General features: G+C 44.1%; 1 protein-coding gene across 1 annotated transcript; it reads left to right on the top strand.

The window, feature by feature from the left end:
- The first annotated feature begins 43,900 nt into the window (after positions 1 to 43,900).
- On the top strand, positions 43,901 to 71,378 carry LOC149470739 (uncharacterized). Its single transcript, XM_089660744.1, has 8 exons — positions 43,901 to 44,086; positions 68,045 to 68,234; positions 68,350 to 68,472; positions 70,567 to 70,593; positions 70,691 to 70,747; positions 70,854 to 70,997; positions 71,091 to 71,147; positions 71,242 to 71,378. Exons 1-8 carry the CDS (start codon positions 43,901 to 43,903, stop codon positions 71,376 to 71,378), a joined length of 921 nt encoding a protein of 306 aa, XP_089516870.1.
- Positions 71,379 to 72,089: the final 711 nt, after the last annotated feature.

Here is a 72,089-nt window from a genome sequence, read left to right as displayed (position 1 = left end):
ACCCACCTGTGCCCAGCAGTGCACCCACCTGTGCCACTCTGCAGTGTCACACACCTGTGCCCAGAAGTGCCACCTACCTGTGCCCAGCAGTGCCACCCACCTGTGCCCACCCACCTGTGCCCACCAGTGCCACCCACCTGTGCCCACCCACCAGTGCTGCCCACCAGTGCCACCCACCAGTGCAGCCCAAATATAGCGCAAAAGGTAAAGCGCCCAGTGGCGATTAAATACCACCAAAAGAAAGCTCTATTTGTGAGAAAAAAATGATCAAAATTTCATATGGGTACAATGTTGCATGACCGCGCAATTGTCAATCAAAGTGCGCAGCGCTGAAAGCTGAAAATTGGCCTGGTAAATAAGGGGGTATAGGTGCCTGGTAGGCAAGTGGTTAAGGGCAGGACAGCTGTCAGCAACACATCCAATATCATCACACTGATTGGAGTCAAGGTTGGCTCACTCCTGGCTCCAATTAGCTCTGGGAGAAGTCATTAAGCTAGGGCCTCACATACTTTTTCCTCCCTGCACTGTGAATGTTTACATGTTATGTGCAATTAAACCATGGCAACATCTAATGTTTGTGTAGTATTATGTTCAGCAGACTGTGTTCTTCTATTGTTGTGACTTAGATGACATTCAGAGCACATTTTATGCCCAATTCATGCAAAACTCCACGTAATCCCAAGGGGTTCACATACTTTTTCTTGCAACCGTATTAAGATAATATTCCCATAAACTATTTTTCCTAGTTTGACCATTGTAGGGGCATATTTTTAAAGCACCAAATAACTGTCATATAATGTTTACAGGTGGGGAATCAATCACAGAAAGCATCGCCTGCAGTGAATTTTTGATGAATGTCAGATTTACAAATATGATATCTAGTTTTACTGTAGATAAAAATTGCAATTTTATTATGCAATTTTTTCACACTTATAACAACATAGTAATGGTATTTCAGGTACAGCAAAGTTATTTACAAGTGAAATAAAGGCTTATTTTAACATTTTGTGTGTGATTTTTATGCAACACTACCAAAATGAACTAATGAGAAAAATCCTGACCTCAACCCGATAGAACACCTTTCTGATGAATTAGAGCGGAGACTGCGAGCCAGGCCTTCTCGTCCGACATCAATGCCTGACTTCACAAATGCGATCAGAATGGTTAAACATTCTGGAAGAATGGTCAAACATTCCCACAGACACACTCCTAAACCTTGTGGACAGCCTAGAAGAGTTGAAGTTGTTATAGCTGCAAAGGGTGGGCCAACTCAATATTGAACCCTACAGACTAAGACTGGGATGCCATTAAAGTTCATGTGCATGTAAAGGCAGGCGTCTCAATACTTTAGGCAATATAGTATGCTACTAGTATAGCGTAGTATAGGTAAATATATTGTGTAGGATTCATGGTAACGGTGTGAGCCTGTGATTAAGGTCGGGTTACTGCACATCAAGCTGGATGGCTTAACAGGTTGGAACTGTATTGCTTCAACCTGGCTCTGGAGGCACATAGAACCTTTCAGAAGCCAGTGGGCAGAAGAGATGGAGACCTAATCTTCATGTTTATGGGAGTCTGACCAATCCCAGGTTTGGAGGCCCTGGTAGAGTGGTGAGGCCAACCCATAAATACAGGATAGTCAGGCCAGCAAGGGGAGTCGGGTGGAATATGGAGTGCTTAGGAGACTGTTGGTGGCCTTGGAGGGGTCCCTAGGTCTAGGGGGGCTTGCCTCCAGGCTGTGCTCGGGTTAGCTCAGGAGTGTCCATTCAACAGTATGGCATGAACAGGATCAAGGCCTGGGAGCAGTAGGAGCAAACAGGACAGAGTGAGAACGTCAGCACACCCTGGGATTCACAAAGGGAGAGAATGCCACGTGTAGCAAGCTTTCAAAAGACAGCACTGTGCTTAATACTTTCTCCATGTCCTGGGAGATCTTCAGAGCAGCCAGGAGGGATGGTAGTGTCCGCAGGCTGTGGAGATGGCAGCAGTTCTACATGGGAGAGGAGACATCTCTGCATGTAGTTTACAAGTTAAGCTGATTTTCAGGGGGGGGACTGTGAGTCCCTCGCCTGTAAGGGACTGTTGCCACTGAGCCGCAAAGACTGACAGCTTTCAAGAAAAAGAACAGTCCAGGATCTGTTTCTGTAAATAGGAATGAAGTTGTCTCCATGCTTTGATTCAGTCAAGTTGGGCATTCCATAATCCCTATTACCCTATCCAAGTTATTTTCCCCTAATAAAATAAAAAAAAAACAAGCTCATGGACTGTTCACTAACTGTGGATGCTGTGACAATCACGGCGTCAGACCCCAGCCCTTCTCACCAAACTCGTGACCAAAGGACTAGTCAATCTAAAGCCGCGATGTCACGCGCGTAACAATGCGACGCCCAGCTGCACCCTGCACAACGATTTTCCAGCTCACTGGACCTCAAATCGATGTACCGGCAGCCTGAGCGCGATTGTTACTGGGTCAGGTTAATTACGCAATTAACCCTTCACACCACCTCCTTTTTGTACAGAGAAAGAGGAAACTCGGCAATATCAGCAATAACACTATGATGGTTAGATAATCGTCTGCATACCACTGTCACCGCAGACAGGTTATACAGAGGGTTAAACACACACAGTAGCGTTTTTCAGCGGCATGAATTCGTAAGTTGCATTAAGGAGCTTTAGAAACAGTTCAACACTTTCAGAAAGAAAGATTTATTACTAAAAGATCAAAAGGGTGAAATAAAAATATTTACAGAAAAAAGATGTAACCAAGATATATATAAATACACAGAGAGCAATAAAACAGCAAAGAGGTAAGAGAAAGAAGTTTAGAGAGGTAGAGTACTTGCCAAAAGTCCTGGGTTAAGCAGATCAAGTTTCAGAGCAAAAGGGCACCGTCTCCCAAGTGGTTCTGATGTTAAAAGGGAGAATTCTTCAACTTCCACTCACGTCTAACAGCCTATTTTGTCATCCCCCAGCAGGGGGTGTCTCTGAAGCCAAGGACCAATGCCTCATTTGGGGAGGGGGTGTCTAGGCGGAGACCCAAGCTAGAACCAAAATCTCTCGTAGCTTATATTTTGGCTCATAACTTTTCCTAGGCACAAGTCACATTCCACCCGCGGGTAGATTAATATGCAGACGCATCTGCAGAACGGTTAGATATGAAATATGAAATACATACTTGAATGGTTCAAGAGATGTAATTTTCTGCTTTCCTATATATTCCAGCCAAGGAGTGTGACATATCAAACGTTTTGTCTTCTTGTGACCAATCTGAAGATATGCCTGGTTTTTATGTAAGTCTCTCATATTCCAAGATATGAGACATAGGGAAAAAATAGATTTTAAAAGTGGTATCTGTTTATTACTCCTCTGGAATGTCTTTGAACTCAGGGGAAGGCTTGGGTTATACTTTTACGAGGTGCCAGATTGCACAGTTTCTTAGACAGCCCGACACCCAGCTCAGAGAGGTTTTATAGCTTGGAGCTCCCAGGCTGTGCTCTGGCCTGCCTGTGACACTTCCAACACACACCGACCACATGTCACTGTGGATCTCAGAGAGGGAGGGGATGAGGAAAGATATATTTGTATAAGATGGATGATCCTTTGTCAAGATGGAGGTTGGAGCAAAATGGTGGAACCGCGTCCACCTCTGTGGGTACGATTGCTACACCTCCCCCCTCAGGTGGTTGCATGGGAGGGGACTGCAATTTCCCTCCTGACGCAACCGACCTCTGCCGCCGGTTTGCCTGACCAGGGAACAGAGCCACTGTGCCCAGAGGTTCACCGTGGGGTGATATGGTGCCATTGCACTGCGGGAGAACCAGGTTCCTTCTGAGAAGGGTGCTGTTCTCCCCAGCCTCACTGTTGTGCCAATCAAGTGAGTTGTCAGGGGTGAGTCCCAGTTGGCTGTGACTATCCGGATATTGTGGCAACTGCTGGGGTGCCCACCTGTTCACAAAACTGTTCTGTTCAGGGGTGTCATATGCTAACATATTGAGATGTAGCCTCTTCTCGAGGTAGAGAAGGAGATTTTCCTCACCCATCTTCTTCCTCAGACCTAGGACGACATCTGACCCGAAGATAGTGGCGCCTGTGTGTACCGGAGCTGGACAGACGAATTCTGGAACTCGCCTCCCAGATGTGCCCACAGGTACCTTCATCCAAGATGAACAGTCCTCTTTACCTGCTAGCATCCAGGACACCAGTTCCACCAGTTTCCTGTCTGCCAGGTCAGTCACAGGTCCAGATGAGCCATAATAGTTGCACCCAGGCGTCTTACCGTAGCCAGCTGCACCCAAGACTGATGTAACCTGCTTTTTGGCCTGGGGAGTAGGCCAGGCCATAACTGCCTCAGTCTCCCCATTCCCAGACCTTGGGGGGTCTCTTCCTATTGGTGGTTCCCAAAGCTGAACCACTGACATGCCCCTCTGACAGTTACAATTCTCGACTGTCAGACTAGGCACGGGCAGTTTGTTCCTGACTAGTGACAGGGGCCCGAGTTGCTCTTCCCAGACAGGGCTGAACACCGCAAGGCCCCTAAAGTGGGCAACTGCACCCAGTTCCACTCCACATTGTAGGTCATTCCTGACCCCATGGGAGGTGGTTGGTGCGTTCTGAATCCCAACTAGCTTTCCCGTGAATTCAGGCAAGCCATATGGGGTGGTGAAGGCTGACTCATCCTGAGCCTCCTGGGTTAGTGATGGTGGCCCATACCCTCTGCTGAGGTCCATGATAGTTAGACAGCGGTCACCTTCCGGATGCTTCAATACTTCATGGCTCCTGGGCATGGGGTGGGCTACACCCACAGGGCTGGCGCTCAATTTTCCAAGGTCCTCAAAAAGCCTGGTCATCTGATCCTGTTTGGGATCGAGACTACCGGGGATGCCCAGACTCTAGCTTACCCCTGGATTCCTGACTGCGCTATTCCCTCTGTCTCTTTGGCCCATTCAGTCTGCACCTCCTGTGAGATGAGGTTGGCTGAAGGCATGAGGGAGGGATACACTCTGCCGTCCAACTCCTGAACAGCACGGTGATCTCTCCCCGAGTCTCCCTGAACTCTGACACCATTTCTCATAGGCCTTGCCAGCAGCTTCTGTATCTGAATGGAAAGTAGAGGTGATTGGAGCTGAAGGCTGCAGCCCCCTCTCTGAGATCCGATGATCAACTCCAATGAGGCCCCTCACACTTCCAATCCAGGTGTGCTGTCACTGCCTAGGACACGTTTTCCTGCCTGGTGACACACCAGGACAGGTCAGAACGGATGACATGCTTTCAGTCTCCAAGCCCCCTGCTGGTAGACCATTCATTCCATCCTCCCTGTCAGGCCTTTGTTTACCCTTTTCAGAAGGGAAGCTCACAGCTAGCTGGTGGCTGAAGTCCATGTGGTGATTGCTTTTCAGTGCTGCCCTGCACGTGGAACTACAAGTACCAGCCAGCTGTTGTTTACCTTTCTCCGCAGGGAAGCTCACAGCTATCTGGCTGCTGAAGTCCATGTGTGGATTACTTTTCAGTGCTGCCTTACACGTGGAACTACAAGTCCCAGCCGGCTGTCCAGTACCATGCAAGGACAACGGCTGTGCACTTATCAAGGTAGAATCCTCTGGGCCTGGGCAAAGAACAGGCCTGTCCAGACCATCCCTTTGCTCAGCCCCCAGAGATTGTACCTCTGCCCCCTTCACAGCACTGTGGTTGACCCCCAACAATGAAAATGCATAATTTTTATCATCATAAATAACACAAAAAACAGCGCAAAAATCAAATAAATAAAAATAATCACAAATAAATAAATGTCTGTGCAAAAAAAAAAAAAAAATATATATATATATATATATATATATAATATTTCAAATATAAGTCCTTATTTTCCCAAAAGGATTTTCAAGACAATGTTCCAAAATGTGCTTCCACCTAATCACCACGTGAAAAATAATATTGACCGCACTCACCAGATGGAGGTGAGTAATAAGCCTCATAGGATATAAGGGATCCTATAGCCCCTCAGGAGGAACTCAAATCACCTTCTTCACCCTGCTTAGATACAGCAATCGACTCCACTCTACTTCTCCATGGAATCCTCAATAATGTGCAAGGAAAGATAGGCTACATAGTGTAATACTGCCACTCAATTCCATATAAATCGATAGAATAAGGACACTCACATGTTTCAATAAAATAACAGGCCTTGTTTATCAGCCTCAAACCATTATAATTACCATACAAAGTACCCACCCTCTGACCTTACCTCATCCTCTATATACTCAGCGTGAGAACCCTTCACAACTTAAATACAAGACAATGATCCGCAATTAAAACAATTAAACAAAATTCCTCATAAATATAAATACAAATCACCATATATTCCAATTATCTTTAATACTCTCTGGAAAATAATAAAAAAATAAAAATGTATTATGAATAAAAAATAAAATAAAAAATATATAAAATAAAATATAATATTAAATAAAAATAAAAATAAAAAATATATACTAAAAATAAACAAAACATGAAAATAAAAATGAAAATAAATGAAATAAAAAAAAAAATATAAGAAATAATAAAAATAATAAAAATAAATCTAAATAAAATGATAATAAAAATAAATAAAAAGAAAAGTAAAAAAATGAAAAAAATATAGAAATAAATTTATTTTTTTTTATATATATAAAAAATAATAAATAACAATAATACTAAAAATAAAATAAAAATGAAAAAAAAAATAAAACTAAATATGAAAGAAAAGAAAAAAGGGAAAGAAAAACAAAAACAAAAGAAAAAGGAAAAGAGAAAAAACAAAAACAAAACAACAACAGAAAAACAAAACAAAAACAAACAAAACAAATGTACATATGTAAATCAAAATTCCTTAAAAATCTCTGAAATATTTTAAAGCTATAGCACCACAAAACTCTCTTGGATACAACCATTAACTTTCCACTAAGTAGAGTGTCTGAAACCACCCACAACTACACTATTAATGGTCTCAGTCAATCCACTCACCAATTGGATAAGAAACAATTAATGTCAGTCTCTGCATTTAAACCTTTGGGGGCCAATGTCCCCATATTATAAATCCACTTAGTTTCATTTTGTGAGATGCCTATCAACATATCTCCTCCTCTCCATGGCGTTTCCAGTCTATCTATCCAGTCCACAGAATTTTAGACAAGTTGGGTCTCTATTGTGACAAACCTTAAAGTGATGTGATAAACTGTGATACTTAAATCCTTTTTTGATGTTTCTGATATGCTCACCTAATCTCACAGATAATTTTCTAGTAGGTCTTCCTATATATTGAAGGTTACAAGAACATTCAAGCACATAGGTAACATGGTTAGTGTCACATGAAATAAACTTCTTAATTTTATAGGATGAACCCTTAGAGCTAGATTTGAAGCTATCAAAATATTTTTTATTATTATCCCCTTTTAAAATTCTACATGCTGAACACCTTCCGCATTTAAAAAAACCCACTCTATCCAAAAAAGTGGTTCATTTCCTCGGTTTATCAGGAACATTCTTTACCAATTTATCCCTTAATACAGGCAGTTTTCTGTAAATGAAACTAGGCCTCTCCGGAAGTAATTTACTCAAAATCTCATCTCTTTTTAGAATCGGCCAGTGCTTCCTTATAATCCTTTCTACTAATTTAAATTGGCGAGAATAACTCGTTATAAAAGCCATTTCTCCTGTGCATCTATCTTTAGATTGTTTGACCAGCAGATCTTCCCTATTCATTCCCTTAACCTGTTCTAGAGCACATTGCAAGGACTGTTCTTTATAACCTTTTTCCCTAAATCTATTCAATAACGTATCAGACTGATTTTGAAATACTTTATTATCATCACAGTTGCGTTTTAACCTAATAAGTTGACCTTTCGGAATGGCCTTAAGCCAGTTTCTGTGATGGCAGCTATGGTTCGGAATATACCCATTCCTGTCAACATCTTTAAAATGGGTCTTTGTAAGAAACCTGTTACCTTGCCTATACACCGTCAGGTCCAAAAAATCAATAGCTGTCTCACTCAGGTTATAAGTGAATGATAAGTTAACATCATTATTCCCCATCTTATCAATAAAGTCAACCAGTCCTTCTTTATCTCCTTTCCATATAATGATGATGTCATCTATGAACCTCCTATAAAGTAGCAGTTCTTTCTTCCTATTTTCAAAGATTGCCTTACTTTCCCACCCACTCATGAATAAATTAGCTACTGACGGTGCATACTTAGCACCCATTGCTACACCCATAATCTGTTTATAAAATCTTTTAGAATGCCAGAAATAATTATGTGTCATAGCCAGATCCAGACATTTCATGATAAATTGTATTTGGTCAGAATCAACTCCTGACTTAGTTACCATTGCTCCTTTAACCGCTGCTAGGGCGTCATGATGTTTTATATTAGTGTATAGCGAATTTACATCTACACTGGCCATGACACAATACTCACCTTCACTAATAGCTTTGAGTGAGCTAATCAAATCCCCACTATCTCTTAAGTAAGTGGGAAAGGAAGATACCAAGGGTTGCAAAAACTTATCAACATATTCTCCCAGTCTGGAGAACAATGAATCAATCCCATTTATGATCGGTCTTCCTGGAGGTTTTGTCAGATTTTTATGAATTTTAGGTAATTGGTAAATCACTGGTATTTTAGGAGCTAGATATCTTGTTTCCTTACTATTCAATATTCCCAATTTTTCTCCTTCTTTGACTAGTTTAATTAATTTTGATCTAAATTTTCTTGTGGGGTTATTTTTCAATAATTCATATGTGGTAAAATCATCCACCAGTCTATTCAACTCTGAATAAAATAAATAAATCAGATTATTATATAGAGGGTGGGTACTTTGTATGGTAATTATAATGGTTTAATGATCAGGTGTGGTAGTGGGAGGGAGTTTCTATTATTTTGCATAGGAGATGGATGAGAACTCTCCCTAAGGGGTATAAAAGACGGCTGGAGACTGAAGGTGGTGTCTTGAGAACGCCCTGTGGGTGGGGCGAAACGCGTTGACGAACTTCCGGTCTGCCGTCATCTTGGCCTACGCCACTTCCGGTATTTGGAACGCACGCCGACTTTTGTGGTTCAAGCGGCCATTTTAGAGGTGGAAAGCTGGTCATCTTCTACAGTGATTCTTAAAGCGTGAGAGCCCTACATTTACAATTTGGAAACTTGTTCCTTTGAAGCCTTTGAGGCTATTAAACAAGGCCTGTTATTTTATTGAAACATGTGAGTGTCTTTATTCTATCGATTTATATGGAATTGAGTGGCAGTATTACACTATGTAGCCTTTCTTTCCTTGCACATTATTGAGGATTCCATGGAGAAGTAGAGTGGAGTCGATTGCTGTATCTAAGCAGGGTGAAGAAGGTGATTTGAGTTCCTCCTGAGGGGCTATAGGATCCCTTATATCCTATGAGGCTTATTACTCACCTCCATCTGGTGAGTGCGGTCAATATTATTTTTCACGTGGTGATTAGGTGGAAGCACATTTTGGAACATTGTCTTGAAAATCCTTTTGGGAAAATAAGGACTTATGTTTGAAATATTATATATATATATATATATATATATATTTTTTTTTTTTTTTTTTTTTTTTTGCACGGACATTTATTTATTTGTGATTATTTTTATTTATTTGATTTTTGCGCTGTTTTATGTGTTATTCATTATTGGTGGTTTTCACTGGTGCACAGCTGCATAATTGTATACTTTCTTTGATTGGTGCTGGGATTTTTTAGTTTGATTTTTATCATCATGACCATCATCATCATCATTATCATCAACGTTACTGACATTATCAATACCAGCATCATCGTCATCATTATCATCATCATTATCAACAGTTACGTTCATAATATCAATGACGCATGAGTTTGTTACCTCCCCGGCAAGGGGATTTCTTCTTATTCTCCAGCTAATGGAGAATCCTGTAGCCCCACTCCATTCCCATCCCTCTCCCTCTGTCCATCCACAGGTTGCCCAGACATTACCTTAACATCTGCACACAGTACCTTGGCATGTCCAGAGAGTTCCAGGGGGACCTTCCAGGTATTCTCGGCAGGGGCGTAATAGGACACAAGAGTACCCAAATCAGCACCCAACAAAACAGGTGTGGGAATTTTATCCGAGACCCCCACCTCCCTCATCCCCCTTCCCGCACCCCAATCTATGAATACCTTTGCACAGGGTATGCGTGAATGGGTCCCCCCAACTCCCGTGAGGATGAGGAACTTTCCTGGGATGAGGTTCCTTTTCTCAATCACCTCTGGCCGGATCAAGGTGACTTCTGCCCTGGTGTCCCGGAAACCAGTTACAGACTGGTTGCCCACAAAGACTGGCTGCAAGTTGGCGGGGGTTACCTGCATCTTCCTGCGGACAAACAGCATGGAAGAAGAGTTGTTGGCCGGCTGGCCAGGTGATGTCATCTGCTTCTTCTCAGGACACTGCGTCCTGAGATGTCCGGTTTTTCCACAGGTGAAACATCTGTGGTTGTTAGTCAGGTATGGCTTGGTTCCAAGTGCTGCAGGTGCAGGGTGAGGGGGAGCTTGACTCACCGGCGTAGGAGGGGTTGCTAGGGGTGATTTCCCTCCTTTCCAGCTGTTCAGAAGAGCCTTGCGAGGGTCAGCCACCCGCGTGTGGATGTAAGTATCTGCCAAATCGGCTGCAGCTTAGTATATGCTGGCTCTCTCTCCAAGACAAACTATCTGATGTCTGCCAGGCAGACATGCAGGAGTTGATCTCGTATCAAGAGATCCTCTAAAGACTTGTAGGAGTCTGCTTTCAGTCCTTTAGTCCACTGCCGGAATGTGGTGTGTAAGTGACTCGTCACATCCGTGTAAGAGTCCCCAGGTCCCTTTTGCAAGGACTTGAACCGCTTGCGGTACACTTCCGGGGTAATCTGGTACTTTTGGACAATGGCATCTTTTAGAGCTTCATAATCGTCATCCTGCCCCTCTGGCAATTTGACAAACGCATCCAGGGCCTTGCCTCGTAGCCCTGGTGTCAGGTACCGAGCCCATTGTGCTTGGGGCAGATGGTACTGACGGCACATTTTTTCGAATAACAGTAAATACGTGTTAATGTCACTATCTTTTTCCATCACTGGAAACTTGGCTGCTGTGCCCACGGCCAGAGAGGCGTCCCTGTGCTCTAAGGATCCGAGGTTCTGAACCAGTCGCTGCTGGAGCCTAACCATCTCCCGCTCCTGCCGACGATCAGCTTCCCTCTGCACCGCCTCTCTGTCAGCCTGGCGTTCCACAGCTTCCCTGTCAGCCTGGCGTTCAAGGAACTGCAGGTATGCCCCAAGATCTGTCTCCATGATGCATTTCAGGGCTTCCTGCATCTGAGGAGGGTCTCTGCTGGTTACAGGCACTCCGATGTTGGACCGCTCAGACGGTGGTGTAACGATGCCATTCGGTGATCCTCCAATGTCAGTCTCTGTATGCCCATCCTGCGAGGCCGTCTCTGAGCCACTGGGATCGGAGATAGCGGGAACCCCTGCATGGTTAAGTTCCCCTGAGTTCTTATCTGCTTGGACATCATGCTCCAGTAGGTCCCGAATCAAATCTTCACGAGTTTTGCAACCGACGTCCATTCCTCGTGAGGTACATTTCGCACTCAAATCACTTTTGCTCATTTTCTTGTATTCTGCTTCACCAGGCATAATTGCAAGCAAAGGAAGAATAGAAAGTAGAAAAAGGAAGGAGCTGTTACTATATGTCTCTCTCTCTCTTTCTCTCTATATATATAAAAAATATGCACCCCTTGTTTCTAAGGACTGTTCCACAAAGGTTACAATCCTTCAGTGCAGAGCTAATTCCTAACAATCACTGAAGCTCTAACGCAACTATCACACCGCTGCCTCCAATATGTGGCGATCACGGCGTCAGACCCCAGCCCTTCTCACCAAACTCGTGACCGAAGGACTAGTCAATATAAAGCCGCGATGTCACGTGCGTAACAATGCAATGCCCAGCTGCACCCTGCACAACAATTTTCCAGCTCACTGGACCTCAAATCAATGTACCGGCAGCCTGAGCGTGATTGTCATTGGGTCAGGTTAATTACGCAATTACCCTTCACACTGCCACCACCTCCTTTTTGTACAGAGAAAGAGGAAACTCGGCAATATCAGCAATAACACTATGATGGTTAGATAATCGTTTGTATACCACTGTCACCGCAGACAGGTTATACAGAGGGTTAAACACACACAGTAGCGTTTTTCAGCGGCATGAATTCGTAAGTTGCATTAAGGAGCTTTAGAAACAGTTCAACACTTTCAGAAAGAAAGATTTATTACTAAAAGGTCAAGAGGGTGCAATAAAAATATTTACAGAAAAAAGATGTAACCAAGATATATATAAATACACAGAGCAATAAAACAGCAAATTGTTAACAGAAAGAAGTTTAGAGAGGTAGAGTACTTACCAAAAGTCCTGGGTTAAGCAGATCAAGTTTCAGAGCAAAAGGCACTGTCTCCCAAGTGGTTCTGATGTTAAAAGGGAGAATTCTTCAACTTCCACTCTTAAGCCTGAGCCTATTTTGTCGTCCCCCAGCAGGGGGTGTCTCTGAAGCCAAGGACCAATGCCTCATTTGGGGAGGGGGTGTCTAGGCGGAGACCCAAGCTAGAACCAAAATCTCTCATAGCTTATATTTTGGCTCATAACTTTTCCTAGGCACAAGTCACATTCCACCCGCGGGTAGATTAATATGCAGACACATCTGCGGAACGGTTAGATATGAAATATGAAATACATACTTGAATGGTTCAAGAGATGTCATTTTCTGCTTTCCTATATATTCCAGCCGAGGAGTGTGACATATCAAACGGTTTGTCTTCTCGTGACCAATCTGAAGATATGCCTGGTTTTTATGTAAGTCTCTCATATTCCAAGATATGAGACATAGGGAAAAAATAGATTTTAAAAGTGGTATCTGTTTATTACTCCTCTGGAATGTCTTTGAACTCAGGGGAAGGCTTGGGTTATACTTTTACATTGTGCCAGATTGCACAGTTTCTTAGCTCGGCACCCAGCTCAGAGAGGTTTTATAGCTCGGAGCTGCCTGCTGTGCTCTGGCCTGCCTGTGTCACTTCCAACACACACCGACCACATGTCACTGTGGATCTCAGAGAGGGAGGGGATGAGGAAAGATATATTTGTATAAGATGGATGATCCTTTGCCAAGATGGAGGTTGGAGCAAAATGGTGGAACTGCGTCCATCTCTGTGGGTATGATTGCTACAGATGCAAGTGTGGAAAATGTGTTATCTGGCTGTGCAGAACGTAGGGGGACCTAGAAACACAGCAGCCCTCACGAGGGTAGCTCTACATATAACTGGTAGAAAATTGGCAATAGAAAACTAAGGGGAGAAAGGGCTAAATAGGATTTTCTAAGGTATAATAAAGGGCTAAATATGAACAACTGTTGTGTTTGCTAAAAGTAAATACATGTGCATATTAGATAGGCCTTTGATCTGCTCACATACATAAAAAAGGTTACAGTAAATAGGTCAGGTCTGAGCATGCAGGCCCTTTACTAGACAATTTTGAGTTGGTTACTGGGGACATAGAGAAGGCAAATTTATTAAATACCTTCTTCAGTTCTGTGTATATAAATGAAAATGGGGAAGCTCATTGAGGATAGTGTTGACATCGGCCCAAATAATCCGCAATGGCTCAAAACTGATATGGTCCAGAAACATTTAGACAAATAAAGGTGAATAAAGCACCTGGACCAGATGGCTTACACTCAAGGGTCCTCAAAGAGCTGAGCTCTGGTATATCTAAGCCAGTGTAACTGATTTTTAGAGACTCTTTAATGACTGGCATGATACCACTGGATTGGCAAAAGGCCAATGTGGTGTCTGTTTTTAAAAAGGGATCAAAGTCTTTACCAAATAACTACAGAGCGGTGAGTTTACCTTCTATAGTCGGGAAGATACTGGAGAGTTTATTAAGAGAACACAGTAAAAAAGGTTTTGATAGAAAATAATATTTTAAGCAATAGGCAGCATGGATTCATGAAAGACCAAAGTTTTCACACAGATCAGATTTCTTTTTATAAGGATGTAAGCAAAAATTTAGACAAAGGAGTGGCTATGGACTTAGTATACTTGGATTTTGCCAAAGCATTTGACACAGTTGTATTCTACGTACATGAATAGATTTTCAATAAGGGGTGTAGTAAATGAATAGGAAGATACATTTGTTAAATATGTATGGTACCTACAAACAGCAGCAATGAAAAAGATGGGGCTGACAGTGCACCAGTAAAAATAAATATGCAAAAGATTTGGAATAAAAAAATACACTACACAGATTTGTAAAAAAAACTTAATTTAGCCACAGTATTTGTACATAATATCAAACATGTATTAAGTGATAGAGGAAAGGATATTTCACCCACCAATGTTTCAGTGTGAATCCCCTTGTTAATTTATAAAGACTACAATTATGAAAATCAAGACTCAAAACATAAGGTACTGCACGATGCTACATTGTACACAGTGGCCACATGCATGCACCCATATGGGGTTTCCAAGAAAAATGCCAGCATGTATAAGATAGTTAAATATTTTTAGAATATTTTCAAATGGGAGGACTTTTAAGGCCAACATTTTTTTGATAGTTTTGGGTAGAGAAGAAAATGGTTTAGATTCCTGTTGCTGTTTTTTTTTTCTTCCTTTTTCTTTTTTTTTATGTGGTCTCTTGTTTTGCTTTAGTGTCTAGTAAAGCTTACTTTGCATTATAAGCAAGGAAACTTAGACCCTCTGCAGTGTATTAATATGCTTTTACTAAATGAAAATGCTGTACATAGAAACAATTGCAATTATAAGAATACAATACAAGACTGACAGTTATACCTATAACAAGCAAAATGCTACCTACTACCTAGCAAAACTATGTTCTGTATACAATAGTAATACATTGAAAAGGTACTTAGCTCCAATTATAGAGGCTTCACAATCTCCGTAGGCAACGCGGACCCCAGGCTTTCTCTAAAATGGTGGCAGGAGATTGGACTAAAAGGCCCTGATTTACTAATGTGCCTAAACACATTTCCGACGGATAAAGTCTACTTTTCAATAGAGTCCATCTACTTTTAGATGGCAAAGGCATTTACTAAAGAAAGAGTCTAACAAGTAGACTTGAAAGCGAATTTACTAACTAGGTACAATCCAGGAATCAGTCTAAAACAGCAGACGTCCTAGAAGCACGTCTAACAGAACAAAAAATCACTGTAGAAACATGTTCACATTGAAATTTGCTTCCCCAAATATCTGAACTTCACTTTAAACAATATATTACATTTCAAAATTTTTTTTCAATGGGTAAAAAATTGTTTTTTAACGGAATTCATGACAGTCAAGAACTAGACGCTTTTCCAACGTCTATACAGGGATAGAAATGAGCATGTACAGGACACAATTTAGCCGCATGCTGTGAGCGCTTTCTTTTTTTACTCTGTGTAATAGTAAATCTCTGTGTGGAGTCCTCTGCAAGTTGGTACTTGATCGCGTTTACTGTGTTTCACAAACAGCACTATTTGTAGCTAGGCATATCTTTATGTATTTTAATTTGATTTCCTTAGTTCTATTGATTCTGTTTTTGTTTCTTATCCTTTATAATTATTTCTGTAATGGTTTTACATATTTCGAAGGTCTAGATAATATATAATATTTTGACAGCTGAATTTAAAAATAAAGGTCGGCAATTAAAAAAAAAAAAAAAAATGGCGTGGGGTCCCCCCCAATTCCATACCAGACCCTTATCCGAGCATGCAGCCCGGCAGGTCAGGAAAGGGGGGGGGACGAGAGAGCTCCCCCCTCCTGAACCATACCAGGCCACATGCCCTCAACATGGGGGGGTGCTTTGGGGCAGGGGGGGCTCCCCCCCAAAGCACCTTGTCCCCATGTCTTCCAGATTCCGATAAGCCCCCCACCCGCAGACCCCCACAACCACCGGCCAGGGTTGTAGGGAAGAGGCCCTTGTCCCCATCAACATGGGGACAAGGTGCTTTGGGGGGGAGCCCCCCTGCCCCAAAGCACCCCCCATGTTGAGGACATGTGGCCTGGTATGGTTCAGGAGGGGGGGGCGCTTGCTCGTCCCCCCCCCTTTCCTGACCTGCCGGGCTGCATGCTCAGATAAGGGTCTGGTATATATTTGGGGGGTAACCCACGCTATTTGTTTTTTATTTCGAGTTGAGCTTCCCCTCAAGATCCATTCCAGACCCAAAGGGCTTGGTATGGTTGGGAGGGGGGACCCCAGGCCTTTTTTTATTTCTTATAGTGCTGGATTTTAAATGTAATTCTGGCTTTTTTTTCTTCACTATAGCTCAGAAATTCAGCTGTCACTTCCTCCAGCTAAAAGAGAAAGTTTTCTTTGAGTTTATTTCCCTAAAGGAAACAATGTTTACTTTTAATTTATTAAAAGATACAAAGTTTCCTGTAACTCTGGGGAAAGTGATAGCTAAGCTTGTGAGCTATAGTGAAGAAAAAAAAAAGGTTTGCATTTGCATTTAAAAATCAGCACCGACATACACTTCGTATTGTGAAAACAATTAAGAAAACAATTTTAAAACGAGGCATTATTTTCAATGGATTTCCATTCGTAAACCAAAAATTCCGTTAACCGAGATACGCCTGTATTAGTATTGCAATCCTTTCTATTGGGATACATAGAACCAACAGACATCTGAATTGGCAACATAGCACAACATTTGTGTCACATTTGAGATATCTGGCTAGTTACACTGACCTTGCCCAGGGACTTAGGGTTGATTCACACCACAGAAATACAGGCTGGATTAGTGTCACAGCTCAGTGGATAAGTGGTTAGCACTGCTGCCTCACAGCACTAAGGTAGTCAGATTAAATCCCACCCACGGCAATGCATGTTCTCCCTGGGCAGCTGCCCTAAAATAGATATGCTGGCAGCATCTTTTCTTTCTGTCTAAATGATCCCTAGAATGTGAATTAGAATGAGGCCTTGTTTGTTCAAACACCTTCAAAGCTGCACCTTATGTGAATGTCAAAGGATCGAATGAGATAAGGACCTGGACTAATGATTGATTTCATAATGCTGGTTTCCACTCCGCCCCCTTTTGGGAAGGGTTTGTCAAGTCAAGAGCTGAGAGAGAAGAGCGAGAGAGAGAGAAAAGGATTAAAAAAATAAAATAATGGCATGGAGTCCCCCCCAAATTCATAACAGACCCTTATCCGAGCATGCAGATACTGCATGCCTTCAAATATTTATTTCCTTTGTTGAATTGCCTGCTTGGTTCACACTAGATGCACTTTTTGTTGGTAATTTCACCGTGTTTTCTGTAGATTTACCAAAAAGTTATTGCGTTTTCAATTGTGTTTTGCATTGCGATTTCTATTGTAGTCTATATGTGAAATCGCTACAAAATGCACAAAAAGTTAGACAAGAAATTATTTTGAAATTGTGCTGCAGCAAATCGTGTATGTTAAGACACTCACATTCATTAGATCCGATATCAGGTACAATTTCAATTCCAAAATCGCACCTGAAATCGCGCACCCTGGATGTGACTTGGCATGCGATTTGCATGCCCTGTGACTTGCAAATCGCATGCCAAATTACACCCGATGTGACCAGGGGCTAACACCACAGTCACCACAGTCACATCTAATCCGATTTGGAAACCGGGCAACTTACAGTGAAGTTGCACAATTTCAAAACCAGATTGGATGTGAACGTAGCCTATAGTGGACAATAGGGTGCAACATGGCCTACGATTTGCAAGTCACCTGTCATGCAAATCGTATGCCAAATCACACCCGATGTGACTGGGGGCCAACCCGGTCACATCAAAGCAGATTTTGAAGTGGTGCAACTTACACTATGGTCACATCATGTGACTTACACTGAAGTCACATGATTTCAAAGTCGGGGGACATGCTGATTTAAAGTGCGATTTGCAAGACATCTGACACAGATCTCTTTGCAAATCGCATGAAAAGTAGTGTATTCATTACTTTATAAATCATTGCGGCTCCGACCAAGTTTGAACCACACCGATATGAACACTCTAATAGCAAGTTCGTGCTTGTGGTGGTTTGGGGAGGAAGAGATATTGTGCTGAATTGCCCCAGACCCCACTCAGGCTGTGTTTTAATGTGGGCTGTAAATGTTTTGAATTTTTTTCCTTCAAAAGTGTGTTTGTGTATTATTGTACAATGATTGTGTGTTTATTATCTTTGCATTGTAATCTTAACACGTCAATTGTGTCAGGCAGGAGCTGAGGAACGGACAGGCAGGCCTAATAACAATATAACGCACTGCCTGACGACAACCACCACCCACAGACCGAAGTCCCTCAGGGTGCGGAGTCTAAGTCCCAGGCTGCCCTTCACCAGGGCCCCTGATGGTGGGGATGGACTTGACGCAGCCAGGAACCAGGTCGCGGCCCCCGAGACACCTCAGTTGCGGTAATGGCCGCCGCCAATGGCGTGTAGCTGGTGGAAAAGACAATAGAGTAGTCAGGCAGGCCGGGTCGACAACAAAGGGACAAAACGGTACAGGACAGCAGACGAGAATCACAGGTCACGAGCCGGGTTCAACAACAGAGGGTCAGATCAAAGAAGAACACAAAGAATAGTCGAGTCACAAGCCGAGTCAGATTCCAGGAGAGTCACGAGAGTCAGAACAGAGTAATAGCAACACAAAGACACAAGACACAAGTGCAAAGAGCATGTGCGGACCACAGGCTTATATGTCATCAGCCACACCCCTCTGGGTCCTGAAGGCATAAAGGATTCCCACCATGCTCAGCAGAAATCCAAGATGGATGCCAGCACATGGCGTAACATAACGTCTGGGAAAAGGTAGGACCTTGACAGTACCTCCTCCTCAAGGTCCCCTCCCGCTCCGCGGCTCAACAAAAGGTTTCTGAGGAAAGCGGGTATGAAAAGCGCGGAGGAGGGCAGGAGCATGGACATCCGCGGAAGGAACCCAGGAACGCTCCTCGGGACCATAACCGCGCCAATGAACCAGGAACTGTAATCGACTGCGCACCAATCGAGAGTCCAGGATCCGGCTCACCTCATACTCATGACCGTCAATCCGGATGGGACGGGGCCGAGGCAGAGAGGTAGTGAAGCGATTGCAGATCAGAGGTTTCACCAGGGATACATGAAAGATATTGGAGATCCGCATCCCAGGCGGAAGGGCAAAGGCATAGGCCACCGGATTCACCTTGTGGAGAATGCGAAAAGGACCGACAAAACGGGGAGCTAGTTTGGGTGTGGGCACCCGAAGATTGAGGTTGTGAGTAGACAACCACACCCAATCGCTGACCTGGTATGAAGGAGCGGGCAACCATCTGCGATCAGCCTGGAACTTCTGGCGCTGTGCTGAGTCCCTCAAGGCCCTCTGGATCTGCCCCCATGAAGAACGCAGGGCAGCAAGATGGTTCTCCACAGCCAGGATGTCCTGTGGTGAGAACCTCTCAGGTAATACTGCGGGTTGGAACCCATAGTTGGCCATGAAGGGAGACATCCCGGAGGAGGAGTTGACCGCCGAGTTCCTGGCAAACTCTGCCCAAGGCAGGAGATCGGCCCAATCGTCCTGATGGTCCGAGATATAACACCGAAGGAATTGTTCTAAGGCCTGATTGGAACGCTCCGCAGCCCCATTGGACTGTGGGTGGTAGGCTGAAGAAAAGGAGAGACTAATACCCTACTGGGAGCAGAAGGCGCGCCAGAATCTGGACACGAACTGACTCCCGCGGTCCGAGATAATCACCTTGGGCAACCCATGCAGGCGAAAAATCTCCCTGGAAAAGACCGTGGCCAGTTCTTGTGCTGTAGGTAATTTCCTGAGTGGAATACAATGGCACATCTTGGAAAAGCGATCGACGACCATGAGAATGACCGTATGACCCCGAGACACCGGGAGGTCTACAATAAAGTCCATACCCAGATGTGACCAAGGACACTCCCCATTGGGAATGGGTTGCAGGAGACCCAATGGGAGATGCCGTGGAGACTTATTCTGGGCACAGATCGAACATGCCGCTACATAAGAGGCGATGTCGGCACGGAGAGTTGGCCACCAGAATAAACGAGAGACGACCCAGCACAACTGGTTCCTCCCCAGATGCCCGGCAGTCTTGGAGTTATGGTAGGTATGCAGCAGGCGGGTGCGCAATCCCTCCGGTACGAAACATCTACCTCTCGGAAGGAGCGTCAGTTTGAGCCGCCAAAATCTGCTCCCCAAGAGCAGTCAGACTGGTGCGAATGGCAGCCAGGATCTGATCTGGAGGTATAACCGAGGTTGGCTCAGAGTCCTCCCTGGACAACTCAGAGTATTGCCGTGATAACGCATCAGCCCTCACATTCTTGGAACCAGGCAAATAGGAAACCACATAGTTGAAGCGTGACAAGAACAGAGCCCATCTGGCCTGGCGAGGTGTCAATCTCTGGGCCTCCGAAAGATAAGTCAGGTTCTTGTGATCGGTAAGAATGAGGACCGGAACCGCGGAACCCTCGAGCAGGTGCCTCCATTCCTTGAGAACCAGAATGATGGCCAACAACTCCCTATCTCCAATCTGGTAGTTGCACTCTGCAGAGGAAAGCTTCTTGGAGTAGAACCCGCAGGGAAGTAGGGGTCCATCGGGCGACCGACGCTGAGACAGGAGAGCCCCTACTCCTGTCTCGGAAGCATCAACCTCGAGGACGAAGGGCAACCCAGGATTGGGATGAGAAAGAATGGGAGCTGAAGCGAATGCGGATTTCAGAGCCTCGAAAGCTACGATGGCCTCGGATGGCCACTTGTGAGGGTTGCTCCCCTTCTTGGTTAGATCAGAGAGAGGCTTTGCCAACGTGGAGAAGTTCCTCATGAACTTCCGATAGTAGTTGGCAAAACCCAGAAAGCGCTGAATGGGCCGAAGACCATTGGGACGAGGCCACTGCAGAACCGCCGCAACCTTCTGAGGGTCCATGGAGAATGCCTCCGCGGAAATGATGTAGCCCAAAAAGGCAACTTGGGATCGATGGAACTCGCACTTCTCAAGCTTACAAAAGAGTTCGTTCTCACGTAATCGTTGCAGCACCCTCTTGACATCCTGGATATGGGACTCCATGGAGGTAGAGTAAACCAAGATGTCATCCAGGTAAACCACCACGCACTGCTGTAACAAGTCACGAAGGACATCGTTTATGAATTCCTGAAAAACCGCGGGCGAGTTACACAACTCAAAGGGCATCACCAGGTATTCATAGTGCCCGGTTCTGGTGTTAAACGTGGTCTTCCACGTTTGATCCGTACGAGGTTGTACGCCGCCCTAAGGTCGAGTTTGGTAAAGACTGTTGCTCCCTTAAGGCGGTCGAACAACTCAGAAATGAAAGGAATTGGGTAGGCATTCTTGATGGTGATCCGATTGAGACCCCGATAATCGATGCAAGGCCTCAATTCCCCACCTTTCTTCTTTACAAAAAAAAAATCTGCTCCTGCTGGAGAAGTAGACTTACGAATGTGCCCCCGAGAAAGCGCATCCGTAACGTATTCCTCCATGGCCTTATTCTCCGCAACCGAGAGAGGGTACACCCTGCCACGCGGAGGAGTGGCACCAGGTTGCAAGGATATGGCGCAGTTGTAAGGACGATGCGGAGGTAAGGCACCAGCGCGTACCTTATCAAATACGTCCAGGTACTCCCCATAGTCGGTGGGCAACGCAGAGTCCGAGGAGGCACACAATACCTTAACCGGCCCACGGATGCACCCGGCCCCACACTGTGGAGACCATGAGAGAATCTCGGCTGTTCGCCAATTGAAGGTTGGATTGTGCCTCTGGAGCCAGGGATACCCCAAAACCACCGAATAGTGTGGGGAGGAAATCACCTGAAAACAGGCCAACTCCCTGTGAACAGCTCCAATAGCTACCTCAACTGGCAGAGTCTCATGAGTAACCTGGGGCGGTTGCAGGGGCCTGTCATCTATTGCTTCGAAAACCAATGGGGTAGCAAGAGCCTGCAGGGGAATGGAGTGCTGTGCAGCAAACAAGCTGTCCAAGAACAACCCACCAGCCCCAGAATCTACCAACGCCTGGGCCGTCACCGAGCCCTCCTTCCAAGAGAGGACAACGGTGATCAGTGGCTTATCATTGCGGAACGCCGGGGACGAGGAAACTCCACCCAAGATCTGTCCCCAACAGGATCTCAGGTGCGAGCGTTTCCCGGACGGACCGGACAAGACTGCCGAAAGTGCCCACCGAGACCACAGTACAGGCAGCGACCCTCCCGACGCCGAGCGGCTCGCTCTCCCTCGGAAAGGCGAGCAAACCCCAGCTGCATGGCCTCACCACCAGACAAGCTATCCCTAGGAGGAGTGGGAGGAGAGGGAGGAACGGGTGGGACAGAAAATGCAGGTGCCAGTCGATTGGAAGGCCTCCCCAGGCATTCCTTGAGTGAGGGCCTCTCCTTGAGCCTGGTGTCAATCAGGATCAGGAAAGAGATGAGCTCCTCCAACTCCCTAGGCAGTTCCTTAGCTGCAATCTCGTCCTTCAATGTGTCAGAAAGACCATGGGAAAACGCAGCCACCAGAGCCTCATTGTTCCAACCCACCTCTGCCGCCAGGGTACGGATGTCTATGGCGTACTCGGCCACGGTCCGTGAACCCTGATGCATGGTCATGAGCAGCTTGGCCGCTGAGGTGGAGCGAGCCAGTACGTCGAATACCCTACGGAAGGCATCGACAAAACCGGAGAAATCGTGAATCACCAGGTCATTCTTCTCCCATAAGGGATTTGCCCAGGCCAAGGCCTTGTCTGAGAGTAGTGATATTAGGAACCCCACCTTTGACCTCTCAGATGGAAAAGCGTGGTGTATTAGTTCAAAATAAATACCCACCTGGTTGAGGAACCCACGACACTGACTCGGCTCACCCCCAAAGCGCTGTGGAAGAGGGGCAGAACCAGTCATACCTCTGGGCGCCGCCGATGCAGCAGCCGAGGTGGTGGGCGCAACAAGCGGAGTGGGAGCGGGAGCAGCCACCGGAGTGACTACCGGCCTAATAGCACCAGGAGCAAAGTGCACAGTGCGTGCAAGCAGAATTTGCAACGCCTGCGTGAACTGATCCAACAGGTGATCCTGTTGATCGAGTCTAGTGACTAACGTTGGGAGCGAAGGAGTACCTGCACCGTCAGGGTTCATGGCACTTGTGTAATGTCAGGCAGGAGCTGAGGAACGGACAGGCAGGCCTAATAACAATGTAACACACTGGCTGACGACAACCACCACCCACAGACCGAAGTCCCTCAGGGCGTGGAGTCTAAGTCCCAGGCTGCCCTTCACCAGGGCCCCTGATGGTGGGGATGGACTTGGCGCAGCCAGGAACCAGGTCGCGGCCCCCGAGACACCTCAGTTGCGGTAATGGCCACCGCCAATGGCGTGTAGCTGGTGGAAAAGACAATAGAGTAGTCAGGCAGGCCGGGTCGACAACAATGGGACAAAACGGTACAGGACAGCAGACGAGAATCACAGGTCACGAGCCGGGTTCAGCAACAGAGGGTCAGATCAAAGGAGAACACAAAGAATAGTCGAGTCACAAGCCGAGTCAGATTCCAGGAGAGTCACGAGAGTCAGAACAGAGTAATAGCAACACAAAGACACAAGACACAAGTGCAAAGAGCATGTGCGGACCACAGGCTTATATGTCATCAGCCACACCCCTCTGGGGGATGGACCTCAGAGACCTGAAGGCATAAAGGATTCCCACCATGCTCAGCAGAAATCCAAGATGGATGCCAGCACATGGCGTAACATAACGTCTGGGAAAAGGTAGGACCTTGACAAATTGCCCTGCTTTTCCAAATCTGCACTTGGCTATAGTTTGCTTTAAACTGAAATGCAGTTTTAGGACAAACCTGATGAGAAATGTATATGTGGGGGATTTGGGGAGGTGGGAGGCGTTTGGTGTTTTGGTACTTTATTTATTTTTATTTTGATATTTTGATCTGCAGCCTGTTTTGTGGATAGATAATCCTACTAAGTGATGGTGTGTGTTAACCTTATGGCCCTGAAAATGTTGCTTGCTTCATATTAACCGTTTGTTTCCTGCTGTAACCTGTGAAAGAACAGTTCATTAGCAGTATAATCTTTAGATTGTAAGCTCTAATGAACAGGATCGTTCTATTTTAGCAACATCAATCTTGCTTTTCTTTTTTTTTCCACCAAGAAGTTGACTGTACCTACTTGTTGCTGCTGTTCAAATAAATGTGGAATATATATTTGATCAATAAATGTTTGGACTATTTTTTTGGGAGGGGGGTTATTTCAAGTTCAATATACTAGCAACCCTAACACTTATATTTTGCGAGCTATATAATATGCCCAAATCTAGTTTGTTAGAGTGCTCATATGCAAGTATGTCCAAACTAACAAACCAAAAGCCCCCTATTGCACCACAAGACCATGTTCTGTACCAATGAATAGGTCGTGTTCAATATGCAGCTAGCTATTTTTCTAAAATCCTCTTAACAGTAATAAATTAGGCCCCCAATTTATGTTGACTTTGGGCCTTTACCGGCAAACATATATTCGCCAATGCCAAATACACAATAGAACTGCAAACATATATTCACCAATGCCAAACACACAATAGAACTGCAAACATATATTAGCCAATGCCAAATACACAATCGAGCTGGAAACATATATTTGCGAATGTCATATACACAATGGAGCCGCGTGGTGCACAAATAAACGCCAAGACGGCTGTTGGAGGAGGCACTAGAGCAGCTGTCATACCGGAAATACGTCATCACGTTTGCGGAAGGACGTTCGCGCGCACCCGGAAGTGTTAGTGGATGGGAGTGTAGTTAGGAGAGTTTAGTGGTAATTTGCAAATATATTTTTTGGCTTTGTGAATTGCTCTTTTGTGGAATTCTAGACCACATCTGGACATGGCGAGATTGCTGTTTTCGACCAAGGAGCTGATCCTTATTTGCAGGGGAAACATTACTAATTGTTTTATTTTCAGTTGAAAAAATGTCCGATTCCTAGATACATTGAGGTACGTAGCAGAGGTTCAAAGTATTCCATAGAAGTGTTATTGTTCTTCCTAACTATACAGGTGGCACAGACACAATCATACACCCAGGGCCATTGTTAAATAACATGGGGCCCCATACAGTCTACCTGTAGACAGCCTCCAACCTCCAGAGAAAATATCCAAATTATATATGGTAAAAATACGCTAAAAACATTATTAATGGACACAATCCCAACCAAATTCCTATTAAATCTAAATGATAAAACTGTACTGAGTTCATAAATAAAGCTGTGTGTGTAAGTGAGGTCTTGGGGCTCATTTATATGGGTGCTGTGGCCTGTAGAGTGTAAGTCAGTGGTTGTTTTTTGTGGCTGTCACCGTTTGCAGGCAACCTGCAGTATGTTACATTATGGAAATGCTGTAGGTCATAATTTGACAAGCATATGGGTGCAGGTGTACAGCCCTGAACACAGACAGTGACCTTTCAGGGCCACTTCCTCATGCCTGCACACCTGTCAGAGCAAAACCTGTGTTCATACAGCTGCTGTGTAACAGGTGGCTCCAGCCACATGAACAAACCACTCATTCATGCTGTACAGGCCAGAGGACCTGTGTGAATGTGGCATTTTGTACTTTTTTTTCCTCAGCTCATTAATTTCAATGGGCTGCCTAACATGTGGGAACATGCAAAAATACTGCAGGCATATTATTTTCCAAGTGTGTTGCACCTAACCGCACAGTAGTGTGGTGCCATGCGTTTTGGTGGCTCTGAATGCATCTGTGTGTACTAGACACGTGGAGGTGCAATTAAGTTTTCATCCTGGTACCTGCGCACATCTGCAAAGGGCATTGCATTTCTTTGCTGTGCAGGAAAATGCATGCTCTTGCATGCGTTTCTGCACCACAAATGGTGTGAACAAGTCCTAAGGGCCAGTTCACATTATAGAAACACAGTCTAGATGTGTTCCAGATGCTTTTTTGCATGCACTTTTTTGATGCATGTTTAGCATGTTCCAGTACATTTTGGATGCGTTTTTGATGTGTTCCAGTGCATTTTTTTATGCATTTCAGTTAATTTTTCCCCTCTATTTTTCTTCAATTTAATTAGGGATATGTGCGTTTTAGTGTGTTCCAGGGTGTTTTACTGCATTGTGCACATGTAGTGTGAACTGGCCCTAAAGGTTATTATAGGTAAGGGAACGGGACTGACCAGGAATTGTGAATTCAATCAGACTAGTGGTGAGATACAATCAGGAATCTTATAATAATGCTAGATCTGAGCTGTACGTGATAGGAAATGAGACACATTAACTTGATCAGTAAATAAATAGTTAAATAAAAAGAGTAGGGCGGTGATACATAGATTTGCAGATGGAACAGGGAGAGAGGTTTAAGCAGCTTACAATCTAAGGCCAGAAACGCAGACATATACTAGGCCCAATTAACCTAAGAGCATGTCATTGGAGTGTTGGCAGAAACACCCCAGTACAGAGAAAGCATGCAAACTCCAGACAGGTGCAGCCATGAGTGGGATTAGAACCCATGACCCAAGTGCTGTAAGCTAACCACTAAGCCACTGTAGGAGACAGAGCTTGAGCTGGAATGTAGAATAGTTACATGATTGAAGAGAATGAAGATATATAATTATATTGGGAAATTAGAACTAGACATTCAAATTATTTGAGATATAAATGTAAAAATGTTTGACATTTGAAAATAGAATGTATGACATTCATTAGGAAATGCATTAGTTGGCCGATCATTTTTGGAGAAACAGCAACAAAAAAAATTATAATATAGGTGTGCTTTTTATTTTAAATTGTAAGTATTCTCATATGCAAACAGATAGACGCCAACGGGACAAAGCCCGCGCTTGTGAGCGACCTATTCGTATTTACGAACAAGAAAGAGTCTAGAAAGTAGACTCTTTTTAATCAGCTTGCTGGGCGCCTTTCTGAAGACTGACAGGTCTTAATTGATTGAATTGAGTCTGCCTGAATGTTCAGCGTCTGCTGCTAGACCCAATTCTTAGTAAATCAGGGCCTTGGAGTCAGTGTTAACTTCCAATATTGAGGTGATGTCATTTTCAGACCATGCACCTGTCACAATAAAATTAAGGATGGGAAGGGAATGGAATAGAATTAATATTTGAAGATTAAACGAGATGCTTATACAGGATGGAGAGATGGAGAAGAGAATAAAGAAGGAATTATTATTAAACTATATTTCACACTTAATGAGACTGAAGGGGTATCCATTGCAACTGTCTGGGAAGCTCATAAGGCATACATTAAGGGAATCCTGATTTCGATAGGGCTGAAAAAAAGAAAGAACAGGGAAAGAAAATAAGGTTACTAACAGAGAAATGATTTGATTTACATAACAATTACATACGAAAAAAATAGAAATAGAGGTTCAACAGAAGATAACCCAAAAAAAGAGGAGTTAAAAGTTTTAATGGAACAGGAAACGAGTCTTTAATATGGTGGCAAAAGAAAGATATCAGTGGGGGAATAGACCAGGGAAATATTTAATGAGAAGGTTAAGGGAAAGGAAATCAAGAAATTATATAAAGAAAATGAAAGATGAGAATGGAGAAATGTTTTTTTCAACCACTGAAATCGCTAAAACGTTTCAAAAATACTATAGTAAATTATATGAAATAACATCTAAGAACTCCAAAGAACTAGAGGAAGAAAGAAAGAAAAAGGTCAGGCATATTTAGAGGAAGCCGGACTTTCTTTCCTTCTTTCTTTCCCTCTTTCCTTCCCTCTTCTTTCTTTCTTTCTTTCTTTCTTTCTTTCTTTCTTTTTCTTTCTCTCTCTCTCTGTCTCTTGTTTTCTCTCCCTTCTTTCTCTCTCTCTGTCTCTTTCTTTCTTTCCCTCTTTCCCTCCTTCCTTCTTTCCCTTCTTTCCCTCTGTCCCTCCTTCCTTCTTTCCCTCTTTCCCTCCTTCCTTCTTTCCCTCTTTCATTTTTCTTTCCTTTTCTTCCTTCTTTCTGTTTTCATTCTCTTATTTTCTATCTTTCTTTCTTTCTTTCTTTCCTCTCCTTCCTTCCTTCCTTCTCTCCTACAAAAAAATGTAAAAAAAAAATGATAAAAAATTAAATTGTAAAAAATTAAATAAAAATGAGAACCTACTGACACTAGTGGAGGAACTACCAGGGTCACAAAGGTCGCTCTTGCAACAAGGCCCTGGTGTTTTACCACCGGACTCCGAGAAAAGGGTCCCCGGGCTTTGGGCTGCTCAGTCCAAAGTGCCCGGGCCTATTTTTTTGTCCCAGTTCAGGCTTTTCTTTCTTTCTCTTTCTTTCTTTCTTTCTTTCTTTCTTTCTTTCTTTCTTTCTTTCTTTCTTTCTTTCTTTCTTTCTTTCTTTCTTTCCCTCCTTCCTTCTTTCCCTTTCTTCCTTCCTTCCTTAATTTTTCGTTCTCTTTATCTTCCTTTCTTTCTTTCCCTCCTTCCTTCTTTCCCTCTTTCTCTCCTTCTTCTTTCTTGGCAGTACATTCCCTCTTTCCCTCCTTTCTTCTTTCCTTGTTTCCCTTCTTCCTTCTTTCTTTCTATACATCTCTATTTCTTTCTCTCTCTCTGTCTCCTTTTTCTCTCCTACCTTTCTTTCTTTCCCTTCTTCTATATAACTCTTGTTCTCTCTCTCTCCTTTCTCCCTCCTTCCTTTTTTCCCTCGTTCCTTCTTTCCCTCTTTCCCTCTTTCCTTCTTTTCCCTCCTTCCTTCTTTCCTTATTTTCCTCTTTCCCTCCTTCCTTCTTTTCCTCTTTCCCTTCTTGCTTCTTTCCCTCTTTCCCTCCCTCCTTCCTTCTTTCCCTCCTTCCTTCTTTCTTCCTATACGTCTCTTTCTTTCTCTCTCTCTCTCTCTCTCTGTCTCCCTCCTTCCTTCCTTTCTTTCTTTCCCTCCTTCTATATGTCTCTTTTTCTCTTTCTCTCTATCTGTCTTCTCTATTTCTCCCTCCTTCCTTCCCCTCCTTCTTTCCCTCCTTCCTTATTTCCCTTGGTCCTTCTTTCCCTCCTTCCCTTTTTCCCTCCTTCCCTCCTTCTGTCAGGACTTTGTCCTCTGCAGAGGTGTTAGGAGACCTGGCACCCCTGCCAGTACCTTGCATGGTCGCAGAAGTTCACATCGGCTGAAATGTGGCTCCAAACGGCCTTTATAAGGAAGTCCTGCCCTACTCTCAGGTGCTGATTGATCTCTGGCTTCCCAGTATCTTGTTTCTGTTTCCTGTGCTATTGTGATCTATGATTTCCTGATACTGGCTATGATTTGCTGATGCTCCTCTGTGTATGACCTTGGCTATCCCTTCTGACTATGTCTGCTTTGATTCCCACCTGGTACCTGACCTTGGCTTTGAACCGGCTATCCAGTAATCCTCTGTTCCCCGGAAGGGCTTGCATACCTTGCACAGGTGCCACCTGTCTGCAGACCTCATCTCAATGCATCAGCTGTGCTCCTGGGTGGACCACCAACAAGCACTCCTACAGGCGATCTGTGCCACTTTGGGCCTGACTCCTGCTGTTCCACTCTCAGGGGAGTCTGGAACTTAGCCGCAAGGGAAGCCCTCTCTCCATTGGCCTCTCACACCAGGTACCTTCCTTCTTTCCCTCCTTCCTTCTTTCCCTTTTTCCCTCCTTCCTTATTTCCCTATTTCCCTCCTTCCTTCTTTCCCGCTTTCCCTCCTTTTCCTCTTTCCCTCCTTCCTTCTTTCTTTCTATACGTCTCTCTTTCTTTCCCTCTCTCTCTGTCTCCCTCCTTCCTTTTTTTCTTTATCTCCTTCTATGTGTCTCTTTTTCTTTCTCTCTCTCTCTGTCTCCTTTTTCCCTCCTTGTTTCTTTCCCTGCTTCCTTTTTTCCCTCTTTCCTTCTTTTCCTCCGTCCTTCTTTCCCTCCTTTTTTCTCTCTGTCTCTCTGTCTCCTGTTTCCCTCTTTCCTTCTTTCTTTCCCTCCTTCTTTATTTCTTTCCCTCCTTCTATACATCTCTTTTTCTTTCTCTCTCTCTCTCTCTCTCTCTCTCTCTGTCTCCTGTTTCCCTCTTTCCTTCTTTCTTTCCCTCCTCCTTTCTCTCCTTCCTTCTTTCTTTCCCTCCTCCTTTCCTTCCTTACTTCTTTGCCTTTTTCCTTCTTTCTTTCTATACATCTCTCTTTCTTTCTCTCTCACTCTCTGTCTCCTGTGTCTCTCCTTCCTTCCCTTTCTTTTTCTTTCTTTCTTTTTCTTTCTTTCTTTCTTTCTTTCTTTCTTTCTTTCTTTCTTTCTTTCCTTCTTTCCTTCTTTCCTTCTTTCCTTCCTTCCTTTCAATCCTTCCTTCCTTTCCATCCTTCCTTTCTCTCCAGTCTTTCTTTCTTTCATTCCTTTCTTTATTTCTCTCCTTCCTTCCATCTCTCCTACAAAAAAAAAAAATTATAATTAAAATTTAAATTGTAAAAAATTAAATAAAAATAAAAACCTACTGACACTAGTGGTGGAACTACCAGGGTCGCAAAGGTTGCTCTTGCAACCAGACCCTGGTGTTACACCACCGGGCTCCAAGAAAAGGGTCCCCGGGCTTTGGGCTGCTCAGTCCAAAGTGCACGGGCCTATTTTTTGTCCCAGTCTGGGCCTGTTTATCAATATATTAAAAAGTAAGGGTCCCAACACTGAACCTTGGGGTACACCACTGACATCCCTAGACCAATCAGAGTATGAATCATTAACCACTGCTCTCTGAATACTATCTTTTAGACAGTTTTCTATCCATTTACATACACATTAGCCATGTGTGGGGATCTGTGTCAAACGCTTTTGCAAAATCCAAGTATACTACGTCCACAGACACCCATCTGTCCAAGGTTTTGCTCACCACCTCATAAAAAGAAATCAGATTTGTTTGACAATTTCTGTCTTTCATGAATCCATGCTGTCTGTTACTTAAAATAATATTTTCCAGCAAGAATTCATCTATGTGATCTTTTATTAAACTCTCCAGTATCTTCCCAACTATAGAAGTTAAACTAACAGGTCTATAATTGCTTAAAAGAAAAGATACACATGGTGGATAATTAGCTGCAAATGGTCCAGAATACCTGGGCGTAAGATAGACCCCCAAATATAATATCTGGTCCGTGGACCAGCAGAATGGGAAAGAGCTACGGAGGGACCCCCTCAAGGGTTCAGTGACATTAATAGTCATGACAAATGGTTTATTAAAATTTACTGTGAGACCCGATATAGATGCAAAATCATTCAGCAACGTACATAAATTAGACAATGATACTAATGGGTTAGTAAGAAAAAGCATGTAAACAAATAGGGCCAGAGGACACTGTCAAAGTTTTTATTAATGTCTAGGCTTATTAACAACACTTCTTTAGAATGCAAATTGGCATCCTGAATAACATTTAATGTGAGACACATAGACCCTGATTTATTAATGTGCCTAGCGCATTTCCGTGGGCTAACATCTACTTTTTAATAACGACTGTCTACTTTTAGATGGCAAAGATATTTACTAAAGACAGCATCAACAAGTAGACGCGAAATCGTATTTACTAACCAGGCACAATCCAGGAATCAGTCTCAAAAAGCAGACTTGCTAAGAAGCACATCTAACACCACGAAAAATCACTGCAGAGACATGTTCACATTGAAATTTGCTTTCCAAAATATCGGGACTTCACTTTAAACAATATCTTACATTTCAAAAATTTTTTAAAATGTGCAAAAAATAGTTTTTTAAAGGAAGTCATGACAGTGAAGAACTACACGCTTTTCTAGCGTCTATGGACAGATATAAATGTGCATGTGCAGAACACATTTTAGTTGCCTGCTGTGGGCGCTTTCTTTGATGCTTACATAATTAAGAGCTGTCACCCAAGCTCACAGCACAAGGCTGAGCAGCCAGCGTTGGGAGCGGAGCCTTTTTTTTTCGGGTCGCCGGCACCTTACACCGTGATTGATGTTGGATCTACTTCGGGGGACATTCTTTTATTAAAGGACTTGTCAAAGACTATGTCCTGTGTTTTTTTACACTACACTTTGGGTTTTTTTGTGAATTAGTAGCGGTACCATATACCCCATACTCATTCACGTAGGGGGGCAGGATCTGGGGCCCCCCTTGTTAAAGGGGGCTTCCAGATTCTGATAAGCCTCCCACCCGCAGACCCCCACAACCACCAGCCAGGGTTGTGGGGAAGAGGCCCTTGTCCCCATCGACATGAGGACAAGGTGCTTTGGGGGGGAGCCCTCCTGCCCCAAAGCACCCCCCCATGTTGAGGGCATGTGGCCTGGTATGGTTCAGGGGGGGTGCTCGCTCATCCCCCCTCTTTCCTGACCTGCTGGGCTGCATGCTCAGATAAGGGTCTGGTATGGATTTTGGGGGGGACCCCACACCATTTTTTATTAAACTTTTGGCGTGGAGTTACCCCTTAAGATCCATACCAGACCCAAAGGGCTTGGTGTGGATGGGAAGGAGGGACCCCATGCCGTTTTTTATTTATTATGGTGCTGGTTTTTAAATGTAATTCTGGATTTTTTTTCTTCACTATAGCTCAGAAATTCAGCTGTCACTTCCTCCAGCTAAAAGAGAAAGTTTTCTTTCAGTTTATATCCCTAAAGGAAACAATGTTTACTTTTAATTTATTAAAAGATACAAAGTTTTCTGTAACTTTGGGGAAAGTGATAGATAAGCTTGTGAACTATAGTGAAAAAAAAAAAAAGACTGGCATTTGCATTTAAAAATCAGCGCCGACCTACACTTTGTATTGCGAAAAAAATTATTAAAAATTGTGTAAACTTAGGCATTATTTTCAATGGATTTTCATTTGTAAACCGAAAATTATGTTAACCGAGGCGTTGGTAAACCGAGGTACGCCTGTATTAGTATTGCAATCCTTTGTATTGGGATACATAGAACCAACATACATCTGAATTGGCAATTAATTTGCATGATCTCCCTGGGTGGCTACCCTAACATAATGTGCTGGTGGCAGCATCTTTGCTTTCTGGTTAAATGATCCCTAGAATGTGAATTAGAATGAGGCCTTGTCTGTTCAAACACCTTCAAAGCTGCACCTTATGTGAATGTCAAAAGATTGGATGAGATAAGGGACTAGACTAATGATTGATTTGATAATGCTGGTTTGCACTCCGCAATCTTTTGGGAAGGATTTGTCAAGAGCTGAGAAAGAGAGAGAGAGAGAGAGAGAGAGAGAAGGATTTAAAAAAAAAAATAATAAAATAATGGCATGGAGTCCACCTCCAAATCCATAACAGACCCTTATCTGAGCATGCAGATACCGCATGCCTTCAAAGATTTATTTCCTTTGTTGAATTGCCTGCTTGGTTCACACTAGATGCGATTAAAAAAAATTGTGCTTTTTGTTGGCAATTTCACCGTGTTTTCTGTAGATTTACCAATGAGTTATTGCGTTTTCAATTGTGTTTTGCATTGCAATTTCTATTGTAGTCTATATGTGAAATCGCTACAAAATGCAGAAAAAGTTAGACAAGAACTACTTTTGAAATTGTGCTGCAGCAAATCGCTTACGTTAAGACACTCACATCCGTATTCATTAGATCCAATATCAGGTACAATTTAAATTCCAAAATCGCACCTGAAATCGTGCACCCTGGATGTGACTTGGCATGCGATTTGCATGCCCTGCAACTTGCAAATCGCATGCCATATTGCACCAGATGTGACCGGGGGCTAAGACCACAGTCACATCTAATCCAATTTGGAAATTGGGCAACTTACAGTGAAGTCGCACGATTTCAAGATCAGATTGGATGTGAATGGAGCCTATAGTGGACAATAGGGTGCGACATGGCCTACGATTTGCATGTTGCCTAGCATGCAAATCGCATGCCAAATTGCACCTGATGTAACTGGGGGCCACCCCGGCCACATCAAAGCAAATTTTGAAGTGGTGCGACTTACACTATGGTCACATTATGTGACTTACAGTGAAGTCGCATGATTTCAAAGTCGGGGGACATGCTGATTTAAAGTGTGATTTGCAAGACATCTGCCACAGATCTCTCTGCAAATCGCATGAAAAGTAGTGTATTCATTACTTTAGAAATTGTTGTGGCTCCAACCAAGTTTTAACCACACCAATATGAACGCTCTAATAGCGGTCACATTGAGTGCGACTTGGCATGTGATTTGCATGACATTTGATTTGCAAATCGTATGCCAAATCGCACCGTATTGTCTGCTATTAGGGCAGTCACATGGGTGCGTTTCCGACACTGATTTCTAAAGTGGTTCATGTACTACTTTTGTGGCGATTTGCATAGATATCTGTGTCAGATGTCTTGCAAATCGGCATATTCACTGTAACTTGCACGAATTCTAAATCGGCTTTGATGTAACCGGGGTGTAAGGCCTTTTTATGTTTGATTTCCTGAGTGTTTTTCTGATTTATGGGAAATCCCCCATACTAGCAAAAGTGAATTGACATTTTCAGTATTGCATGCAAGATGTGGTCATGTGACTGCCTTAACTTATGCGATAATCTGGAGTGAATTGTGCCCATAGTGCCAAGAAATATTGCCATGGGGTTCCCTTTTACATCCCTGTTCAATGTTCTGTTGTATGCTGCACAGGTACACTTTACTGTGGCTTTCTTTCTGACTCTGATTTGTGGGGCCTGTACACCAAGGGTTAACGCAGGTGGGAAGAAAATTAATCAGGTGCAAACACAAATGAATGACAGTGGTGGGTGTGGCCTATGTTATATAAAAAGTTGCAGTAGTGGGTGATTTTTTTGCCTTGGAAGAGGCTAGGTTATTTTCTGCAAGTCTGGTTTGGAGAGGAAACGATATTGTGGTGAATTGCTCCAGACCTCACTCATGCTGTGTTTTGATGTGGGCTGTAAATGTTTTTCAATTTTTTTCCATCTAAGGTGTGTTTGTGTGTTATTGTACAATGATTGTGTGTTTATTATCTTTGCATTGTAATCCTAACACATGTCAATTACTCTGTTCTTACAAATCTGCACTTGGCTATAGTTTGCTTGCTCTTTTAGACTGAAATGCAGTTTTCAGACAAACCTGATGAGAAATGTATGTGTGGGGTATTTAGGGAGGTGGGAGGTGTTTTATTTTGGCACGTATGTATTTTTATATTGATATTTTGATCTGCAGCCTGTTTTGTGGATAGATAAGCCTACTACGTGATCCATATTAACTGTTTGTTTCCTGCTGTAACCTGTGAAAGCACAGTTCATTAGAAGTATAATCATTTAGATTGTAAGCTCTTATGAGCAGAACCGTTCTATTTTAGCAACATCAATCCTGCTTTTTTTTCCCACCAAGAAATTGACTACCTACTTATTGCTGCTGTCCAAATAAATGTGGAATATGTATTTGATCAATAAACGTTTGGACTATGTTTATTTTTGGGGGGTTATTACATGTTCAAGTTCAATATACTAGCACCCCTAACACTTATATTTTGTAAGCTATATAATATGCCTAGCTTGTTAGAGTGCTCATATGCAAGTATGTCCAAACTAACAAACCAAAAGTCCCCTATTGCACCACAAGACCATGTTATGTACCAATGAATAGGTCGTGTTCAATGTGCAGTTAGCTATTATTTTTCTACAATCCTCTTAACAGTAATAAATTAGGCCCCCAATTTATGTTGACTTTGGGCCTTTATCGGCAAACATATATTCACCAATGTCATATACACAATAGAGCTGCAAACATACATTCACCAATGTCATATACACAGTAGAGCTGCAAACATATATTTGTGAATGTCATATACACAATGGAGCCGCATGAAAATTGCTATAGTGCACAAATAAACACCAAGACGGCTGTTGGAGGAGGCGCTAGAGCAGCTGTCATATCGTAAATACGTCAAGATGTTTGCACACACCCGGCAGTGGTAGTGGGGAGTGTTAGTGGATGGGAGTGTAGTTAGGAGAGTTTAGTGGTAATTTGCAAGTCTTTTGTGGAATTCCAGACCACATCTGGACATGGCGAGATCGCTGTTCTCCACCAAGGAGCTGATCCTCATTTGCCGGGGAAACATTACTAATAATTGTTGTATTTTAAGTTGAAAACATGTCCGATTCCTAGATACATTGAGGTACATAGCAGAGGTTCAAGGTATTCCATAGAAGAAGTTATTGTTCTTCCTAACTATACAGGTGGCACAGACACAAGCATACACCCAGGGCCACTGTTAGATATCACGGGGCCCCGTACAGCATACCTGACAGCCTCCCATGACCAGAGAAAATATCCAAATTATATTTATGGTACAAATACACTAAAAACATTATTAATGGACACAATCCCAACCAAATTCCTGTGAAATCTAAATAATAAAACTGTACTGAGTTCATAAATAAAGCTGTGTGTGTAATTGAGGTCTTGGGGCTCATGGGTGCTGTGGCCTGTAGAGTGTGAATCAATGGTTTGTTTTTGTGGCTGTCGCCGTTTGCAGGCAACCTATGTTACACTATGGAAATGCTGCAGGTTATAATTTGACAAGCTAATGGGTGCAGGTGTACAGCCCTGAACACAGACAGTGAGCATTCAGGGCCACTTCCCCACGCCTTCACACCTGTCAGATTAAAACCTGTGTTCATACAGCTGCTGTGTCCCCATAGTGTAACAGGTGGCTCCAGCCACATGAACAACCCCCTCATTCATGCTGTACAGGCCAGAAAACCTGTGTGAATGGAGCATTTTTTACTTTTTTTCCTCAGCTCATTAATTTCAATGGGCTGCCTAACGTGTGGGAACATGCAAAAATACTGCAGGCATATTATTTTAAAAGTGTGTTGCACCTAACCGCACAGTAGTGTGGTGCCATGCGTTTTGGTGGCTGTGAATGCGTCTGTGTTTACTAGACGTGTGAAGGTGCAACTAAGCTTTCATCATGGTACCTGCGCACATCTGCAGAGGGCATTGCATTTCTTTGTTGTGCTGGAAAAAAAACGTGCTCTTGCATGCGTTTCTGCACCACAAATGGTGTGAACAAGTCCTAAGGGCCAGTTCACACTATAGAAACAGTCTAGATGTGTTCCAGATGCGTTTTTGCATGCACTTTTTTGATGCATGTTTAGCGTGTTCCAGAACATTTTGGATGCGTTTTTGACGTGTTCCACTGCATTTTTGATGCGTTTTGTGTGTATTCCAGTGCATTTTGGATGCGTTTTTGACGTGTTCCAGTGCATTTATTTATGCATTCCAGTTAATTTTTTCCCCTCTCTTTTTATTAAATTTAATTAGGGACATATGCGTTTTAGTGCGTTCCAGGGCGTTTTACCGCGTTCTAGTACAGTTCTATGCATAAACAATGCAGCCTGTTCGACTTTTTTGGCAGCACCTGCAATGCACTGGAACTACAAGCGCTGATGTGAACTATGACATTGACAACCATATAACCTTCTTTCTGTGCGTTTTGGATGCAAAAAAAGCAACTCAAACACATGTACTATAAAGGTTATTATAGGTAAGGGAACGGGACTGACCAGGAATTGTGAATTCAATCAGACTAGTGGTGACATACAATCTGGAATCATATAATAATGCCAGATCTGAGCTGTAGATTATAGGAAATGAGACACATTTACTTGATCAGTAAATAAACAGTTAAATAAAAAGAGTGGGGCGGTGATACATAGATTTGCAGATGGAACAGGTGATGACTGGGGGGGGGGGTCAAGTTGTATAAGGAGAGAGATTTAAGGGCTCGTTCATACTTGACTTTATTTCTAACTCTTGCCAAACGACCCTATAGCATTTGACAGGTGTTTGGGAAGCGTTTGAGAACGCTCCTGAAATGCTCCCCAAACGCCCTATGTGCGGTTTTGAGGCATGTGATAAGCATTTGCCAAGCGTTAAAACTGCACCACAAATGCCTGTAATGAAGTTAAATGGTATTAACGCTACGAAAACGCCTCGCAACCACACCGCAAACGTCTGACAGGCATTTGAGGAGCGGCACCATAGACTTGAATGGGAGGCTTCAACTCCTGCTGACTGGACATGAGGCGCCAGTTTTGCCATGACACAATGCTAACGCTTCAGTGTGAACAGCACTGTGTGCTGCCACGTGCAGAATTTTCATAGGCATTTGAGAAGTGTAAAAAAACGCTTCCCAAACGCCTGTCTGATGCCTGCTGACAAAGCTAGTATGAACGTAGCCTTAGAGAAGATAAACAAAGTTGTAATGAAATATAAACAGAAGGAAAATTGAAAGTTTCAAACTTATCAGAAGAACAGGACACAGGTAAGATTCACTCCCTTTTCACTTTCTAGTCAGTAGCCAAAATCTTAATTGATTGATCAATATTCCTGGCACTGACAGCACCCTGGAAATTGATCACCATATTTTTAGCATTCACAAATGTCAAGGAGCTTACAATCTAAGACCAGAAACTCAAGACATATACTAGACCCAATTATCCTAACAGCATGTCTTTGGAGTGTTGACAGAAACACACGCGTGCAGAGAAAGCATGCAAACTGCGATTAGAACCCATGACCCAAGTGCTGTAAGTTCTGAGTTCTATCCACTAAGCCGCTGTAGGAGACAGAGTTTGAGCCGTAATTTAGAACAGTTACATTGTTTAAAAATAATGATAAAGCGGGCCCTGGTAAAATTATATAGACTACTAAAATGGTATTACACAAGATTAATATAGGTATAGATATGAAGGTAGCAGCTAGCACTCAGGGTACTGGCAACAGTTCCAGAATAGAAATATGTTAAAGTAATAGTGCAGCGCTATAAATGCATGTTATCAATCATAAACGCATGTAAAATAAAAAAAAGTGCAAATAAGTGCAATAATGATGTAAACTGGTAAATGGTGCTAAAAAAAAGTTCATATAATCATTCCTGAATAATGTTAAAGTAATATGTTAAAGTAATAGTGCAGCGCTATAAATGCATGTTAACAATCATAAACGCATGTAAAGTCAACAAAGTGCAAATAAGTGCAATAATGATGTAAACTGGTAAATGGTGCTAAAAAAAAGTTCATATAATCATTCCTGAATAATGGAATGTCCTTCGTGTGAGAGTACCAACTCAGGGAGTGCCTATGAATGGCACGTGTGGTTTATCCATGACGAACAGTAGTGCATGAACTTCAGAAAGGTAATCCACCCTTGGGATGGGTGTACACTCACCAGAACAAAAGTATTAATGCACATGGGTTATACACATCACACATCTGGGGGTGCAGCAGTATGCTGGCAGCTATGAGTTAGTCATCCAGCTCCATCCATCTATCCATCAGGGTGGGTGCCAAAATGGTCCTGGTGTCAGCATGCGCGACGGCGCACGGATCTGCGCATGCGCAGAACACCAATGCGCCCTAATCCGCTGGTGCTAGGACCTGGGCGGTGGCGGCCGCGCATGCGCACTCGCGTTCGCGCCTGGCACCAATGACAGAGCAGGGCACCCTATTTAAACCAGCCCTGCACAGACACTAGTTGCCGGGTGGTCTAATTATCCTGTTCCTGTGTATCTGCTGATTGACTTGTTGCCGACCCTGCTTGATCCTGACCTCTGCTGACTATCTCCTGCTCTGACCCCTGGCTCGTTTGACTTCTCTCCTGGATACTCCTATTGATCTGAACTCCTGTTACCGAACCCGGCGAGTGACCTGACTACTCTTTGCCTGCTGCCTTGTACTACGCTGCTCCCACTGTTACCGAACCGGCCCGTCTGACCACGCTCACTACTCTGCCATCCATCCGTCCTGCACAGATCCAGGTATCACTGCACAGACCTTTTTCGCTTTTTCACATCAGGCTCTCTACCTATATATACCTCTGGCGGATCCCTCTACCACAGGCGGGTGTACTCAGGGGCCGCGACCTGGTCACTGTCTGCAACAAGTCCATCCCCGCCATCAGGGGCCCTGGTGAACAAGCAGACTGAGGCTTAGACTCCGTGCTCTGGGGAATCCTGTCCTGTGGATTGCGAGAGGTACCGTCAGGCGGTGTCTGACAGAACCATACGGCCATGACGGAGCCTGGAAGAGGACCATCCCCACTGGCGGCACTAACCCAAGCCGTCAAAATGCTACAGGAGGGGTACACACACCTCGAGAACCATATCCAGACGTTAGCCGCACCACCGCTCCGTCCCAGGGCTTGGTTACTCCTTCTGCAGCCGGAGAGCCTTTAGAACCTCCCGCCCAAGCAGTAGTCTCGTTGCCTCCACCAGAACCCCGTGTACCATTGCCGGAACGTTTCAGTGGGTATCAAGCTAAATTTAGGGCCGTTCGGAATGCTTGCCAACTGTATTTTAGCCTGCAGCCTTGGAAATTTTCTACTGAATCGGTGAAGGTGCGGTTCATCGTCTCACTACTCCAGGACGAGCCCCAGGGCTGGGCTCACCGACTAATGGAGACCCACGATCCCGATCTGGAGACCGTGACAGACTTCTTTAATGCAATGGCAATCCTATATGATGACCCGCAACGGGCAGCATCCGCAGAAACGGCCCTGTACTCTCTCAGACAGGGCCGCCGGGCAGCAGATGAGTATGCTTCAGAGTTCATACGCTGGATGGGGGACACTCAGTGGAATGATGCCGCGCTACGCCACTAGTTTCGCATGGGCTTTTCTGAGTCCCTTAAGGATGAGTTAGCCAGGGTGGGCCTACCTGACTCTTTGGAGAATCTCATCACCCTGGCAATCCAGATTGACCGCATACTGCGGGAGCGCAGATTAGAGAGGTCCAGCCAGGGTCAGAGACCCACGTGGGTACTTCCCCGTGCTCCGGTCCAATCTCTGCCAGGAGGAAGCCGGAATTTGGAGTCTGATGACATGCCAGAACCTATGCAGCTCGGATTGGCACGACCATTATTGTCAGTCGAGGAACGCCAGAGGCGACAGGTGAATAACCTCTGTCTCTATTGCACGGAAGCGGGTCATGTGCTGCGTTCTTGCTCAGAGAAACTGGGTAAGTGTGCTTCCGTTTTTTCCGCTGTATCCTCTAAATGTTTTAACCATTCCAATTACTTAGCCATACCCGTTTCTTTCCAGCTCCCAGGAAGAACCGTGTCAGCGACAGCAATCTTTGATTCCGGGGCATGTAGTTGCTTTGTTGATATAGATTTTGCCACTCAACAGAAGATCCCCCTCCAGACAAGGGAATGTGGGCTTAACATCTTTTTGGCTGATTGGTCACATATTAAGTCGGGGTTAGTGGACCGGGAGACCCCACCTATCTGTACTACGGTGGCTAACCACCATCGGGAGTTCCTCCGTCTGGATGCCATTGCATCCCCTCTATTCCCAGTTATTATGGGGCTCCCTTGGTTGCAGGCACACAATCCCCAGATTGATTGGGAAACTGGGTCCTTCCAGTTCCTATCACCTTATTGCCAGGAACATTGTCACGCCCCGACTTCCCCAGCTCCCCGGTCTCTCCTATGTATTGATGGAGACGCCTAGCTAATCCAAGTCATCCCCCCGGCCTACCACAACTACCTAGACGTATTTAGTAAATGAGGGGCAGACATTCTTCCTCCACACCGAACCTACAACTGTCCCATCGACCTCCTACCCGGATCTGAGATCCCGTTTGGACGGATATTCCCCCTATCTGAGCGGGAACTGGGGGTACTCAAGGAGTACATTGATGATAACCTCCAGAAAGGGTTCATCCGCCCCTCCACATCACCAGCCGGAGCTGGAATCTTTTTTGTCGAGAAAAAGGACAAGTCCCTAAGGCCCTGTATTGATTATCGTGACTTAAATAAGATTACGATAAAGAATCGTTATCCACTTCCTTTGGTTCCAGAAAGGTTAAAGACAGCAGCAGTGTTTACTAAATTGGATTTGAGGGGCGCGTATAACCTGGTCCGAATAAGGGAGGGGGACGAGTGGAAGACCACATTTCGTACTAGATTTGGGCACTTTGAATACCTTGTCATGCCTTTCGGACTTTGCAATGCCCCAGCTACATTCCAACATTTCATAAATGATGTATTTAGAGACTACCTAGACATCTTCGTGGTCATTTACTTAGATGATATCTTGATCTTGTCCTCTCTGGAAACCCATAGGGGTCATGTCAAAAGTGTGTTGGAACGTCTACGCCAACATGGGTTCAATGCTAAAGCTGACAAATGCAGCTTCGAGCAGCACAGCATTGCATTCTTGGGGCTGATCATCTCCACCACGGGGGTTGCGATGGATCCCCAGAAGGTCTCGGCAATTTTAGAATGGCCAGTACCCACGGACAAGAAGGGCGTGCAACGCTTCATAGGGTTTGTGAACTTTTACAGGAAGTTCATCAAGAACTTTTTGGGTCTCATGTCTCCCATTACCCAGCTCACCAAGCAGGGGGCCCGTTTCCGGTGGACACCCGAGGCTCAAGCAGCATTTGAGGCGCTGAAGGAGCTGTTTACTACTGCCCCTATTCTTAGTCACCCTGATTCCTCTCTACCGTATATTCTGGAAGTCGATGCTTCCGAGAACGCAGTAGGGGCCATCCTGTCCCAGAGAAAAGGCACCAAAGAGCTCATGCACCCAGTGGCATTCTTTTCAAGAAAACTCACGTCAGCAGAAAGAAATTATGACATTGGGGACCGGGAACTCTTGGCTATTAAGACGGCACTGGAAGAATGGAGGTATCTGCTGGAAGGGGCTACGCATCCAATCTTGATCTTCACAGACCACAAGAACCTGGAGTACTTGAGGACAGCCAAACGCCTGAGACCACGCCAAGCGAGATGGGTACTTTTCTTTTCTCGATTTGTGTTCCACATTACACATCGACTCGGGTCCAAGAATACAAAGCCCGACGCTCTCTCGTGCATGTTTGAGGATCCAGAAGAGGTCCTCAAACCAGACACTATCCTATCCACTGGAAACTTTCTCGCCCTTCAAACCGAGCTACACTCTAGGCTACAGACCGCATCCATAGGAATGCCAAGCCCGCCCGGGGTTTCCCTACAGAGCAAGGAAGGTCTCTTTTGGAAAGAAGGGCAAATTGTAGTACCCAAGGAGGTCCGAACCTTAGTCCACTGGCAGGCCATTTTGGAAATGCAAAGACCCTAGAATTACTCCAGCGTACGTTCTGGTGGCCAAGCATGGCTAAGGATTGTGATCTGTATGTAAAGACCTGCGCCACGTGTCAAAGGAATAAGCCTACCAGAAGCAAAGCCTGGGGTTTACTACGACCATTGCCTATACCTGACCGGCCGTGGCAGATGATTTCTATAGATTTTATAGTGGAGCTCCCACCATCTCAAGACCACTCAGCGATTTTTGTAATTGTGGATCACCTGTCAAAAATGGCCCATTTCCTGCTGCTAAAGAACACGCCCTCGGCTCTGGAAACGGCACCAATTTTTGTGAAAGAAGTGGTAAGGCTTCATGGAATTCCAGAAGACATTGTCTCAGACCTGGGGGGTCCAGTTTACATCAAAATTCTGGAGAGCGTTATGCGAGGTTTTGGGAATCAGACTATCCTTCTCATCCGCCTACCACCCACAGACAAACGGGCAGATGGAAAGGACGAACCAGACGTTGGAGCAGTACCTGAGATGCTATACGTCTTTCCTCCAGGATGACTGGCTGGCGCTCTTGCCATTGGCTGAATTTGCATACAACAACGCAAATCATTCTGCTATGGGGCAATCCCCATTTTTTGCTAATTACGGGTTTCACCCGACGTTTTTACCTGATCTAATTCCTGAAAGCCCAGTTCCATGCTAGATTTTTTTTCTGCCAACAACAAAGTGCTTCAAGAAGCTATTGCAAAGGCCCAGGAGGACAGTAAAAGGCTTTTGACAGGAGAAGAAGAGGTGAACTAAGCTTGCAACCGGGGGATCAGGTCTGGCTAGCAACTACTAATTTAAAGATGTCATGTCCCTCAAAAAAATTGGGGCTGAAGTTTATGGGTCCATTCTGGGTGAAACAGAAAATCAATGAAGTGGCATATGAACTTGCACTTCCAGGAACCTTTAAGATTCACCCTGTTATCCATGTGTCGCCACTGAAGCCAGCAATGTCAGATCCCTTCCCTGATCAAAGGTCCAGACCTCCGGAGGCTGTAACCATTAACGAACAAGAGGAATTTGAGGTTGAAGCAGTCATAGACTGCAGGAAAAGGGGCGGCCAGACACAGTTCCTGATTAAATGGAAGGGTTATGGTCCTGAGGAGAATTCATGGGAGCCGGCCCAAAATGTTCACGCCCCTAGACTTGTCCGGGAGTTCTATCGTAGCCACCCACGGAGGAGAGATCAGTTGGGCACCCGGAGGACACTAGTTGCTGTATGGTCTAATTATCCTGTTCCTGTTCCTTTGCATCTGCTGATTGACTTGTTGCTTACCCTGCTTGATCCTGACCTCTGCTGACTATCTCCTGCTCTGACCCCTGGCTCGTTTGACTTCTCTCCTGGATACTCCTATTGATCTGAACTCCTGTTACCGAACACGGCGAGTGACCTGACTACTCTTTGCCTGCTGCCTTGTACTACGCTGCTCCCACTGTTACCGAACCGGCCTGTCTGACCACGCTCACTACTCTGCCATCCATCCGTCCTGCATGGATCCGGGTATCACTGCGCAGACCTTCACGTCAGGCTCTCTACCTGTATATACCCCTGGCGGATCCCTCTACCACAGGCGGGTGTACTCAGGGGCCACGACCTGGTCACTGTCTGCTCCAAGTCCATCCCCACCATCAGGGGCCCTGGTGAACAAGCAGAGTGAGGCTTAGACTCTGCGCTCTGGGGAATCCTGTCCTGTGGATTGCTAGAGGTACCGTCAGGCGGTGTCTTACACCTGGTGAGGAATTAGCTGAGCCACTCACTTGCTATTATTTTTATTACTCCACGTGGATATTTTAAATTGTTACTCGTGACCATTATAATAAAGTACTACACTATTCAGTACCTTTCTGGCTCCTGTGGCTGAGCTAATTCCTGCCCAGGACCATTTTGGCACCCACCCTGATGGATGGAGCTGGATGACTAACCCATAGCTGCCAGCATACCGCTGTATCCCCAGATGTGTGAAGTGTATAACCCATGCTCATTATTACTTTTGTTCTGGTGAGTGTACACCCGTCCCAAGGGTGAATTACCTTTCTGGAGTTCATGCATTACTGTTCGTCACAGATAAACCACACGTGCCATTCATAGGCACTCTCTGAGTTGGTACTTTCACATGAAGGACATTCCATTCTTCAGGAATGATTATATGAACTTTTTTTAGCACCATTTACCAGTTTATATCATTATTGCACTTATTTGCACTTTTTTGATTTTTCATGCGTTTATGATTGATAACATGCATTTATAGCGCTGCACTATTACTTTAACATAGAATAGTTACATGATTAAAGAGAATGAAGTTATATAATTATATTGGGAAATTAGAACTAGACATTCCCAATTATTTGAGATATAAGTGTGAAAATGTTTGACATTTGAAAATAGAATCTATGACATTCATTAGGAAATGCATTAGTTGTCTGATCATTTTGGAGAAACAGCAAACCAAAAAAAATAATATAGGTGTACTTTTTATTTTAAATTATAAGTATTCTCATATTCAAACAGAAAAACGCCAACGGGACAAAGCCCGTGGTTCTGCGCCACCTAGCGAACATATACGGCATTGCATCTAGAAATGTGCTAGACGTGATTCTGGATTTACTAACAGGAAAAGAGTCTACAAGTAGACTCTTTTCAATGAGTTTGCTAGATGCCTTTCTGAAGACTGACAGATCTTGATTGATTGAATTGAGTCTGCCTGAATGTTCAGCGTCTGCTGGTAGACTCAATTCTTAGTAAATCAGGGCATATATGTCATGAAATGAATCACATTCATTCCTACTGTTGACTCTCTTCTCCATCTTTATTCCAACTTACGGAAGTGCAACTATATACAGTTAGGAACAGAAGAGTATCTTCGGACTGACCTTGACCTCCCTCCTCCCCTCCCCCCCCCCTTTTTTTGTACACTTAGGCCCATATTTTTGTGTACACTAGTCCTGGAGTCTGACGTGGTATCTCCCACTATCGATTCCTCATCAGGGTAAGACTCAGAAAACGTACACCCATCCAGAACACTATTTCCATTCCTTGGTTGTGGACATATGTAACACATATTGAGCCTCCCGCTGCCCTACTTTTTAAAAGAGAGGAAAGAAAAAAAAAAAATCCCCCCCTCCCCAACCCATTCTCCAGGTGTATCTGCCATTATACCTTGTTTATAAACCCTGAAGAGAAAAAAAAAAAGAAGGGGGGATGGGTATAATAAAAGATAGATTTTAGAGGTTCAAATATAAATTACTGTATCACCCAATATATGGCTTCCCAAGTATCCAAAAAACATGCAGACCAAAAAGGGATTTGTGAAAAGAGATTCACAGGAAAGCGGCTACATTATGAACAGAATGCGATACTTGGAAAAATTTCCAAAAATTATGCTTTATTACACATTAATGATTGACACACGAGCAATAGCCCTGGTTTACCATCACCCCAGTATGAGACAATACACACAGACCTAAAACCATTAAAATCACACCAAGACCGGTCTAGATTTATGTGCTGCAAAGGCTATGACCACCATAGTCTAAAGCATTTGCAGCACCTGCACATTGGTTACACTCCCTGTAGGAGGTGTATTCAAAAAATGATACCATAGGTATATAATATCACATGCTATGTATATAAGCACATATTGTTATCATATAGGTTACACTCCCTGAAGGAGATTTTTCCAATAATTGTACCATGGGTATATATAATATCACATGCAAGCCAAAAAGACAGATACAGTTACCATCTGGAGAGAAGCATAACCCTAAGCCTATATAAGGCAATGTGGGTAAAACATTGAATGAAAAGGGGGAAATAACCCCAATAATATGATAATGGATTCATGCAGTACAACCGTATAGAGGCACATGTGGTTGGGGCCCATTCATCTGTAATATACATGAATAGTTGCGGGGATTCTTATAGGTGAAAGAGTCCCTGTTATTGTCTTGATGGAGTAATAGATGCAAATAGCAGAGGCCTGCTTTATATGGTTTCTTCACCACAACATGTGGACTGCAAACCACTTTAATATTTGAAACAAGATGAGGCCCAGTAGGTCTTCCGCCCGTTGCAATATATGTAGTATGCCTTGTTTCTATATAAAACACCATAATGTCCCCATCCTGTAATAAGACAAACGATATAAGAATAGTCACTTTAAAAGTCGATCTAAATATTAGGTCGACTAAAATGCCAAAAATACGTTCCAACATGAGGATATCGGCATTTCTAGATTTAGTTGCTGATGATCTTAAAAATCTTGAGTGGAGAATGCCAATTGGTGACAATCTTACAAAAAAAGAAAGAAAAGCCCTTAAAGAATTAAAAGAGACCAAAAATATAGTAATTAAGAGAAGCGATAAGGGGGGTAATGTAGTTATTTTAAACGAACAAAACTATGTCAAAGAGGTGAAGCGCCTATTGGGGGATTCATCTACATATAGGAAATTACTTATTAATCCTTTCCATGTAGTGGTGAAAAAACTAAACTCTATGTTAACATTGGGTAAAGAGGCGGGTCTCCTAACCAAAAAGGAGTTTGAATATCTGAGAATTGAGGAATTTAATCATCCTACCTTTTATATTATTCCTAAAATACATAAAAATCAAGAAAATCCTCCAGGTAGACCTATTGGCCTTGATTCACTATTGGGCGTGGGCGCATATTCGTGGGCGAACGCCCAATTTTCATGGGCGACCGTCTATTTTTTACCCTGCAACCAAATTCACTATTGACCAGCGCCCATAAGCAGATGCCCAATCTAATTCACAAAAAGACACACGCCCGGAATCAGACTCACAAAGCAGACTTGCTAAGAAGCATGTCTAACACCATGAAAAATCACTGCAGAGACATGTTCACTTAGAAATTTGCTTTGCCAAATATCAGGACTTCACTTTAAACAATATCTGCTATTTCCAAAAAAATTAAGAATGTGTTAAAAATCGTTTTTTTGAAGGAAATCGACACAGTAAAAATCTAGACGCCCGTGCAGTGTCTTTGGCAGATATAACTGAGCATGTGCAGAACACATTTTAGACGTCTGCCATGGGCGTTTGCTTTTTAGCCACTGCCTAATAGTGAATCTTACTCGGTCGCGACTACTGTGTTTAATAAACAGAACTAAGCATATCTTCATGTATTCTAATTAGATTTCCTTAGTTCTAGTGATTCTATTTTTGTTTCTTATCCTTTATAATTATTTCTGTAATGATTTTACTTATTTCAAAGGTCTAGATAATATTTATTTTGACAGCTGAATGTAAAAATAAAGGTCTGCAATAAAAAAAACAAAAAAAAAAACAGCGTGGGTCCCCCCTCTCATCCTTACCAAGCCCTTCAGGTCTGGTATGGATATTAAGGGGGAACTCCACGCTGAAATTTAAAAAAAAAAACAGCGTGGGTCCCCCTCAATATCCATACCAGACCCTTATCCGAGCATGCAGCCCGGCAGGTCAGGAAAGGGGGGAGGGGGGACGAACGAGTGCCCCCCCCTCCTGAACCATACCAGGCCACATGCCCTCAACATGGAGGGGTGCTTTGGGGCAGGGGGGCTCCCCCCCCAAAGCACCTTGTCCCCATGTTGATGAGGACAAGCGACTCTTCCCCACAACCCTTTAACAAGGGGGCCTCCAGATCCCGGCCCCCCCCCTACGTGAAGGAGTCTGCGGTACATGGTCCCCATGTACATGGGGCGGGGCCAGCCGGGGACATCATCCGAGTGACCCACCCCATGTCACATGCTTGCTCTTCCCGGCTGGCCCCGCCCCATAGCTATATAAGAAATGTCAGACTGTCTCCTGCATTCAGCTAGTTAGCCTCAGTGGAGAGACAGGATGACATTTCTCAAATAGGTAAGGGGCGGGGATGATGTCCCCGGCTGGCCCCGCCACATACCTATATAAGAAATGTCAACTAGCCTTTTCTTCACAAGGCTGGAAGCCTCGGACGGGAGCGGAACTTTTTTTTTTTTCTTTTTTCGGGTCCCTGCCGCCGCCGCCGCGATTGACGTTGGATCTACTTCGGGGGACATTGTTTTAATAAAGGACTTGTCAAAGATCCTGTACTGTGTTTTTTTTACACCACACTTTTTTTTTTGTGAATGAGTCTGCGGGACCATGTACCGCAGACTCATTCACGTAGGGGGGGGCCGGGATCTGGGGGCCCCCTTGTTAAAGGGGGCTTCCAGATTCTGATAAGCCCCCCGCCCGCAGACCCCCACAACCACCGGCCAGGGTTGTGGGGAAGAGTCCCTTGTCCTCATCAACATGGGGACAAGGTGCTTTGGGGGGGGAACCCCCCCTGTCCCAAAGCACCCCCCATGTTGAGGGCATGTGGCCTGGTATGGTTCAGGAGGGGGGGGCGCTCGCTCATCCCCCCCCTTTCCTGACCTGCCGGGCTGCATGCTCGGATAAGGGTCTGGTATGGATATTGAGGGGGACCCACGCTGTTTTTTTTAAAAATTTCAGCATGGAGTTCCCCCTTAATATCCATACCAGATCCAAAGGGCTTGGTACAGATGGGAGGGGGGACCCCACGCTTTTTTTTTATTATTTATGCTATAAAGGAAATTATTTTACATTCAGCTGTCAGTGGGAAACCCCGCTGACAGCTGAAACATTAACACATGGCTGTCGCTTCTAAAATCCCGCATGAGTTATGTTATCAACTCATGCGGCGTTTTAGTAGTGAAAACCAATGCAGAGCTCATGTTTCAGCTGTCGGCGGAGTTCCCCACTGACAGTTGAATGTCAAATTATTGCAGGGATTTATAAACAGTTTTTTAAATAACCGGCGTGGGGTCCCCACTCTCATCCATACTAAGCCCTTCGGGTCTCGTATGGATGTTAAGGGGTAACTCCACGCTAAAATTAAATAAAAAACAGCATGGGGTACCCCCCAAAATCCATAACACATACTTATCCGAGCATGCAGCCCGGCAGGTCAGGAAAGGGGGGGGGGGGCGAGCGAGCGCCTCCCCCCCTCCTGAACCATACCAGGCCACATGCCCATACCAAATTATTCAAACATTTGTAAACAGAACAATGAACTGAAATGGTTTGGCATTTGTACCCCAAATATGACGTTCCCTGAGGCATTGGTAAACCGAGGTACGCCTGTATTAGTATTGCAATCCTTTGTATTGGGATACATAGAACCAACATACATCTGAATTGGCAACATAGCACAACATTTGTGTCACATTGGAGATATCTGGCTAGTTACACTGACCTTGCCCAGGGACCTAGGATTGATTCACAACACAGAAATACAGGCTGGATTAGCAATGTAGCTCCGTGGATTAGTGGTTAGCACTACTGCCTCATAACTCTAGGGTTGTAGGTTTGAATCCCAACCACGGTAAGGAAGTATCATGATCTCCGTGTGTGCCTGTCTTCGAATACATGTTCTGCCAACATCTTTGCTTTCTGTCTAAATGATCCCTAAAATGTGAATAAGAATGAGGCCTTGTCTGTTGAAACACCTTCAAAGCTGCACCTTATGTGAATGTCATACAATGGGATAAGGGCCTGGAGCACTAATAGATTTGATAATGATGGTTTACACTCCATCCACTTTTGTGAAGGATTTGGCAAGCAAAGAGCTGACAGAGAGAGAGAAGAGCGAGCCAGTGAGACGAAGAAGGGTGAGCGAGAGATACAGACTGAAGAGTGATAAAGAGAGACATACAGAAGAGTGAGCGAGAGAAAAGAGTGAGCCAGTGAGACGACGAAGAAGAGTGAGCGAGAGATACATACAGAAGAGTGATAAAGAGAGACATACAGAAGAGAGAGTGAGAGAGAAGAGCGAGCCAGTGAAACGAAGAAGAGTGAGCGAGAGAAACATACTGAGGAGTGATAAAGAGAGACATTCAAAAGAGTGAGCGAGAGATACATACTGAAGAGTGATAAAGAAAGACATTCAGAAGAGTGAGCGAGAGAGAAGAGCAAGCCAGTGAGACGTAGAAGAGTGAAAGAGAGATACATACTGAGGAGTGATAAAGAGAGACATACAGAAGAGTGAGCGAGAGAGAAGAGCGAGCCAGTGAGACGAAGAAGAGTGAGCGAGAGATACATACTGAGGAGTGATAAAGAGAGACATACAGAAGAGTGAGCGAGAGTGAGAGAGAAGAGCGAGCCAGTGAGACGAAGAAGAGTGAGCGAGAGATACATACTGAAGAGTGATAAAGAAAGACATTCAGAAGAGTGAGCGAGAGCGAGAGAGAAGAGCGAGCCAGTGAGACGTAGAAGAGTGAGCGAGAGATACATACTGAAGAGTGATAAAGAGAGACATTCAGAAGAGTGAGCGAGAGAGAAGAGCAAGCCAGTGAGACGAAGAAGAGTGAGCGAGAGATACATACTGAGGAGTGATAAAGAGAGACATACAGAAGAGTGAGCGAGAGAGAAGAGCGAGCCAGTGAAATGAAGAAGAATGAGCGAGAGATACATACTGAGGAGTGATAAAGAGAGACATTCAGAAGCGTGAGTGAGAGATACATACTGAAGAGTGATAAAGAGAGACATACAGAAGAGTGGGCGAGAGTGAGAGAGAAGAGCGAGCCAGTGAGACGAAGAAGAGTGAGCGAGAGAAACATACTGAAGAGAGATAAAGAGAGACATTCAGAAGAGTGAGCTAGAGAGAAAAGCGAGCCAGTGAGACGAAGAAGAGTGAGCGAGAGATACATACTGAAGAGTGATAAAGAGAGACATACAGAAGAGTGAGCGAGAGTGAGAGAGAAGAGCGAGCCAGTGAGACGAAGAAGAGTGAGCGAGAGATACATATTGAGCAGTGATAAAGAGAGACATAAAGAAGAGTGAGCGAGAGAAAAGAGCGAGCCAGTGAGACGATGAAGAGGAGTGAGCAAGAGATACATACAGAAGAGTGATAAAGAGAGACATTCAGAAGAGAGAGTGAGAGAGAAGAGCGAGCCAGTGAAATGAAGAAGAGTGAGCGAGAGATACATACTGAGGATTGATAAAGAGAGACATTCAGAAGAGTGAGTGAGAGATACATACTGAAGAGTGATAAAGAAAGAAATTCAGAAGAGTGAGCAAGAGTGAGAGAGAAGAGCGAGCCAGTGAGACGTAGAAGAGTGAGCGAGATATACATACTGAAGAGTGAAAAAGAGAGACATTCGGAAGAGTGAGCGAGAGAGAAGAGCGAGCCAGTGAGACGAAGAAGAGTGAGCGAGAGATACATACTGAAGAGTGAAAAAGAGAGACATACAAAAGAGTGAGCGAGAGTGAGAGAGAAGAGCGAGCCAGTGAGACGAAGAAGAGTGAGCGAGAGATACATACTGAGGAGTGAAAAAGAGAGACATTCAGAAGAGTGAGCGACAGATACATACTGAAGAGTGATAAAGAAAGACATTCAGAAGAGTGAGCGAGAGAGAAGAGCGAGCCAGTGAGACGAAGAAGAGTGAGCGAGAGATACATACTGAAAAGTGATAAAGAGAGACATTCAGAAGACTGAGCGAGAGAGAAGAGCGAGCCAGTGAGAAGAAGAAGAGTGAGCGAGAGTGAGAGAGAAGAGCAAGCTAGTGAGACGAAGAAGAGTGAGCGAGAGATACATACTGAGGAGTGAAAAAGAGAGACATTCAGAAGAGTGAGCGAGAGATACATACTGAAGAGAGATAAAGAAAGACATTCAGAAGAGTGAGCGAGAGCAAGAGAGAAGAGCGAACCAGTGAGACGTAGAAGAGTGAGCGAGAGATACATACTGAAGAGTGATAAAGAGAGACATTCAGAAGAGTGAGCGAGAGAGAAGAGCGAGCCAGTGAGACGAAGAAGAGTGAGCGAGAGATACATACTGAGGAGTGATAAAGAGAGACATACAGAAGAGTGAGCGAGAGTGAGAGAGAAGAGCGAGCCAGTGAGACGAAGAAGAGTGAGCGAGAGATACATACTGAAGAATGATAAAGAGAGACATTCAGAAGAGTGAGCGAGAGAGAAAAGCGAGCCAGTGAGACGAAGAAGAGTGAGCGACAGATACATACTGAAGAGTGATAAAGAGAGACATACAGAAGAGTGAGCGAGAGTGAGAGAGAAGAGCGAGCCAGTGAGACGAAGAAGAGTGAGCGAGAGATACATACTGCGGAGTGAAAAAGAGAGACATTCAGAAGAGTGAGCGACAGATACATACTGAAGAGTGATAAAGAAAGACATTCAGAAGTGTGAGCGAGAGAGAAGAGCGAGCCAGTGAGACGAAGAAGAGTGAGCGAGAGATACATACTGAAAAGTGATAAAGAGAGACATTCAGAAGAGTAAGCGAGAGATACATACTGAAGAGTGATAAAGAAAGACATTCAGAAGAGTGAGCGAGAGCAAGAGAGAAGAGCGAACCAGTGAGACGTAGAAGAGTGAGCGAGAGATACATACTGAGGAGTGATAAAGATAGACATTCAGAAGACTGAGCGAGAGAGAAGAGCGAGCCAGTGAGACGTAGAAGAGTGAGCGAGAGATACATACTGAAGAGTGATAAAGAGAGACATTCAGAAGAGTGAGCGGGAGAGAAGAGCGAGCCAGTGAGACGAAGAAGAGTGAGCGAGAGATACATACTGAGGAGTGATAAAGAGAGACATACAGAAGAGTGAGCGAGAGAAAATAGCGAGCCAGTGAGACGACGAAGAAGAGTGAGCGAGAGATACATACAGAAGAGTGATAAAGAGAGACATTCAGAAGAGAGACTGAGAGAGAAGAGCGAGCCAGTGAAATGAAGAAGAGTGAGCGAGAGATACATACTATGGAGTGAAAAAGAGAGACATTCAGAAGAGTGAGCGACAGATACATACTGAAGAGTGATAAAGAAAGACATTCAGAAGAGTGAGCGAGAGAGAAGAGCAAGCCAGTGAGACGAAGAAGAGTGAGCGAGAGATACATACTGAAAAGTGATAAAGAGAGACATTCAGAAGACTGAGCGACAGAGAAGAGCGAGCCAGTGAGAAGAAGAAGAGTGAGTGAGAGTGAGAGAGAAGAGCAAGCCAGTGAGACGAAGAAGAGTGAGCGAGAGATACATACTGAGGAGTGATAAAGAGAGACATTCAGAAGAGTGAGCGAGAGATACATACTGAAGAGTGATAAAGAAAGACATTCAGAAGAGTGAGCGAGAGCAAGAGAGAAGAGCGAACCAGTGAGACGTAGAAGAGTGAGCGAGAGATACATACTGAAGAGTGATAAAGAAAGACATTCAGAAGAGTGAGCGAGAGAGAAGAGCGAGCCAGTGAGACGAAGAAGAGTGAGCGAGAGATACATACTGAGGAGTGATAAAGAGAGACATACAGAAGAGTGAGCGAGAGAAAAGAGCGAGCCAGTGAGACGACGAAGAAGAGTGAGCGAGAGTTACATACAGAAGATTGATAAAGAGAGACATTCAGAAGAGTGAGAGAGAAGAGCGAGCCAGTGAAATGAAGAAGAGTGAGCAAGAGATACATACTGAGGAGTGATAAAGAGAGACATTCAGAAGAGTGAGTGAGAGATACATACTGAAGAGTGATAAAGAAAGAAATTCAGAAGAGTGAGCAAGAGCGAGAGAGAAAAGCGAGCCAGTGAGACGAAGAAGAGTGAGCGAGAGATACATACTGAAGAGTGATAAAGAGAGACATACAGAAGAGTGAGCGAGAGTGAAAGAGAAGAGCGAGCCAGTGAGACGAAGAAGAGTGAGCGAGAGATACATACTGAGGAGTGATAAAGAGAGACATACAGAAGAGTGAGCGAGAGATACATACTGAAGAGTGATAAAGAAAGACATTCAGAAGAGTGAGCGAGAGAGAAGAGCGAGCCAGTGAGACGAAGAAGAGTGAGCGAGAGATACATACTGAAAAGTGATAAAGAGAGACATTCAGAAGAGTGAGCGAGAGAGAAGAGCGACCCAGTGAGACGAAGAAGAGTGAGCGAGAGTGAGAGAGGAGCAAGCCAGTGAGACGAAGAAGAGTGAGCGAGAGATACATACTGAGGAGTGATAAAGAGAGACATTCAGAAGAGTGAGCGAGAGATACATACTGAAGAGTGATAAAGAAAGACATTCAGAAGAGTGAGCGAGAGCAAGAGAGAAGAGCGAACCAGTGAGACGTAGAAGAGTGAGCGAGAGATACATACTGAGGAGTGATAAAGAGAGACATACAGAAGAGTGAGCGAGAGAAAAGAGCAAGTCAGTGAGACGACGAAGAAGAGTGAGCGAGAGATACATACAGAAGTGTGATAAAGAGAGACATACAGAAGAGAGAGTGAGAGAGAAGAGCTAGCCAGTGAAATGAAGAAGAGTGAACGAGAGAAACATACTGAGGAGTGATAAAGAGAGACATTCAGAAGAGTGAGTGAGAGATACATACTGAAGAGTGATAAAGAAAGAAATTCAGAAGAGTGAGCGAGAGAGAAGAGCGAGCCAGTGAGACGTAGAAGAGTGAGCGATAGATACATACTGAAGAGTGATAAAGAGAGACATTCAGAAGAGTGAGCGAGAGAGAAGAGCGAGCCAGTGAGACGAAGAAGAGTGAGCGAGAAATACATACTGAGGAGTGATAAAGAGAGACATACAGAAGAGTGAGCGAGAGTGAGAGAGAAGAGCGAGCCAGTGAGACGAAGAAGAGTGAGCGAGAGATACATACTGAAGAGTGATAAAGAGAGACATACAGAAGAGTGAGCAAGAGTGAGAGAGAAGAGCGAGCCAGTGAGACGAAGAAGAGTGAGCGAGAGAAACATACTGAGGAGTGATAAAGAGAGACATTCAGAAGAGTGAGCGAGAGATACATACTGAAGAGTGATAAAGAAAGACAATCAGAAGAGTGAGCGAGAGAGAAGAGCGAGCCAGTGAGACGAAGAAGAGTGAGCGAGAGATACATACTGAGGAGTGATAAAGAGGGACATACAGAAGAGTGAGCGAGAGAAAAGAGCGAGCCAGTGAGACGACGAAGAAGAGTGAGCGAGAGATACATACTGAGGAGTGATAAAGAGAGACATTCAGAAGAGTGAGCGAGAGATACATACTGAAGAGTGATAAAGAACGACATTCAGAAGAGTGAGCGAGAGAGAAGAGCAAGCCAGTGAGACGAAGAAGAGTGAGCGAGAGATACATACTGAAGAGTGATAAAGAGAGACATTCAGAAGAGTGAGCGAGAGAGAAGAGCGAGCCAGTGAGACGAAGAAGAGTGAGCGAGAGTGAGAGAGAAGAGCAAGCCAGTGAGTCGAAGAAGAGTGAGCGAGAGATACATACTAAGGAGTGATAAAGAGAGACATTCAGAAGAGTGAGCGAGAGATACATACTGAAGAGTGATAAAGAAAGACATTCAGAAGAGTGAGCGAGAGCAAGAGAGAAGAGCGAACCAGTGAGACGTAGAAGAGTGAGCGAGAGATACATACTGAGGAGTGATAAAGAGAGACATTCAGAAGAGTGAGCGAGAGAGAAGAGCGAGCCAGTGAGACAAAGAAGAGTGAGCGAGAGATACATACTGAAGAGTGATAAAGAGAGACATACAGAAAAGTGAGCAAGAGTGAGAGAGAAAAGCGAGCCAGTGAGACGAAGAAGAGTGAGCGAGAGATACATACTGAGGAGTGATAAAGAGAGACATTCAGAAGAGTGAGCGAGAGATACATACTGAAGAGTGATAAAGAAAGACATTCAGAAGAGTGAGCGAAAGAGAAGAGCGAGCCAGTGAGACGAAGAAGAGTGAGCGAGAGAGAAGAGCGAGCCAGTGAGACGAAGAAGAGTGAGCGAGAGTGAGAGAAAAGAGCAAGCCAGTGAGACGTAGAAGAGTGAGCGAGAGATACATACTGAAAAGTGATAAAGAGAGACATTCAGAAGAGTGAGCGAGAGAGAAGAGCGAGCCAGTGAGACGAAGAAGAGTGAGCGAGAGTGAGAGAGAAGAGCAAGCCAGTGAGACGTAGAAGAATGAGCGAGAGATACATACTGAGGAGTGATAAAGAGAGACATTCAGAAGAGTGAGCGAGAGAGAAGAGCGAGCCAGTGAGACGAAGAAGAGTGAGCGAGAGATACATACTGAAGAGTGATAAAGAGAGACATTCAGAAGAGTTAGCGAGAGAGAAGAGCGATCCAGTGAGACGAAGAAGAGTGAGCGAGAGATTCATACTGAAGAGTGATAAAGAGAGACATACAGAAGAGTGAGCAAGAGTGAGAGAGAAGAACGAGCCAGTGAGACGAAGAAGAGTGAGCGAGAGATACATACTGAGGAGTGATAAAGAAGACATTCAGAAGAGTGAGCGAGAGATACATACTGAAGAGTGATAAAGAAAGACATTCAGAAGAGTGAGCGAGAGAGAAGAGCGAGCCAGTGAGACGAAGAAGAGTGAGCGAGAGATACATACTGAAGAGTGATAAAGAAAGACATTCAGAAGAGTGAGCGAGAGAGAAGAGCGAGCCAGTGAGACGAAGAAGAGTGAGCGAGAGTGAGAGAGAAGAGCAAGCCAGTGAGACGAAGAAGAGTGAGCGAGAGATACATACTGAAGAGTGATAAAGAGAGACATTCAGAAGAGTGAGCGAGAGATACATACTGAAGAGTGATAAAGAAAGACATTCAGAAGAGTGAGCGAGAGCAAGAGAGAAGAGCGAACCAGTGAGACGTAGAAGAGTGAGCGAGAGATACATACTGAGGAGTGATAAAGAGAGACATACAGAAGAGTGAGCGAGAGAAAAGAGCAAGCCAGTGAGACGACGAAGAAGAGTGAGCGAGAGATACATACAGAAGAGTGATAAAGAGAGACATACAGAAGAGAGAGTGAGAGAGAAGAGCTAGCCAGTGAAATGAAGAAGAGTGAACGAGAGAAACATACTGAGGAGTGATAAAGAGAGACATTCAGAAGAGTGAGCGAGAGATACATACTGAAGAGTGATAAAGAAAGACATTCAGAAGAGTGAGCGAGAGAGAAGAGCGAGCCAGTGAGACGAAGAAGAGTGAGCGAGAGAGAAGAGCGAGGCAGTGAGACGAAGAAGAGTGAGCGAGAGTGAGAGAAAAGAGCAAGCCAGTGAGACGTAGAAGAGTGAGCGAGAGATACATACTGAGGAGTGATAAAGAGAGACATTCAGAAGAGTGAGTGAGAGATACATACTGAAGAGTGATAAAGAAAGAAATTAAGAAGAGTGAGCAAGAGCGAGAGAGAAGAGCGAGCCAGTGAGACGTAGAAGAGTGAGCGAGAGATACATACTGAAGAGTGATAAAGAGAGACATTCAGAAGAGTGAGCGAGAGAGAAGAGCGAGCCAGCGAGACGAAGAAGAGTGAGCGAGAGATACATACTGAGGAGTGATAAAGAGAGACATACAGAAGAGTGAGCGAGAGTGAGAGAGAAGAGCGAGCCAGTGAGACGAAGAAGAGTGAGCGAGAGATACATACTGAAGAGTGATAAAGAGAGACATTCAGAAGAGTTAGCGAGAGAGAAGAGCGATCCAGTGAGACGAAGAAGAGTGAGCGAGAGATACATACTGAAGAGTGATAAAGAGAGACATACAGAAGAGTGAGCAAGAGTGAGAGAGAAGAACGAGCCAGTGAGACGAAGAAGAGTGAGCGAGAGATACATACTGAGGAGTGATAAAGAAGACATTCAGAAGAGTGAGCGAGAGATACATACTGAAGAGTGATAAATAAAGACATTCAGAAGAGTGAGCGAGAGAGAAGAGCGAGCCAGTGAGACGAAGAAGAGTGAGCGAGAGATACATACTGAAGAGTGATAAAGAAAGACATTCAGAAGAGTGAGCGAGAGAGAAGAGCGAGCCAGTGAGACGAAGAAGAGTGAGCGAGATAGAAGAGCGAGCCAGTGAGACGAAGAAGAGTGAGCGAGAGTGAGAGAAAAGAGCAAGCCAGTGAGACGTAGAAGAGTGAGCGAAAGATACATACTGAGGAGTGTTAAAGAGAGACATTGAGAAGAGTGAGCGAGAGATACATACTGAAGAGTGATAAAGAAAGACATTCAGAAGAGTGAGCGAGAGAAGAGCGAGCCAGTGAGACGAAGAAGAGTGAGCAAGAGATACATACTGAAGAGTGAAAAAGAGAGACATTCAGAAGAGTGAGCGAGAGAGAAGAGCGAGCCAGTGAGACGAAGAAGAGTGAGCGAGAGATACATACTGAGGAGTGATAAAGAGAGACATACAGAAGAGTGAGCGAGAGTGAGAGAGAAGAGCGAGCCAGTGAGACGAAGAAGAGTGAGCGAGAGATACATACTGAGGAGTGATAAAAAGAGACAAACAGACGAGTGAGCGAGAGATACATACTGAAGAGTGATAAAGAAAGACATTCAGAAGAGGGAGCGAGAGAGAAGAGCGAGCCAGTGAGACGAAGAAGAGTGAGCGAGAGAGAAGAGCGAGCCAGTGAGACGAAGAAGAGTGAGCGAGAGTGAGAGAAAAGAGCAAGCCAGTGAGACGTAGAAGAGTGAGCGAAAGATACATACTGAGGAGTGTTAAAGAGAGACATTCAGAAGAGTGAGCGAGAGATACATACTGAAGAGTGATAAAGAAAGACATTCAGAAGAGTGAGCGAGAGAAGAGCGAGCCAGTGAGACGAAGAAGAGTGAGCAAGAGATACATACTGAAGAGTGATAAAGAGAGACATTACGAAGAGTTAGCGAGAGAGAAGAGCGAGCCAGTGAGACGAAGAAGAGTGAGCGAGAGATACATACTGAGGAGTGATAAAGAGAGACATACAGAAGAGTGAGCGAGAGTGAGAGAGAAGAGCGAGCCAGTGAGACGAAGAAGAGTGAGCAAGAGATACATACTGAGGAGTGATAAAGAGAGACATTCAGAAGAGTGAGCGAGAGATACATACTGAAGAGTGATAAAGAGAGACATTCAGAAGAGTGAGCGAGAGAGAAGAGCGAGCCAGTGAGACGAAGTAGAGTGAGCGAGAGATACATACTGAAGAGTGATAAAGAGAGACATTCAGAAGAGTGAGCGAGAGAGAAAAGACTTGGTTGGTGAATCCACACATCAAACTTGTCACAAATACTGGTGTGCATTTTTCCCCCAAATGCATAGCAGACCCTTATCCCAGCAGGCAGGTACCGCACGCCTTCAAAGATTTATTTCCTTTGTTGATTTACCTGCTTCGTTCCCACTATATGCAATTGAAAATTACTCTTTAAGTTGCCAATTTTACTGTGTTTTCTAGAGAATTACTAACTAGTTGTGTTTTCAATTGTGTGTAGCATTGCGATTTCTATTTGAGTCTAGATGTTAAATTGCTAATAAATGGCCACAATTCTCAAATACCTTTGAACTCTCGCTGCAACAAATGGCGTATGTTAATACACTCACATTCACATTCATTATATCCAATATCAGGTACGATGTCAATGCACAAATCGCACCTGAAATTGCACACCCTGGATGTGACTTGTCATGTGATTGGCATGGCCAGCAGCTTGCTCTTTGCATGGCAAATTGCACACAATGTTACTGGGGGCTAATAACTCTGTCACATCTAATCCGATGCAGCAATTGCCCAACTTACAGTGAAGTTACACGAGTTCACAATCCAATTGGATGTGAACAGAGCCAACAGTGGCCAATAGAGTGCGACTTGGTCTACGATTTGCAAGTCGCCTGTCATGCCAATTGCATGGCAATCGCAAACAATGTTACTGGGGGCCACCCGGTCACATTAAAGCAGATTTCTAAGTGGTGTTATTGACACCAGAGTCACATCATGTGACTTGCATTGAAGTTGCATGATTTCAAAGTCGGGGTACATGGTGATTTCAAGTGCAATTTGCAAGACATCCGACACCGATCTCTCAGCAAATTGCATGAAAAGTAGTGTATTCATTACTCCATTCTTACTTGCGGCTCCAACCAAGTTTAAACCACAATCTGAACGCTACAATAGCGTGCACATTGAGTGGGACTTGGCATGTGATTTGCACAACATGCAAGTTGTAAATCGTCTGCAAAGTCGCACCCTATTGTCTGCTATTAGAGCGACCACATGGGTGCGTTTCAAACACTGATTTCTTAAGTAGTACATGTACTACTTTAGTGGCAATTTGCATAGAGATCTGTGTCAGATGTCTTTGAAAATTGCATTGAAATGGTCAACTTTACTGTAAGTCGCATGATTTGTAAATCAGCTTTGCCCAGAGTGTAATGTTTGGTGAAGTTTGATTTCTGGAGTGTTTTGCCAATTGATGGAAAATTCATCATACTAGTCAAATCGATTTGTCATTTTCAGTATTGCATACAAGATGTGGTCATGTGACTGTCTTAACTCATGTGAGATCTGGAGGGAATTGTGACCATAGTAGCAATAAAGGTTTCAATTGGGGTTCCCTTTTACATCCCTGCTCAATGTTCTGTTGTATGCTGCACACTTACATTTCACTGTATATTTTTTCTGATTTGTGGGGCCTGTATACCAAGGGTTAATGCAGGTAGGAAGAGGATTCATCAGGTGAAAACACTTTCACTGACCAAATTAAGGTCAGTGGTGGGTGTGGCTTAATTGGGTGTGGGGCCTTGTTTGGCACGCTCCAAATACAACCTAGCTTACGTGCAGTAGTGAGTGATTTGGCCTGTTACTAGGCCGGGTGGTTTTTGACTAAGTCTTTGCTTGTAGTGGTTTGGGGAGGAAGAGATTTTGTGCTGAATTGCCCCAGACACCACTCAGGCTGTGTTTGGAAGTGGGCTGGAAATGTTTGCATATTTTTGGCCTTGTAAAGTGTGTTATTGCACAATGATTGTGTTTTTTCTCTTTGCATTGAAAGCCTCACACATGTCAATCGTTTTGTTTAAAATCTGCTCTTGTTTTAATTTTGCTTGCTTATTTAGACTCCAATGCATTTTTCTGACAAACCTGCTGACAAATGTATGTGTAGGGGATTTGTAGAGGTGGGAGGGGTTTTTTTGCACATGCTTTGTTTTCTTGATATTTTGATGTGTAGACTTTTTTTGTGAATGGATCTTCATATTAAGTGATTGTGTAAGTAAATCTTCTGTGCGTGAAAATGTTACTTGATTCATCTTCCCCTTAGTTTCCTGCTATAACCTGTGCATGCACAGTTCATTAGAAGTATCTTTAGATTGTAAGCTCTTATGAGCAGGAGTGTTTTATTTTCGCCACATCAATGCTATTCTTTTTGTGACTCACCAAGATATTGACTGTACCTACTTGTTCCTACTGACAAAATAAATGAAGATATATTTGATCAATAAATGTTGGACTGTTGTTTTTGTGTTTATTTTATGTTCAATATATGACCAACCTTAATAGTTACTTTGTATACTTATATAATCTACTCAAATGTAGCTTGTAAGAGTGTGAATATGCAAGTGGGTGCAAACTGGCTTTTTCAAAAACAAAACACAAAAAAGAACCCATTTGCACCACAATATTATGTACCAATGAATACGTCACATTCACTGTGCAGCCAGCTACAGGTGTTCTACAATTCGATTTACAGTTATAAAATAGTCCACACTGTGTTGATTTTTGGCCTTTGGAAACCAATATATATTAGCCAAGGTTAAAAAAACAAATCACTGAGAAACACACATTCGTGAAAGCTATCATAGCCGCGCATAAAAATGCGCGATAGGGTACAAAAATGCGCATTCGCATACAAATAAGCACCAAACAGGTGTACCCCATGGCGCACTAGCGGCTATCCTCCCGGAAGTCCGTCATCACGTGCGCGCGCACCCGGAAGTGGTTGTGGAGTGTTAGTGGATGAGGAGTGGTTGGAGGTTTTCTGTTTGCTGAATATTTTGAGAACTCTATTGGCATTTGGACATGGCGAGAGCACAGTTCTCAACTGAGGAGATGATCCTTATATGTAAAGTAAGTATGGCCATTGCAAATATGTTAATAACATGTGAGGGACAGGTAATTGCAATTTTTTGGGTGGGGCCTAGCAGAATCTCACTTGGTGCACATGCTACTTATCTGTACATTAGCTCCTGGGTATTGATGGGTCAATGATATTAACCACTTGCCTACTGGGTACTCATACCCCCTTCCTGTCCTGGCCAATTTTTATCTTTCAGCACTGTTACCCCTTTGAATGACAATTGTGCGGTCATTAGAGATGAGCGAATCGAACCAGGCGAACCGGAATTCGAGTCGAATTTCAGGAAATATTCGATTCGCGTCGAATCCGAAATTTTGCCTACTTCGGGTGCGCGAATCGAACATTTCCCGATCAGCCGGTAAAAGTGTCCCTGCAGTGAGCTCCGCTATTTCTGACAGTTCTCTGACAGAAGGAACACATGTTTAGCGGTTGAAACATTGTATCTATTAGTTTACATTTAGGATACAGATGTTTCAACCGCTGTACATGTGAAGAAGCTGTGAGAGAACTGTCAGAAATAGAGGAACTCTGCACATACACTTTTTGCCGGCTTGGAATTATTCTTCTTTTCATCCTACTTCTTCTTCTTCTTCATCCTCATCCTCAGAAGAAGAGGATGAGGATGAGGATGAAGAAGAAGAAGAAGTAGGATGAAAAGAAGAATAATTCCAAGCCGGCAAAAAGTGTATGTGCAGAGTTCCTCTATTTCTGACAGTTCTCTGACAGCTTCTTCACATGTACAGCGGTTGAAACATCTGTATCCTGAATGGAAACTAATAGATACAATTTGTATCTATTAGTTTCCATTTAGGATACAGATGTTTCAACCGCTGTACATGTGAAGAAGCTGTCAGAGAACTGTCAGAAATAGAGGAACTCTGCACATACACTTTTTGCCGGCTTGGAATTATTCTTCTTTTCATCCTACTTCTTCTTCTTCTTCTTCTTCTTCTTCATCCTCATCCTCTTCTTCTGAGGATGAGGATGAAGAAGAAGAAGAAGAAGTAGGATGAAAAGAAGAATAATTCCAAGCCGGCAAAAAGTGTATGTGCAGAGTTCCTCTATTCTGCAGATACACTTAGAGGAGCTCTGCAGATACACTTAGAGGAGCTCTGCACATACACTTTTTGCCTGTTTGGAATTAATCTTATTTTCATCCTACTTCTTCTTCTTCTTCTTCTTCTTCTTCTTCTTCTTCTTCTTCTTCATCCTCATCCTCATCCTCAGAAGAAGAAGAAGAGGATGAAGAAGAAGAAGAAGAAGAATAAGAAGAAGAAGTAGGATGAAAATAAGAATAATTGCAAGCCGGCAAAAAGTGTATGTGCAGAGTTCCTCTATTCTGCAGATACACTTAGAGGAGCTCTGCAGATACACTTAGAGGAGCTCTGCACATACACTTTTTGCCGGCTTGGAATTAATCTTATTTTCATCCTACTTCTTCTTCTTCTTCTTCATCCTCATCCTCATCCTCAGAAGAAGAAGAAGAGGATGAGGATGAAGAAGAAGAAGAAGTAGGATGAAAATAAGAATAATTCCAAGCCGGCAAAAAGTGTATGTGCAGAGTTCCTCTATTCTGCAGATACACTTAGAGGAGCTCTGCAGATACACTTAGAGGAGGATTTTTGAGAATCATCTCTAGCGGTCATGCCACATTGTACCCATCTTAAATTTAGATCAGTTTTTTCACACAAATAGAGCTTTCTTTGGGTGGTATTGACTTGCTGCTGTGTGTTTTACTTTTTGCTCGATAAACAACAAAATAGCTCATAATGAACAAAAGTCTGTTTATATTATAACATTTGGTAAACCGGTAATTTAGCAACACTGATGTGCGTTGATGAGGCAGCACTGGTGGGTGGCACTGCTGGCCACAGGTGGGCGGAACTGTTGGGTGGCACTGGTGGGCACTGATCATCAGGGCACTGATCATCGGTGCAGACCCCTGCTCTGATAACTGCTGGTTCTTGGCAGTACTTTCCACACATTCTGACAGTGTGAGGAAAGTGCAGCCAAGACCCGGCAAATGCATTTCCCGGTGATCAGTGTGTCATTGGACATGGCTGATCACATGGTAAAAAGCCGCTGTGATTGGCTTTTACCATATCACGTGATCAGCTGTGTCCTTAGGACACAGCAATCACGGAGAGTGCGTTCTGCCAGGATGTCATATGATGCCCTCCCAGAGCTGCCTGGATGCAGTGTAGCGTTATTCGGCAATCTGCGGTCACCAAATAGGTAACCAGCTAGGCCTTCATGGCTAATCTTTGAATATCTGGACATGTATACTGCGTATAATGCATTACATTCTACAATGTGTTGGTGTACATGGTATTACAGTGTATTACAGTGTGCAATGCGTTGCTGGATTCTGCATGACAGTGTACAGTGCATCACAGTCTACAATGTGTGGGTGTACACGGTATCACAGTGTGCAATGCGTTGCTCTATCCTGCATGACAGTGTACAGTGCATCACAGTCTACAATGTGTGGGTGTACACGGTATCACAGTGTGCAATGCGTTGCTCTATCCTGCATGACAGTGTACAGTGCATCACAGTCTACAATGTGTGGGTGTACACAGTATCACATTGTACAGTGTATTACAGTGTGCAATGCGTTGTACACTGCAGTGTGCACTAAAGCATTTTACACTCATGCACTGTACACACTAACGCATTTGACATTTCTAGTGTGCAATGCGTTAGTGTGCAATGCCTTCGACAATACAATGCATATGCAGTATTGGTGTATGTTTATGAAGCACAGATAATTAATCTGATTTTAGTTATCAAGGAGAGGTCTTCTCTGTCCCCCTGTTTATGAGGTGGAGGACAATTGTTTTCCGAAGAAGAGAGGAGACTTTTTTTCAAGGAGATCTGTATAGATTTCCAGAGATATGTGTAGATGGTTGAGGGGCTGCATGTGATCTCCGGAGATAATTGTGATCAATGATCACCTGAGTTAAACCAGTGAATGAAAAGTGTAAAAAAACATGGATTGAAAATAATCTGCACTGACCACTGTGCTTTGTCAAGCCACATATTGGCACATTCTGGTTTCACACAGATACGATGTGAAATTTGCAGTGTTTTCTGTGCAAGCGCTGCACCGCATCACAACCGCAACCCCTTCATGCCACCTGCTGTGGCTTTCTAGGTGAAGTTAACAACACACCAAAATTGGTACACAAAGCGTATTGCGATTTGCCAAATTGGATCGCATGCCTATTCACACCCATGTGCATACCCTGAAAAAGGGTCCTGCACATTTCTGGCCCGGATGCGGTGCAATTTGAGGTGTGCAAAATGTTTGTCTCTAATTGCAACGCACACAAATTGCATGTGATTTGCCCAGGAGTGCGGTGTTAGACCACAATGCATGTATGTGAAGCCAGAATAAAAGTATGTGTATTTTGTCTACTTTTACTTGCGCATGTTAACATTATGTAAGTGCGTTATTCTTCTGTTTAACATGCTATAGAAGTGGAACATGCATTTGGATGTAGTGTTTTTGTATGTGCATTTTGGAAGTATTCTAAACACACATTGACCCTAGGACCACACCATATCTTAAGCCGCGTTTGTCAGAAATGCTGTATAGTACATTTAAAGCGGATTTACACTCCACCTATCAAAAAATAACAGTCATCAGCTACAAAAACAGTAGCTGCTGACTTTTAAAAAGCAGCCGCTTACCTTTCCCTCGGTCCTGTGGTGTGTCCCCCGCAGCTCCTTTCACCGGCTGTCCTGGGTTCCAGGAGGACGGCATCTTCACTGTGGGAACCCGGCAGTGACAGCTTGTGGCTTCACAGCCGGCTACCCACTGTGCATGTGCGAGTAGAGTTGCGCTTCATGAATGGTAACATGTCAAATGTTCCCAAAGACTACAAGGAGGGAGGACACCTTCCGTTTCTAAACGTCTAGGCGATCGTACCGGAAGTAGGAGCATGTACCTGTCAAATTTGGGGACCCGCTACCCAAGGGTGCCAATCCTTAAGGGGGAATGGGGGAGCAGTCCTTAAAGCGGAACTTCCCCTTTTGGATGGAGCTCCGCTTTAAGATGATTTCCTATGGTATATGTTTACACATGTGCTTTTTCACATGGCTTGTTTTTGGGGAAAAGGTCAGAGCCTTTTTGGAACTCCAAAAGTGTCATGTTTTTGTCAAAATACTTAAATGGAAACACTGCAGACAAGAACGTATTTCATGTCGTCTGCGTTTTGCCGTTTTACATCTGCCTAGCAACAAAAATGAAAACATTAAGGCACAAAAAATACATAAGAAACAAAAAACAGCGCAAAACCCAATGCAGAGACGGCTACAACACAACCTGTGTTGCCTTAGGCACTTGAGTGCACACTTGGCCACAGGTGATTTTAACAGGCGTTTTTGGGGTCAAAGCATGTGTGTTTGCATTTGTGGAAAGTGTATTTTTGATTTTATTTTTGGTGTTGTTTTGTAAGTATACTTTGGCAAACTGCACATCTGCATTCAACTTTGTGGTGAAAATTAACCAAATAATGTCCCAGCCAAAATGACATGCATTTTTTTAATGTGTGGCCAGAACACACACAAAAATGCTGTTACAAAATAATCCAAAATACAGGCTCAAACAAGACAAACATGCACATCCAAATTTCAAACAATGTTTTACAAAACATATCTAATGACCAAAAAGCACCAACAAAGTGGATTACAAAATACACCACAATGAGAATTCAAATGTCCAAACAAGCATAAATTGCCCTTTTGTGCCCATGGAGTGTTGTGTTTTCTTTCAATGCTCATTTAGGTGCGTGCCTAGCATATTTGTTAAATGCCAAAATGTGCAGCAAAATGCATGTTTGCTAACAGCACTTGGGGTGCCATTAACAATGAATGGCACACAAGAGCACAATGCGTATTTAAAGACCATTTGAGCACAATTTAGAAGTGCTGCAACAATTGTGCAATTCTGCCAACAATTATGCAATTCTACCAACAATTATGCATTGCTCAGGTGAGAATGCATTGAAAATAACAATACAATACAATTATACTGTATGTACTTATGTATGTGTATACACACACACATGTAGATATAGTTCATGTTTTAGCTTGCCTTTTGGGACAATTATCCCCTACTTTGTGTCTGATATTTGGTATGTTTGATTACACAAACCTCTCACATTTAAATTCTTGACCTTTTTTTGTCACCCACAGGTTCTGCTGTTACGCAAGTATGACGGTGGCTGTTCGAATTTTGCCAAGCAGACCATCGTGCGCCACATCAAACATCGGCTGTGGCAGAGATTCCACCACCGCTCCACTGTGCTGCAAATCCAGCACAGTTGGAGCGATGTGAAGCGGCGCAACCCGCATTTTTTGAAAAAGGTTGCCCGCCGAATCTCTGGTAAGTCAAGTTGTTATTAAAAAGTTTACTTTCAGTTTTGTATTGTGAAAAATGTTTTGCTACATTCATTCTGAATTTGTTTGGCAATAATGTTGTCTTTGTTGACTTGTTCTAGCCACAGCTGATGGGCGCCAGGCGGTGATCTGCTTGGCAAAAAAGCCTCACAGGAGGACAGCCACCGTCCACTTTTTCCGACCACAGGCAGGGCATCCCCTGCGGAGACTCCGAATTGTGGAAGGTAAGCACAAGCTCTAGAAGCTTGGACCTCATGACTTTGCCATTGTTGGCATCTCCACACTGATCTCCACTGACTGTCAATTGTACATTAATGTCACACACATTGCTTGTAAATGACATGATAACTGTGACAGAAGCGTAGGCAGGACAGAACACACGGAGGATGCTAAACACACCAAGCGTTATTGTTATATGGAAAGCACTCAATCAGGGTAGGAATTTAGCATCCGGGTACCCAAAATGGGGGAGGAGAGGGGAGTAGCTCCAAACAATTGTAATTCAGCCCATGATAGGGCAATTTGTGTAGCGATGGCCCAAGCATGTATTAATCCAAGCAGGCAGCTCCTGCTAAAGTAATAGGGAGGTTCAATGGGGCAATCCAGGCAAAAAATGTATGAGAGATCCACGGGACAGTACAGGCAGGGAAAATCGGGGGATCCAGGGGGGTAGTTCAGACAGGAGGATTGGGGCATTCACGGTTTAGGCAGGAGTATCCTCGGGCACACAGCAGGTAGCAGGCAGGAGTACCCTTGCACACAGCGGATAGCAAGCACCTCTAGCCCCCCAGGTATCAGCAGAGTACTCAGCGGGTTCTTGGAGCTGGGGAGGTCTGGCCTCAGCTCAGACTTCCCAACAGCTGCTCATGGCGACATACCGGGGACCAACAGTAGACTGGGTCCTGCTCCGGTCTTCTTAAGCCAGAGCAGGACGCTTCCCGGTTGTCCTGGCAATGGCCAGCCCAGCGTCAGGTCGCCGGGGCAACAAGGCACGCCCCGCTCACTGGGGCCGTGCTCAGGGAGCATGGCCTTTGTCTCTGGCGGCCGCAGAGTGCGGGAAGGCTCGTGGCTGCGCTGTGCCCACCGGGGGGCATGCAGGGACACCACGGCGGCCTGTGCCATTCGGGCCAAGCGGGGTAGCCGACTCCTTGGCAACTTTGCTGAGGAGAGGTGCTACCCGCACCACAGTGGGTGTTTTCTCCCCTCCTGAACAGCTTTTGATGTAGGCTTGTGCAGGACCCTAGGAATCTGCAAGGGGAAGAGAGGGGGGATGATGAAAGGAGAGCAAGGGGGGAGGAAGGGACAGCAGACTGGAGGGGGACTGGGACAAGAACCTTTTGTTAATCACTAATAGAGCTGTGTTTGGTGTCATTTGATCCCCAATGGCTGTTTGTTTGTGGTGCGGGATTTTTGCCTAAAAATATTATGGCTTCGATGTTCACAAACATATCCCATCAAAATCGCAGTCATAACATTTTGTTTATACATTTGACAGAATTGGACTTCTTTTGACCCATTAAATTACAATATTTGTATGTTATTTATGCTGTTTGAAAGTTGCAGAGTATACAAATTATGGAATATTTTGGACTAAAATGCAACTCCATGATGTACAGCCAATCTCATTTGGTGAGGCCCCATAAAATGACAGAACATGAGAAATATTCTACAATGCATAGTACGTTATTATTAACACATAAATACAGTATTATAGAGAGGGGACATCTGGGGGGATTTCTGGTTAGTTTTGGGGATGGGGGAATTTCAGAATCTTGGCTTGTCCTTACATTGGGAATCATTCTAACGGAAATGTTTAACATTGTCTTGACTTCCTTACATTACTGCCATGTGGCCTTTTTGGTGATCTGGTATATATGGTCTACAGCCAATCATATTGACCAGGGTGCTGTGATTGGTCCAAATACCATGTGATAAGTGTGGTCCAATCCTATTAGGACATCCAAGAGTTCCTAATATCTAAATTGACATTGTAATCATGTCATTGCATAGCAAATGCATGATCAACAAGATTAACAAATCATCCTCCTACCATGACTTGCTATCTGCTGTAGTGCGGTGGATAAAGTTGTGGAAAATGATGCAGTCTGCCCCAGTGGATGTACATCCAAAGTCAAAACACAACAAATTAGGGACACGAATGCAATTGTGCCTGTATGTGTGGCCTGACACCAGGAAATGGACAGTTGTCATTTAGCCCTGTGGCCTTAGCTTTGGCACACAGGTTTGTGAGAAATTACTAAACTTCTGCCATGTTTTTAGGTTAGTAATGTTCCAATTCTGTGTTATTCTTTTTGTAGAACAAGACAGTGAAGAGGAGGGCCAATGTAAGTGCCTTGAATGTGATTGGCTGTTCTCTGTGTGCATTATGTAACTTTGATGTGTGCAATGTGTTTGTTGTGTTCTATCTTGTTGTTTATGTAGCACCAGCTATGTTGGAAGAGGGGGATGAGGAGGAGGGCACATCCTCTCAGGCTCACTGTAAGTGCATTGAATGTGCTTGTCTGTTCTCTGTGTTCCTTGTTGTCCTTGGCTCTCTCAAAGAGGTTGTTGTTGTTCTTCTTCTTCTTCTTTCTTGTTTGTGTAGTACCAGCAAGGTTGCCTACAGTGGAGGAGGAGGAGGCGGTGGTGGCACCACCACCACCACCACCATCACCATCACCACCACCACCACCACCCCTGTCTCCACGGTCGCCTGTGCTGCCGGAGACTCCCTCACCTCCAGCTCACTGTAAGTGGCTTGGATGTGCTTGCCTATTCTCTCTGTGCATTATGTAACTTTGATGTCTGCAATGTGTTCTGTTCTATCTTGTTGTTTATGTAGCACCACCAGCCATGTCAGAAGAGGGAGAGGAGGAGGATCCCTCTTCTGAGGCACACTGTGAGTTCATTGAATGTGCTTGTCTGTTCTCTGTGTTCCTTGTTGTCCTTGGCTCTCTCAAAGGGGTTATTGTTGTCCTTTCTTGTTTGTGTAGTTCAAGCAAGGTTTTCTCCGGAGGAGGAGGCCCACCAGCCACCTCCAGAATTTGGCCCACAGCAGGAGGCTCCCTCACCTCCAGCTCACTGTAAGTGTCTTGGATGTGCTTGCCTATTCTCTCTGTGCATTATGTAACTTTGATGTCTGCTATGTGTTCTGTTCTATCTTGTTGTTTATGTAGCACCACCAGCCATGTCAGAAGAGGGAGAGGAGGAGGATCCCTCTTCTGAGGCACACTGTGAGTTCATTGAATGTGCTTGTCTGTTCTCTGTGTTCCTTGTTGTCCTTGGCTCTCTCAAAGGGGTTATTGTTGTCCTTTCTTGTTTGTGTAGGTTTTCTCCGGAGGAGGAGGAGGAGAAGGAGGCCCACCAGCCACCTCCAGAATTTGGCCCACAGCAGGAGGCCCCCTCACCTCCAGCTCACTGTAAGTGCCTTGGATGTGCTTGCCTGTTCTCTGTGTGCATTATGTCAATTTGATGTTTGCAATGTGTTGTTTTTGTTCTTTCTTGTTGTTTGTGTAGCTCCAGCCATATTGGAAGAGGGTGAGCTGGAGGAAGAGCAGAGGGAGGAGTGGTCACCCCCTCAGGTCCACTGTAAGTACCTTCAATGTGTTTGGTGATTTACCTTCTGTACAATCATGCTGACCATAGCTGTAGGCTAATTTGACTGCTTAATATTGGCCGGACTGTAGTTTCTTATCTAAGTCTGCCTTGTTTTTGTTTCCACTACTGCAACTTACCTAGGTGGTTGAAGCATTGGTCCAATACTTCATCTGTCCCCCCTAGGTTGTAAGGGTTGTAACTCTGCTGTGATGGCGCTTAGGCAGGACCAAACACACAGAGCAGA

This window comes from Staurois parvus, unplaced genomic scaffold (genome assembly GCF_062004578.1).
Source record: "Staurois parvus isolate SC_StPar_1 unplaced genomic scaffold, SC_StPar_1.0 ptg000032l, whole genome shotgun sequence".
In the NCBI taxonomy this organism is placed as follows: domain Eukaryota; kingdom Metazoa; phylum Chordata; class Amphibia; order Anura; family Ranidae; genus Staurois; species Staurois parvus.
This window is presented reverse-complemented; position numbering and strand designations above follow the sequence as displayed.

Bases quoted from the DNA above. Each gene is read 5' to 3' on its own strand.
- LOC149470739 (XM_089660744.1), top strand. From the start codon at position 43,901: ATGGGTCCATTCTGGGTGAAACAGAAAATCAATGAAGTGGCATATGAA. The intron at 68,473-70,566 runs GTAAGCACAAGC...TTCTTTTTGTAG, and splicing joins GAGACTCCGAATTGTGGAAG to AACAAGACAGTGAAGAGGAG. The intron at 70,748-70,853 runs GTAAGTGCATTG...TTGTTTGTGTAG, and splicing joins CACATCCTCTCAGGCTCACT to TACCAGCAAGGTTGCCTACA.